Source organism: Fringilla coelebs, assembly GCF_963513975.1.
Source record: "Fringilla coelebs genome assembly, chromosome: 7".
NCBI classification, from domain to species: domain Eukaryota; kingdom Metazoa; phylum Chordata; class Aves; order Passeriformes; family Fringillidae; genus Fringilla; species Fringilla coelebs.
The window spans coordinates 5,484,106-5,556,194 of record NC_140035.1 but is presented as its reverse complement, the minus strand read 5'-3'; the positions used below and the strand labels follow the sequence as shown (position 1 = coordinate 5,556,194).

General features: G+C 39.9%; 1 protein-coding gene across 2 annotated transcripts; it reads left to right on the top strand.

Annotated features, from left to right (window-relative positions):
* Positions 1-26,955: 26,955 nt before the first annotated feature.
* SPOPL (speckle type BTB/POZ protein like) lies at positions 26,956-59,957 on the top strand. 2 transcript variants are annotated; one of them, XR_014616320.1, is made up of 11 exons: positions 26,956-27,188; positions 41,891-42,025; positions 42,206-42,327; positions 42,593-42,744; positions 46,218-46,345; positions 50,387-50,564; positions 50,659-50,714; positions 52,280-52,402; positions 53,435-53,577; positions 53,664-53,822; positions 55,740-55,876. XR_014616320.1 is itself a non-coding variant. In XM_084209631.1 (11 exons), the coding sequence occupies exons 2-11, from the start codon at positions 41,948-41,950 to the stop codon at positions 55,882-55,884; spliced, it is 1,179 nt and encodes a 392-aa protein (XP_084065757.1). In that variant the 5' UTR covers positions 26,956-27,188; positions 41,891-41,947; the 3' UTR covers positions 55,885-59,957. The 2 variants fall into 2 exon arrangements, 1 of the variants encoding a protein (XP_084065757.1); XM_084209631.1 differs by having other exon boundaries at positions 53,664-53,717; positions 55,740-59,957.
* The last annotated feature ends 12,132 nt before the right edge of the window (positions 59,958-72,089 follow it).

Here is a 72,089-nt window from a genome sequence, read left to right as displayed (position 1 = left end):
TGCATAAAGATATATGTGTTTCTCTAGCTAATTATGGAATGCCTGCCTCTGTGACATTTAGACTTTAACAATTACTTTAGAAAAATGCTTGCTATCTTTATTGTCCTGTTGATTTTCAAGATGAAAGAAAACCACAAAATATGCATTTTTTAAAGCACTAGCCCTTGACTGTGCTTATATGTGGCAAAGTTGTAGCAGCTGCAGTGATCTGATCTCATGTTGAATTCAGTTTGTTATTACAGATTGAAGTTCATTTTTTCAGATGAAATAAGAAAGCTTGGTCAACAATAGCACATATTTAGTAAAACCACAACCTATATATAAGCCACTTTGCAAATCCCACCTCTCAGTTTCTTCTTAAATGGAGGCTCACAAATGGAGAACACTTAAGATCCACATTTTGTCCCAGCAAACAGTGCTTTTTCCTTCTATTTTCTATTACCACATCTCAAAATCTGTCCTCCCTGACACTTTCCAAAAATGATGATTCCTCCTTTCCTTCTGACAGCCTCGGACTTCCCCTTTCCCCATAAGCCACAGAACTCTCACAGTGAATCAGCAGTCGGGTCACGGGAAGCCTGATGTGCCTCGCTCTGGAGATGCAGGGAAATGAGGCACGTTTGCTCCAGCTGAGGATGCTGCCTTATCAGCCCTCACAGCCCCTGCCAGGGGCTGACCTTGCTGATTGATTTCTGTACAGCTGAGCTCTGTTCCCACATTGTATTTTCTCTCTGGCCTCTGCTGACAAGGGTGCTGCTGGTGCTGGATGTCCAGGAGTGTGGAACTCATGGAAAATCTGTGGGCCAGCAGGTGCTGCCTGAGAGCAGGGAGAGCCTCAACAAGCCCCCACCTGCAAACTCTGCTGAGACACCCACAGGCACAACCAGGTGAAATGCAACAAGCTGAGGTGTGGGGATGTTGAGGAAAAAGGGTGCCCTGACCTGCTGCCCATCCCATTTCAGAGCTGGGGAAGTTGTGCTGTCGGTGGTGCTGGCAAAGCCTGCCTGTCACATCAGCAGATCACATTCACCTCTAATTAAATTCAATTTCCTGCTTCTAGAGCTAAGAAGAAACCACAGCCTCCCAGGAATTGCCATTTCTGCTAAAAAGCAAGTCAAAAATCACAAGAAAGTGTAGCTTAGAGTATGAGACAAAGACAACTGTACAGACACTGCTTTTTTCTTTTAGAGAGAAGCCAATATAGAAGTTTAAAGCAAACACCAGATTTGTGAAACAAAGTTTGATGGGGAGGACCAACTGCACTGATGGCAAGGATTTCACAATCCCAGGGAGGCATTCCACCAGCACACTGTAAATGAACTCCCACTCACCCATTGTAGAGGAGACAACAAAACACTCATTTACAGCACTGCACAGCACCTGCAGGTAAAACCAGTCTCTGTGAGGGCTCTGAACCAGGAACAGAGGAGTTACAGAAGTTCTTGTGAAAGAACTAGAGCGTTTCTGTTGAAGCCACCCAGTGCAGGTGAGGCCCGAGGCAATGACAGTAACATAAGAAAAAGTGGCAACCCAAACCAGTCCATCAGAAATTGTCATCATCACTGGTTAGTGCCTGTTTCAGAGGAAATAGATTGAGAAGCTGATAACTAATAGTCACAAACTAATCGTGACAAATCATGACTACAGCAATTGCTGCTGTCTGAGTAAAGCTATAGATCTACTAATTTGCCACTTACACAACAATACATTCCTTTGTTAGAGCCTGGGCTGGATGAGTCCTGTCAGGCTGAGTGGAAGAGCTACTCTAATGGGGAGATCTATTTGCTTTAGAGTAATCACAATTAACCATCACTGTGTGCTGAGAACTGATTTCTCACAAATCTGCAACGGCAAACAATGAGCCTTCAGCTGCATCTAGAATCAGAAGGCTAAAACACAGGCAAGCCTGGGATCTCTACCTGGAACAAAAGCTCAAGCAGGGCAAAATAATTAGAGCAAAGGGAAATGTGTCATATTCATCAGCTTTACCCTAAAGATCCTCTTGTTTTCTCTTAAGGCCTATTCCAGTTCCTAACTTGAGAATTTCATTGACTTCACTTGGGCTGTGTGTCAATTTTTTTCACTTTTACTGCATGACCCAGATTTTAGACACTATGCTCATTAATCTATTCCAAATACAAGTTAAGCATATGACAAATTATTTCCTCATGTGTATTCTGTTCTAAAATCAGCCCCAAAACAGCTTAGCAATTTGCATTGTTAGTATGCTTGAAAAATTCCTCACTTTTTGTCTTCAGACACTTTTTGCTACTATTAGAATTGTCCCTTCAATAAATACTTATTTAACCAGAAGAGAGAAGATCACTAATACAGAAAGAAGTTTTAATCCTACACATATCCACACAACTAAGGAAAAGGAAGTATCAGCCCAAATATATCAATTTTACTTTGAAGGACTTACTAAAAACCATAGACTAAAGAAGCTTATTTTCTTGGAGATGATTTTTTGGTACAGCAATATCTGACATCAATGTAAGGCCAGCAAAACTTCCTTAGTATGCAGTGAGGTGCCTGGAGTACTGCAGTAATTACGCATTTGGCAGGACATAAACTCCTCTGCATTTGTGAGCAGCCTGCTAGTCAGAGTGCAGAATGTAAGGGGCACAGACCAAAAAGGAGGCTCAAACACCACATGGAAAAACAAAGTTAGGAAGGAACATACAGGACTATAGCATCAATGGTCGACTGATCTGATCCCTCTGCACGTGGCAGAATAAAATCTGCTGAAGCCAAATCCCTTCCCTAAACTCTCCTCACTCTTGAAGCCATGAATTAACCAGTGTTAATGTAGATGTTGTCAGGCACTCAACCACTATTTCAAAAAGCACCATTTCTCTCAGAAGCACGTTCCCCAGGTCTCCCAGCACACTCTGCACTGTCTGTCTGTCATTAGATTGCACACTCCTTGGGCCACCAAGTGTCATTTTTGCTGCCTCTTACAGCACTAAGCACATTATTGAAGCTTAGCATCCATAACTATGAAAAGCAAAGCAAAATCCCACAAGTTAACTTTGATGTGGTAGCAGATCCCAGTCCTGGTCTGACATGGGGAAATTGGACTCATAAAGGATTTGGGAAGGCTGTTAGAAAACATGGTGGGGATATTTAGAGCTCACCTACTGAGGGAGAAATGGGAAACTTGACATGGTTTACTGCAGTTTATTTAACTTCATGAAAGCTCTCCATGGACACTTGTAATCAGTGACTTGAACTTGCTTAGGGAGGGTCTCTCCACATAAAGAATCTTTACACAAACCTGGGCTATGAATCTCTGAATCTCTGATGGCTCTACATTCACTTGTAGGTAATGATAATGGCTGAGTCCACTTTTACATATAAAGGAATATATAAAAATACATATATAAATATATATATATACACAAAAAAAAGTCATGCCCACACAGGGATTTAGCATGAGGAGAAATAAACAGCATGTCATCGATTCACACTCTGCTGAGCAGCACTCTGAAGTGTCAGATGGCAATGATAACAGTCAGATCTTCAGGGTATGTGTGCCTTTGTCATCAAACTTTAATCCAGACATTCTCTGCCACCTCTGAGCCCTCAGTTATTTCAGATAGCTTTTTTTCCATGTAGCATGGGAAATGTGCAGGCTGGCACAGACTTTTTCATTTCTAGTTTCGATGGGGTGACAGCACTGTACCATCTAAGAGAATTAAAATGCCATCATGCTGGGTGCATGCATAATGCCACAGTGAGCAATTCTGTCTCATCTCCTACCATTGAATATTTATACAGAACAAGTGACTGGATTCCCCAGTGAAGTTTGGGGTTTTGTTGTGTTTGTGATTTTTTGCATGTCCATAACAAGTCAATCACAGACCTAAAATATTTATCTCATTTGGAGATGACAAAATCCCAAGGAACATCTCCCTCTCATGATCCAAAACTCACATGACAGCACATTTTAGCAATGCTGGATACTTCTCTTGTAAAGAGGTTTTAAGAGAAGCTAGGATTTTTGTTTCAAATTTAACTTTTCCTACAGTATCCATGACATACTCCTTCTTGCCTGTATCTATTTTCAGTGCAGAGGGGAATGTCTTTACTACAGTAAAAGCTAGGAATTAAAGGACAGCAAACCATACTCTGGGATGTACTGAGTGTTGTGTGTAACTAGTGATAAGAATGGATCATTGGATCAGGACTTCATCCTGACTTTTCTGAATAGGATGAGCTAAGTCCATCCAGATTTTGTCACCACTAATTTAAACCAGAAACCACAAAACCACACAGTATCAAATGCATTCTTGGTTACTTCATTCCCTTGGTGCAAGGAAACACCACTGATCTCTTCCTCAGGAGCTACATTCACAGCCCTCCTACTAAAAAGCAGAGAGACCAAGCACTTGTACCTAGCAACATTACATAGCCATTCTGTTAGAAGGAGGATGTTTGGATGTACTCTGCCAATTCAACCCAGTTCTCAAGCAATACTGCCCTTCCTTACTATTAAGCATCTCATCCTCCCAGTTCATAATAAATGGAATTGGAATCCTCTGTCTTTTACCACAGCCTTTCCCCCTGATTTAATCAGTCTATTCATATTTCTTGCTGACCTGATTTTTCTCAACTTTCACTTCTAAATCCTCTTTTGACTTGAATTAATCTTGCAGAGTACAACTGGGAACTCATTGAGTTTTGAATGCAAGCTCTGGTAGCTCACTGAAGGCCTTCTCACACATCTATTTTCAAAAAAAAAAAAAAAGTTAAATGCCTAGTGAGAGAGGTAGCCAGGTGCCATTGAGAATAACCATCACTTTGATTCTCTACTTGCGTCTGTTGGACTGTGGTTTAAGCAAACCTGTTCCTGAGAAACAGTTTCAACTCAAGTCAAAACTCATTTGGGTGAAAGAGTACAACTTTGCATAGGAAAATTAATGACAGAATTGTTACTGAAATTAAGGCCCAGACAAGTTTCATGTGCACCATACTTAGGTCCTGCAATAAACTTTCTTATTTCAGGCGAAATACAGACAACACCCTGCAAATATCAAAATCTGTAACCAGCTACATTTAAATAACTGAAGCCATTTAACAGGATCTGATCACAGGTTGATACTTTTGATCCCATCTTAAAGCTGGAGAATATTTACACAACAGCTACCTGCCTGTACAAACAAAGACACTCCAGTATGATATAAACTCATGCTGTGCACCTAATACAACCTCCCTAAATTAAAACTTATTAGTGAAGAGATTGTAAACAGAGGACAATTCAAGCTGCTGCAGTTTCATGAGAAACACACTTTATTGCCTCAGTTTAATCACCCCTTCTTAGCTGCACTTAACTGAGGAGACAAAGAGGCTGAAATTTCATGACACAGACTGAACCTTTGTAATATAATAAATAAGCACACCAGAAACATAAGTTCAAAAACTAGTTTGTAATAGTCAGATGCAAACCCATGTATACTAGGAAAGGACCATTTTTCTGCAGTGGAAAGTGTGGAAACAAATATCCACTGGTGCCTAGAAAAATATGAAATGGCTCATCACCTTTTTTTTTCCTGAGTTTTAGTCTCACAGCGTGGAGTAAAACAGTTCTTCCAAGTACAGTGGTTGTACTTGACATTTCTACTACTATTTTATAGATGAGAAAATTCTCTCAAACTGGGGGCAAGAAACAGCATGATACTACAGTACTGAACAACATAACACAGCTGTGATAAAAACCCCTACCACAGTTTGCCTTTCATATGGTTCTTTGGTTTTGGGTAATTGTTCCTGAAGTGTGGTCTGTGGATCACTGTTAGCCAGCTAAGTCATGTCAGGAGATCTGTAGAGCTGCATACTCAGTACTTGCACTAAAGAATTTGACAGAAGTGAATGTTTCCCTGAGAAATTAGAGGCCTAATGGTGAGTCATGATTACACACTTAACCCCTCCTCTCAGTTATAGGGGAATATTGTCAGAAAGCAGCATTGTCCGTGTAAAGAACAAGGATTCAGGTTTCACCTGGAAATAGAAAGGTTATAAATGGCCACAAGCTAAACTTTCAACCAGGGGAAGGTACTCTTACCCAATTACAAGAAAACTTCTTGTCCCTTCCTGGACATTAAACCATTTGCCTACACTATTAATATTACCACAGCAGTATTTTTTATCTAGAGAGGCAAAAGCCAGCACATGCAAAAAAGAGCAGCCCTTTGGCAAGGGAAACAGTGTAAGTTTAAAGGCACAGAAGGCAACACTTAACAGCAGAAGTGTAATTAACAGGTTTTTAGCCCACATTTTTTGCAAATTTTTTTCTCATCTTTGTGTTGTATTCCTGGTCTGTTGTGGTTTTAGGGTTTCTTTTAATTGATTACTCAGAGTTTTGTGAGTTTCTGTCATGAAACTACGTAACTATTGTGCTAAGACAGAAACAAATGGAAACACTTTTTTCCTGAAGTGCTTAAGACATAAGGGGTAAGGCAAAGGAGACAACCATTTCAGCTGAATTCATTACTGCATTTAGCAAGTGTGCATGCAAAGATACTTATGAAGATGAATTTCATATTACAACAAAAGGTACAGAACCTTTTTGCTTATGTTGAGAATCTCCTCATTACAATACTATTACAATAGCTGTTGACAGCGTTCTTATGAAAGTAACAATTACAGAAACTGGCACATAACATCTCATTTTCCTTCTTTATTCTAGTGTTTTGACCTTTGAAAGTTAGTGTAGATTCTTGGAGTAATTATGTAGCTGTAAGTTTATGTCCAGTATCTACTGAAATTATTTGCAAATTTAAGGTAAATAATTTCCACCTTTAATTGCAATAGCAGAACCATTGCCTTATTACTATTCTTACTCACTTTGAAAGCACCAAATCTGCTGTGGGCAAATTGCCCCTCAATAAAAAAGCTGCACATGAAGTTGCTGAAATAATCATGCAGCACACTATGGGCATTTAAAAATGAAGTAAAAACATTATTTGCAGATTCAGAGGAGCAACAAAAAAAAAAAAAAAAAAAAGAACTCTATCCCAGCCAAAATGAGAACAAGCAATAATGAGCACTTATTGGTTTTAAAGGTATTTGGTGAATTAACCCACACTTTTTTTTTTTACAAAAGTAGCTCATTATTTTAAATGTCCTTGAGAGTTCCCTGCTATTAGCTTTCTAATGCAATGCTCTTTTCCATCAATATGGGCATGAAATCCATATCAGATTTTCCTTTGAGAAGCTTATGTCTGTCAATATAGTTTCTGCATACCACTGTTTTCCATACTGTAACAAATTAAAATTAAATATCTGGTGAACAGGACAAAACATTTGCGTATTTTTCTGACAAAGAGCTGTTTGCTGTGTATGATCACCTTGTCTTCACCAATGTCAGGTCATGGAGCCAGGAGCAGAGGATAACAGAAGTAAGAGGAGGAGAAGGAATTTAAAGTCCTTTTTTTAAAAGGATTTGAAAAGGCCTAAGAGCTCTTTGACACCCATAACATAGCTTCCACCTCACTGGCAGAATGCCCCTTACAGTCCAAAGAGCATTTCCCACATCCAAGGGGTGCTCCCCTGGAGCTTGAAGAAGTCAACTCCTTTCCATGGGCCTGAGCACACCACAGGTGGCACAGCACATGTCACAGCTGAGACGGCCACAACACACAGAACATCACTGTACAATTTCAGAAGGCTTTAAGCATTCCCCCAAACAGAGTAACACCTTACCTCACCAGAAGGCTTCAAACAACTGCAGAAGGCTTCAAGCATCTGCCCATACAAAGTAACATCATGAAGATATTACTCAGAAGGCTGCAAGCAGCTACTTTTCCTTGTTCTTCATCCCAACCTTTTACACCCCTCATGTTCATGCATTGCACCTGTGTGCCCTCTGTTCCTTTTGGTGGTTGCTCAGTGCCCCTGGGCACTCCATGGCTCACTGCTGTCAGTGCTGTTCTGCTTTTCACAGCTGTGCCCACTGGGGATGAGGCTGGGCCACAGCCCCACTCCCAGGCACCACAAACTGTGTGCCTACACACAGGCCCTCTGGAAATGCTCCCCTCCAGCAGCATCTCTGCGTGGCCACAGCCTCCTAAGTGCTCCAGAAATGCAAACACTGCTGACTGTCCAGCATGACAGGTCCAGCTCCTGGCTGCCTGGTCTGCTTTGCCCTTGAGACAAACACCACAGTCAGGACCATTAGTCACTCTGTTGATCAGAGGAAAAGCCTGGCTGAATCAACACAGTCTTAGGATCTAATCCTGCCAGAAGAGTGAAGAGAAATTTCTGGTCAAGCACATTTGCCACACTGCATGTCTGTGATTAATTTCAAATTAGGTTGATGTAGTCTAAATAGAAGTGACAGCTAGAAAAAGCTGGAAACTGAACCTAAAAGTGAGGGGATGAACCACTGCTTGAACAGTGATCTTCCCACTGTATTAAAGTAATTAATTTAATACTTTCATTGAATCACAGCAATTACAGTTAACTGAAGGGGAGGATTCCTTTTTCCTGAAGATCCAAGATATAAATTATATCCTTCACCCTCCTATCTATTTATTACCTGAATTTTCAAGAACTCTTGGCTCAATAAAAGAGATACCATTTCTCCAATTTCTGGTTTTGTTTGAAATTTTTAACCTATTTGGTCCAGACCTCATGTCATGCTCAGTGAAAACAACTTGAAAAGAATTAGAGATAATAAATTTATGCTAAGCCTTCAGGTGTTAATTCTTATTAACCAGTTTGGCCTGTATGAAAAAAGCATGTCCTAAGCCTGAGACCATGAAGATCTCAGATCTTAGCTTTTCAATCATGATCACAATTTAATGCAGACAATATACACAGTACCAGGCAAAAAATCAGATAGTATATACTCCAGGATGCAGTTTCAGTATTACACTTGAGGTACTGCAGCTGAACTATAACTTATTTGCAATTCCAAATTACTAAAATCACTTAGGGACAGTTTGGTACAACATTCAGAGCCTGATCACTGCAGAGATGGTACAAAAAAGGAACACTTGCTGCTGTAATGATTATCTCTGGAGGCCATGCCTTTTGGAACTGCACAGATCCCATTCAGAACATTTTGCTTCCACTTGTGTTTCAAAGTGAAAATGGAGCTGCTGGAACACTGAAAAGAAGTCAGAAAAGAACCTTGGCTGTTTCTCAGTTTTAGATCCCCATAAGCATTCAGATATAATTCACTTTCATATGTTAAATTGGAAAGGGGAAGATTTGAAGTTTCAAAGGCCTATTTATCTTCCTCTTAATCTGCCCTGCTTGTTCCCGTGCAGTGAAACCCTTCCTGTTATCTGCTCCTGTCTATTATCACATTCCCCAACTCCCCTCTGGTGTTTCTGACCTTCACCTGCACGTGCTGCTTCTCTTATCCCAAGCTCCTCTGGGGGATGCCAGCTCTGCTCTGAAACATGTGGCTACTTTTTTGTAAATTTTTTTTCTTTTCTTAAAATCCACATCCACTGTGACACACGGAAACAATGAGGTGACTAATGACAGGCCTGCCAAAGGGAATCTGGGAAATGCATGCTAGTGGAAAGAGCAACAGCACAATTTATTCTTCATTGATGAGTTTTTTTAGGGCATTTCTGCACTGTAAAATACTACAGGACGCAGGATGTCTGAGCTGCTACTGGATGGAGCTGCTCTGAAGGACAGAGCTAATCAGGCTGAGCCCAGTGCTATACCAGGAGGGTGAGAGAAGGAAGTTAGTGTGTCTTCATCAGAGTGTAGAACTTCATTAGCAATTGAGACAATGCAATTCCATTGAAGTTAGCAAAACTCACATGATGCCGTATTTGTAGAGTTATTTTCATAAGGTTTTAGGTGCAGGCAAACAAATGTTTCTGGTAAAAACCCAACAATTTTGAACTTCTGTTGGAAAATAGGGAAAGCAATTCCTTGACATTTCTTGAAACAACTACAACGCAGCAATTATTCTCTTTTTATGGTCTTTTGCCAATACAGACATTTGAATAACTATAAATTTAATTTTTAGAGGTATTCTATCAGCGGAACAGAAAACCTCCCAAGCAGTGCTGCTCTGTTTGCTCACAGCTATTCCAGTGAGCTCTGGAATGCCACTCCCCACCTCGGGAGGCAGAGCAACCTCTCCGTGCACCTCTAGCACCAGCTCACTCCATGGGAAGTGACCAGGCACGGAACAAAGCAGCTTTAGGGATAATGGTCCGGGTGTGACCGGCTGCCAGCCCTGTCCCAGGGGTCACTCCCACACACTCCTGTGTGTGGTCAGCTCTGCAGCATCACAGATATTTTGGAAAATGTACAACTCCTACACTAATGGGACTACTTGTAATGTTGTGTAGTGAAAGCATGAATTTTGATTAAGTGTGTGTCCTGAAGTTTTTTAGCTAGCCAGTGCCATAAGCTGCATTTTTATGTCATCCTCATTGTTGACATTTTGACTTCTATTTTTTCCAGGTGGGTTGCTTAATGACCAATTTCCAGCATGCTCCCAGTGACTCAGGCATCATTTCTGCACTAGTCTGATCACCCTGTCACAAGTTCTCACTCACACAGATCTCTACACCCACCTTCCATCTCAGACTGGGGGCCATATCTTATTGGCTGAACAGCAGGAAAGCATTAGCAGTAATTACAGAAATGTTTTTCCTCTGCTCTAATTACAGTGACATCAGCATTCTATTAACCTTTAAATTACTGGTATTTTTCCAGACAGAGCTGTAATGAAAAGCAGTTAAGAAAAAGAGTTTCAGAGCAGAGAAAAGAAAGCAGAGGTGCTTTATGCTGGTGCCAGTGTAAACCCTCCTGACTGTGCTCTGGTACAGATGGACACCACTGCCTCTCACAGACCAGAGCCTCAGCTTGTGTATTTTGGAACAGCTTCACTGATCCTGCAGCCTGGTATCTACAGAGCACAGTTTTTATTACCTAGTACTCAGATATCTTGGAAAAAGCCACCTGGAGCTCAAAAGTGCTATTGCAGGCACCTTGCAGCTGAAAACAGTGGGAAGCTACTATCTTGCATGTGCTCCTGGACAGATAGAAAAAATAATTTTCTGGATTTACCCCAATAATAATAGACATTAAGTGCTGAAGAACACGAAAAAGAAATAATTTTCTTTCTTTTGTGATAGTCCAGTTTCATCTGTTATAAAGTTGATTTTATTCCCTTAATGAGATTCCTTAATTTCTTTTGTAACTGGTCTCAGACTAGAAATATCTTTTCAAGAGAAGCTAAGGAAAGATGAGGCTGGCAGAAAACCAAGCAAGTCAAATGAAGTAACAGATATTTTTGTGTATTCTGAAAATTATGTTTAACATTTTAGGGATGCTTAGTTAGAGGAAATGATATTTTATTGTCCTTTAGGCTTTCCAAACACTTAATTCCTTTAAAGGAAGTGTATGGAAATACTTCCCATGAGAATATGAATATTCAGGAAAAATAGGGGACTATTTATGGTGATAAATATTTTTTACTCAGTTGTTTCTGGCAGAGGTGCCTGTTCCCCAAATACACCTCAGCATCCAGATACACAGTGGCAAGCACTTCTACAGTGATACAACACAAATCTGTGCTCACAGCATACACAGAGGCCTGGCACAGGAAGAACAGAGGAGAACCAGTAATGGAGTATAATAACCTTACTATCTCATGCACAGCTAGAAGTAGCCCAATGCAGACAATTCTTCTTGGTAACAAAATTGTTCTCTTCTTTCAGTGACAAGAATTACTTTTGTAGATGCAGTTCTTGCTTCAGAGTAGAACTCTGCTGTGTGTCCTTTGTAAATGTACCTAGAGTTATCACTTTTATGTCAAAGCTTCTCTGGTTATCACATTGATTTGTGGCTAACATATTTATGCACATATATTGTGAACTTTACACAATCCACTCCTGAAGAATGAAACCTGGATAAAAGAGTTCTAACTCAGATACTTTTTTATTTATTAGAAGGCAATCCTTATTTTCTTTTTCTCAGTATCTTTCCAAAGAACCATTCTAGTGCATGTAAATATTTAAAAATAATTGGATCAGGTGAAGTGAGTGCTATGACAAAAGACCTCAATTGAAACTCAAATCCTTGACATGAGTCAGGCAGAGAAGAGACTGGAACCAGCTTTCTTCTCTTGCTGTGTGACAGAGCCATCATGCCATGGATAATGCTGGATTGATTCTCTTCCTCTGTGTTTGAAATTTCAGGCAGAATTTCAGGGAATCCTTCACTGGCCAAGAATCACTGAAACTGCCCTTTGCAAAGGAGATGTTTCAGCCTTTCCACAAAACAGTTCTGTCAACTGAACAAAATATCATGACCAGTGGACTTGTACCATTTCCTGAAACAGCCAAGAGGCTTCAGGACCATGATATTCATTTTCAGAACTTTATACTCTTACAAACCTTAATCTTACTTCATTTCCTCGAGGGTGAGAACAGCATGAATTTACCACAGGTCAGATGAAGATTAGAGCCAGCCAAAGGCAGAGAGGAGCATGTAACCTCAGTACAACCCTGATGACTTTGGGAACGTGGTGTTTTCTGAGCCTTGGCAGGGGTGACTGACTCCAATACAGGAACACTTAAATCAGCACACACATTTATTGCAAATGCATCTGCAAAGAATTTCCTCCTAATGAAGCAAGTAAAAAGAACTGAAATTGCTTAGTATATACCTTTAGAAAATTACTCATCTTAATGTTAAACCTTAATATATTGGTGCTGCTACAATTAATAGCCTGTTTGAATTTCCCTTACAGTTTCTATTACAGGAGGCTCATAATTCAGGCATAACAATCTTACTCTAGGCTGAAACTTGTTATTATTTAGTGTCTGAACCCATTTCATGCAGCTTTTCTGCACAATCCAGCTTACCTCCCACTCCCTAAGAGTAACAGATGTGGGGTTCCTCAACAGAACCTGCTAGTAAGGGGCCAGCCAGCTCAGGTGTAAAATTTGTAAGAATGTATTTTTAAAAGAAACAGCTGGGTCTGTCCAAGAGCAAGTGGGGTAAGAGCTCAGGAAGTGGTTCTTCTATCTAAATCTTTAAACACAATCAGCGAATGACCCTGCTCAGGGACAGGTCAAAGAAACGAGCCAGACAGAGAATGGAAACAAGAATCATGTCTGGAGAGATTTTCACCACATCAAAAGAAGTGATGACTTTGGGATTCCTTCCAGATTGGTCATTACTGTTCATTCTGGCTCAGGCTTTGACTGCAAACACCAAAACCAGATCTGTGCAGGATCAAACCACTCTGCCATGTAAATCTGTTCCAACAGCCACAGATGCAAAGTGCACTCCTGTTGAATTATCCAGAACAATGATGATGCAGAGAAAGGTTTTCTACCATGACATGAAAACAGAGCATCTTAACTGACAAATTAAATTTATGTGAGATGATGGTTTGCAGGTGGAACACAAGATTTTTCTGATTGGGCAGCTGGAGTTCAAAATCCTAATTTACTACACCCTCAAATCCACTACACACTTCCTTTTCCTTGAGGCATTACAGGCTTTCTACACTCTCACTTTTACAACAATGTCTTTGAATGTTTTTGAAAATTTCCTGAAATTTACAAGTCCATTCCTTGAACTCTCTTCTACTTTTTAAAAAATCTAAAGAGTCAGAATTAAGATCTGCTTTTTTAAAAAAAATTCTCCAAAACACAGCCAGAGTGTTTTGGAGAAACACTCCAAATACTCCACTGGAATGTTTACCTTTTACTATTTTGCACTAAAATTGCATGACATTGATAACATCAATGAGTGATTACATCACTATCATACTATCTGCAAACCCACAAGGATCATGACTTTAAAAAGCAAATTATGGAAAAATAAGGAGTAGTAGGGAATAGTCACCATCCAGTAGAATGGATCTGGCAGTAAAGATTTCCAGTTTCTATTCCCAGCCTTGCCACTCACAGTATCACCATGAAAGTCACTTTCTTTCTCTGTTCCTCATCTTCCCCATTTGTAAAACACGAATACGTGACTGACTTCACAGAAGGCCTTCATGATTCACTTAATCAAAATGCTTAACTGAAAATTTATATGAACCTTCATTGAGGAAAAGAAAATAAAACCTGCAGTTGATGTAATTCCCAACAAGAAGAATCACAAGAAAATTAACTGTAAATTATGATTTTTGAGAACATTACCAAACTGTAAAGGTTATGATGCACGATATCATGCTAAAACAGAGTTCATATGAAAATACAACTCTACAGATGATCATTGATGAGCACTGAACAGGCAGCCACCAAGGAAGTTGTGTTTATAGGAATCACTTGATCACAAAACACAGTGTTCTTTTTCAATTTTATGTGCATCTTGTCAGAGCATGATGAGATTCCACCGATTCTTGTGCACTGATGCAGATTTTTCATAAAAAAGAAAATCTCCCAGGGTAAATCCACATATTTTAAGTCAGAGATTGGCTTAGTTTTTCATTAGCCTTAAAATTAAACCTGTTTCTTAGGGTTTTAAAAAATCTCTTTTCTTGCATGAGAGACAATAACTTCTCATTTGCACTGTTTTGTTTTTTCAGTGAGATCACTGAGCACAGATTCCAGCTTCCTACAGTATGGATGATCATCATCCTGGAGTTCCCATTAAAACACTTCCTCATTTTGCTCTAGATTTATATTTAAATTTTGAAGAAAAACTATTACTAAAAATATACCAAAAAAAAAATCAACACTGCAACACTTGGTTTGGATTGTTACGGTTGTTTTGGTAGTTTGTATCTGGATAAGAGTTGGAAGGTGTATTTCTGATAATCAAAGGGAGAGAAAAAACCCAACTGAACTAGAAAGGTTTATAAATTCTCAGATGAAATGATATATTTTTAATTCTCAGGCAACTGTCTACAGCTCAGAAGCTTTCCTCTACTGTGACAGATTGGAAAACTCCAGTACAATTTGTCTTTTCAAGCTGTCCCTGAAAGAAGATTCTGGGGGAAGCTTTTCAAGTGCAGAAACATGTGCTGTGTTCTTTGCTTTTAGCTTATATCCAAGCCACTGAACTGAGAACATTTTATGTTCTGTCAGTTTTAATGTTTGCTAGTCTACTTCTATAATTGTGTCACTTGTGAGATTCTGTTGGAACAAAGACTGGGGTTTGTAACAATATGAGGTGTGAACATAACACAGGAATTCACAGAGAGTTTTGTATTCATAAAATTCCCAAACAGAGGATGTGCAAACTCTCTGGTGCTCCTGGACAGATTTGTCAACTCAGGTTTTGTCCTGTCTCTCATGTGGAAAGTGGAACCAGTTCTTCATTCGAGAGCAGTGAGTTCTGCCTGCTACTCAATATCAAGGCACACTTTTTCATTTTTGTGGCAGAAGTTCCTTGATTCCCTTGGCCAAGTACTTTCTTATTTGCCTAAATACTGAAGAGAACCCAAGTTATGTGTGATTTTGAGTTACATTTTGTCTGGTAAGTGTCAAAAATGGGAGGTAATGAGAGAGGTCTACACATTTTAGAAGAAATATCCTGTGTCTAAGTTATACAATTATTTCATTTTGGTTTTTCATTAGGAAACATTTTAGAAGTCACTTTAATGTAAAAGAAAAAAGTAGAAAAAATTTAACTCAATTTGATTTCAGAAAAAAAAGTGAAACATTTCTATGGTAGATAAATTAATGGCTCATGTGAGATTCACTCAGCTGTTTTGGGAGACAGTTTTCTTGGAAGATAGGGTATTTCTGTGCCAGTTGTTTAAAAATTCAGGCAACATTGCATCATCTTGTGATGAATGTTTTGACAGCCATTCCAGTGGTCTTGCAATGCTGAAGTTCTCTCTCCTGATCACGTGCCAGTTGCTTATCAGTGTTGCTGGAGTAAGATTGCAGCTCTGCTGGTCAGCCAGAACCCAGCTGGTTACTGGGCTTACAGCACACTGGCAAAATAACATCCAAGATTTTATTTTCTGCATAAGAAGTGTCCTTTTGAGAGTCTTGTCACACAACTTGTGTTTCTTGGTAGCCTCTGTGGGTGCCTGCATGTGCTTCAGTTTCCATTTTCTTTAGGGAACGAACACTGGGATATTTCCTCTGCCCGCAAAACACCCAGTAATATTTTGGGCTAAGTGTTTTAGTTCCTGGGTTTTGTGCATTTTCTCTGCCTTAAGAGGTAATGTCTGTTCTCTCAGACAGTGCCTGCCTGCTCTACTTCCCCGTTCCCTTACCTTCAACTTTTGTAATTGTTGTGCATTAATGGCTATTAAGGTTTTGATCCTTTTCACTTTAAAGCCTCTTTCTGTCCCAAGTCACAGTTCTCACCAGACACTAAATACTTATTCCAGTATTTCAGGCATTATGCCTAGTAGCAGTGTCAATCATTTCATGTCCTTGCTTCACAATGGGAAAGTAGAGAAATAAAAGAATAAGAAAAATAAACCAAATTTTATCTTCATTTTTTCCTCATCACCATCTTCGGTAGGTGTTGCAGTGATGCCTTATTAATTGCATTTCCTGCCTTGTTGTGGATGCCATAAATCTGCTCAGTGACATCAAATTTCATCTTGGGAATGCTGAACAGTAACAGCTCGAGCTTTACAATCAAATTGTTCTTTATCTGCTGCTTACAGAAATCCCAGAACTGTGGCAAACGCCCGAGCCATGCATTTAGATTTGTACTGTCTGGCCTACACTCTTCTGTCTTTCAACTTGTACTCCTCATCTAAGTGCCATCCAATTTATTACTTGCATGAAAGACTCCTTAAAGCACAGGAATTGAAAAGGCTTCAAATGCTGCAGATTTTCAGCCAGAATTGCTGCTCAACTTCAGTCTTATCATCATGGGTAGCACTAACACCATGGTAATTTCTTTCTTTCAGGTGAGGCACCACGGTCAGCAGTAGCTACAAACAGGGCCTGCACACTTGTAAAGTTGTTTGAGACTCAAAAGAGCTAATTAAGGCTTTTTAAAGCAGCGTGCTATACTCTATAAATGCAACTTTGCTATGAATAAAATGTTGTAAGGTCAGGAGCACAAGTTTTTTCTTTTCCAGCATTGTCTCTAACTGCTCCCGGGACCCATTCTGGCAGCTCTGTACTATGAAGCCCTGGGCTCAAGTCCTCAGAGGTTTCTCTTATCTGTAAAAATGAGTTTGCACAAATTCCCTCTCTTCTTGCATTGTTCTGAAAGCCCTTCTGTGTATCTGCACTCTATTATCCAGTATGCAGAGAGAAGAACAAGTAATATTGACCATTCAATAACTAATTCTCTGATAAAGAGACCAGCTGAATGGAAAACAGCTTTCCATTTATTTCAAAGAATAATATTGATAGACTTATCTTTTTAAATAAAACAGAAACACAACACCACCATCCATGTTTCTCATAAGTAAATATGTTTGTCACTGATGAGAAACTCTCGTAAACCAGTTTTTTAAGCTCCTCTTGTGATTGTTCATTTAGGTAGAAAAGAGCCAAATTCCCAAGCTTTGGTAAAAGCATTTGAGACAAGGTGCACACAGTTAAGAGATAAGAGCTATCCACCTCCTTGCACATGAGCAGTCAAGGAACTAGAAGCAAGTGGAGGTGATATTAACTGAGATCAACAGTTAGAAATTTCCCTCTCTGTTCTGAGTTCTGAGTTAGCCTGCAACTTCAAGGAATTAGCATTTGTGAAAGGTCTTCCTTGCATAAAATTTTTGAAATAAAAACTAAAAAATCAGTCTCAGTAATAGTTGATGAAGCTTTGTCAACAACGACTGATCAAAGCCCTAAAACTAAATCATTCTCCATCCAGATATTATGGATTCCAGACTCCTTCCTAAAGTATTGGATGAAAAATTAGAACTGATTTCTAGAACAACAGAATAGCAAAGCTGCAAATCAAAAGTATTTCAAAGGCACTTCAATTAACTGCACTACAGTCATATGTTGTACCAATTGATCTCTGTTTCTTTCTTGGCAAGTATTGTTTCTTGTCTCCAGAATAAATTGTCCATATTCAGGAGTGACCTTAAAATTGCCATCAGGGAGAGATGACTCAGAGAAAAGCCTCAAGGTATTACATTATATCACAGCTTCCTGTGAATCTCTTCATTTTGAGGAGATGATGCTGTCATCTTCTCTGTTGCTAAAACTTGCAGGGCCAAACAGGTGGTTCAGATGACAAATCTGATCCTTGTGTTCTTAGAACACACTTTTTGGAGTTGCAGCCATGACTATCAATGACTTTGAGATAACACACTTCAAGTTTTGTTGGCACTTAAAGAGAGTTCAAGGTAGTTATCCAGGATGATCATATTTAACTCCTTCCTTTTTAGTTATTTAGCTTATATGCTTGTGCAAATACCTTGAAATACTAAAATTCAAAGGACATTTCAGTTTTTGATTACTGAACAACTGAAATGCAATATATCTGTTTGGATTTGTACCTATCTGGTCTTTTTCACTAAGACTCACTAGGGAGCTATTATTTATGTTTTCTGAATTTAAACATACTATCTTGCAGTTGTTCCACAGTGAATTCCTGCTTTTTGGATATGACATTACTGAGTCACCTTCTGTACCACTGTGAATAATTCTGTTGAATTTAATACAGATACTCAGGCATAAAACAGCCACATTAAAATATCTGATTCTAAATATCAACTATTTAATTTTAAGTATTCAAAGTATAAAACAAGAAAGAGTTGAAAGCAATTAGGCACCTGCATTTTGGGTTACAATAAAGTTGTTATTTAAATAAATGCTTGTGATAACTAAGGCAAATTCTTTTTTAATGAAGATATACAGAATGAACCCACATATAAATATGATAATATCACATCTTTCCAAATCAATGGTGTCATCAGACACTTTTATCAAAAAAAATGAAGCTACTTTCACCTTTTGATATAAGTGGAATGTTGACCTAAGCATAATGTGCACAGGAGTTTTCTACAAAATATTTGTCACTAATTAGCTTTTGTGTTATGTAAATATGGTGAAGCAGTTGAAAGCTGAAATCTCAAATGAAGTTTGCATCCGATTACAGTATTGCAAAATGATTCTAACCCTGTTTTACCACTACATAACCTGACTCAGAAGCCCTCTCTCTGCCTTAATACGCCCCTTCCTGACCTGGAGTCCCTTCAGCAGTTTTAAGCTGCTGAAGGGACTCCAGCAGATCTCCATCACTGAGTGGTGCACTTGTCACACCACATTATTCATCTGAGATTCTGCTCTAGGAATAGGATACTTCCATGCTGGTCTCTTGAATCCCAGAGCAAGGGGAAGCTATTCATCTTATGAATCATAATATGTCTAGAGACACTAAATGCTTGCCAGCAAGGAGAAATGAAGTGGATGAAAAGATCAACAGTGCAAAATCTTTGCTAAGGAGAACTACAGCACTTACAGCACACATTGATAGGTAAAAAGGTGTTAAGCCTAAGTAGATGCCAAAAAAAATAAAAAATAAGTGAGAAACACCTGTATTGTCTTAAAATGAAAAGGTTGGCTTCATCAAAATTTCAAATATCTGGCACAATTCTGTTAGAAATTACCATGGGGCTGTTCTGTGTTCCCAGCTTGGTATTTAGCATTTGCATTGGGATCCTTCCAATAATCCTGAATGTTGTTTGGTGCTTTTTTCTGTTATTCAGAATATGCCATTTGTCCTTACATCTATTCACAAGGAATGGGGAATCTCGTATGCAAATCTCCAATATTTCTTAGAGATGAAATTCAGTGAGCCTGTATCTCTTCAGGAAAATGGAGGAATCATTCTGATTAGGAGATTTTACTACAAAAACTCAAACTTATTGCACAGGTTATGTTATTTTGACTACTGAAGATATTGTTCTCTCTCTCTCTCTATATATATATCTATATCTAACAAGATATTTTTACACAAATATATTTAATATTGCTTATTATCTAGTGTACATGGTTCAACACACTTTAAAATTAACTTAGAGGACAGTCACAGCCTTATACTTTAAGTACTTAAATTTTAGTAAAACCATATGACCAGATTAATTATAGATAGTAGTGGTGAATAAAGCTGAGTAAATTATGTCTTTTGTGGGGATGGTGAAATTGAAAAATTAGAAAAAACAGCCAGTAGAATGCTTTCATTATCCATAAAAAATCATGAAAAACAATTTATGGTCAAACAAAAATGCTGTTTGATACACAGTAAAAGCATGTTTCATTAGGGATTAATTAACTTCCTGAATTAACAGAGGCCAAGTCACATGTAAAACATGAAGGCACGAGCTTTAAATTTAATATTTTTCCCCCAATCCATTTTTTCCCCAGTGTACGATTTCCTACCCAAAAAATTGCACAACAGGGAAAAAAAGAATAAGAAAATACAGGATGTTTTGGTGGAATATGCAAAACTGAACAAAATAGGCAATTTCATGTGTAACTCATAAATCCATGGGTAAATTATTGTGCAACAATCAGTAAATATCCAATTGTCTGTTATGCATATTTGGCAGGAATAAAAACAGACATTTACTGGAATGACAGTGCTGCTTTATTTTAGTCCTTATTAAAAGTTATGTATTTTATACATATGTATTTTATATTTAGTGCTCCATGCTAAAAAAGTTTGGTTTGTAAAGTATCCCAGAAGACTCAGTCCTATAAAATGATGTGTTAGAAGGAATATGGGGGTTTTTACCATGCATAGAGACAATTATACCAAGTCCTGTCATGAAACTCATGAATTTGGGGAATATTAATATTAAAATGTACTTTTGTGAGCAGCATAATTAAAGATTTTGTTTATCACCTGGGAAGCAGGAGGCTGTTTCAAGAGGCAACACCACAGAATCTCACAACCCAAAAGGGTAATAAAGTTCAAAACAACTTATCTTTCTGACACAACTGAACTGAGGTGTGGGTTTTCCTCTAAATGTGCCTTAGCAGCTTGATCTTCATTCAGTGAAGAATCTGGATTCTTCTGAGAGTCTGTTCACAGGCTCTCTGAGCCAACTGAATCGTGTTCAGATGCTGGGCATATCTCTATTTATAAATAATGATGTTTGGGGCTTTCATAAAATTCAGAACTTCGTGCTTGTTCTTCTCTTTATGAAAGTTACTTTTAAAGACATCTTGAAAGCAACTTGGTATTGAAATGAGGAAGAGACTGCATTTGGCTTCATTATCAAATTTATGAGTATAAGCCACAAAGCAGCATTTGTTCTTTTTTGCTTTCTGGTACAAAAAGAAGTTTCCACACTCTCTGAAGTCTGTAGAAGGGAAGTCCCTTTGTGTTTCAGTGGAGTTTAGAGAGCAGAAGGAAGTAGAGAAGGACAAATCTGGCATAACATTTAAAACCACAGGGTTTGATTTTACCTTTTTTTTTTTTTTTTTTTGAAAGGAGAGGAATGCTTATTTGCAAAGAAATTTAAAGAGGTTTTCTCATCCTTTAGCAAGTTCTGAAAAGAATCTATTAATTCGACAAAGAAATATTTTTTTAAAAATCTTTCCTTGAAGAAACTATTATAAAAAATATTACCACACCCAGTTGTGGCTGTCAGGATTGTGATTTATTGAGCAGATCAAATAATACCCCTGGTTTGCCATCTCACTTGTGACCCTCAGTGACTGAATGCAGAGTAAAGGAGAAACAACCCGGAACACAGCACATCATGGTTGTGGAGTTCTGGCAAATATGAATGAAGAAAAACTAAGTACAAAATCAGATTTGTTGGGGTGCATATGGGGAATTTTTGACAAGAAACTGGTGATACTACATAAGAAAATACTGGGGAGGAATAAAACAAAGATGGTCAGTGATTTGCAGCTCATCATTCAGAAGAAGAATTATTGTCATGCAGTGCTGCAACCAGTTTCCAGGAAGTTTTCTGCCATAATGAATTAAAAAAAATACCCACAGGAAGATATGATACCTGCTTTGAAGTCCTTGCTCTCTATTTTAAGACATAACAGTGAATAGCTCAAACACAGAATCTGATGGAAAGGAACATGACAATACAAAGCAAATTCTTTTTAATAATTCTTTTTAAACGCTAATAACATATAAGCACCTCTTGAAATAAAATGTGTTGAAAAACTGATTGAAACTATTTGGGAAACCTGTGCCTGTCTTGTGAAAGTTAGAAAACTGAAACGTTTTCACATTTTGCATGAAAATCTGTCCAGTGTTTATTTATTTGTTTTAATGGAAGAAGAAAGGGAAGCTCACACCAGCAGCTGCTGAGCTCAAGCAAAGTTTGGAAGTCTCAAGTTCAAGCCTCTGCTAAAACTAGTGTTTGTTTATGCAAAGTATAAACAGAGAAGACTTGGTGGTTACAGTAGCTTGGTGGTTTTTATCTGTGGTGAAAGATAGAAGATCAAAACTCACACAGAATCAGGAAAAACATAGACTTGGCTGTGACTCACCCCAGTCAGGCTCTATGCTGCAGCCACTGGCAGGAACACTTCACTCCTCCAGTGTCACCCTCGTCTCACAGGAGAAACTGCATCTTTGCTGAAACCTTCCTGCAAAACTAGCAGATATTTCACAGTGAAGAGTGCTGGCTTCAAAACACTGACCTTTTCAATTGAAGACCCATTCTGTTGAAACACTAGTAAATAATTTCAGGGCTGTATCACCACCTTTTAGGAAGTCAGCTGTTTGTCATGGCTTAACAGTTTTATTCTTTTCCTTTTCTTTTTCAGAAAGGAAGTCCAGGAAAATATAAAAATAATTTAAGGTGGAAAAGCCGCTCTAAATTGAGTAATATCTTAATGCCCTGGAACCTTAAATTCCAAAAAGCAATTCAAATTCTGAAGCCCCTCTATTACAAAAAGACAAAAAACTTTCCAGCTAGAATTTTTCACTCTTTTAGAACTGCCCATATAATAGTGATTTATATCAGCTAGATCTTGCCTTTGCATTTACTTAATGCAAAGTCACCCATACATCTTGGCAGCACATTTGCAGTGTTGTCTGCTGGCTCCGTTAAAAGTAAATAGGGTTGAATGAAATAAGATGCTATGGATTTATCATGATTCCTCCAGAAAGTGCTCACATTTGGACAACAGACAGGAAAATAAAACAGAAATCATGTAAAGCTTGCCCTCTCTTGAGTTGCTTGAAATGGATTTCTCTAGAATATGTTAATGAAATAATTACACTGATTAAGAAAACAGATTAAATTAATATTCCTGTCTTTCATTTATTTCAAAAATGTTATTTTAGTGACACAATCCTGTTGTGGATCTTGAAAACTTATTGCAGCAATGTGCTTACACACATGTATATAAATGGCTCCTTTCAGCAGAAATATCTCAGAGATTTATGATGAATCTGTAATTAGGATATATAATTTCACCATTGAAATGTGACTACTTATTGAGTGGAGAATGGCTTCCACTCACAACTGCATTTTGCAAATCATTTCAATTCATGTTTACACATGCAAGTCCTTCCCTTAAATCTGTGGGAGTAGTACTAAAACCAATCTATTTACAGGCCCTGAGAGTTAACATCACCATGTGCAGCAGCTGAATTCAGCTCACCTCATATCACAAAACAAGGGCGAAGAAATCTCATCAACAACCTAGAATAAATCATATTTTACATAGAAGCACAAGAAATACCATGTTTAAAACTACAGCAGACAGAATTTGTGTTTTGAGGGGTTGATCTAAGGTGAAACTCCCAACAGCCTGAAATTTGATCAGACTGTATTGCCTGCCCAGACTAGAGCACTGAAAATCTCCACATACTAATCCTTTTATAGCTATATCTTAATATGCTTTCTTAATCTTTCTAGGAGCAATAAGTAGAATTATTTTAGAGGCCTTTCACATTAAACAACCCTACCCCACACAGAAATGTGTGCATTGAGAGCTTTTTCATCATGAGAAGTGATGGGCAGTCTAAATTGAGGAGTCAGTACTGCTGGCTGTGTGTACAATTAAAAACAACCAGAACAGCCATTGTGCTTTCTCCAGGTATCTTTAGACATACAGTTTCCCAGGGTGTAATTTGGAAAATAAATACATTTAGTATTGAGTTTTATTTAGGAACATAAACTAGCATAGCCTCTTTCTGTGAACATTTTTTGAAAAGTATAAATACCATTAAGGTCCTGCCAGAAAATGGTGTATATTATAAGAGTATATTCCTGTGAGTCCTCCTGCCTGGTCTGAGGAAGCATGACCCAGGGCATTCACTCTGGACCCAGGACAGTTTTGTCCTTCCTCTGGTCTCTGCCAAAATCTTTTTTCTGCAAGTGTGCTTAATCACTTCACCCTGCCTTGTTTTTCTCTACCATTTCTGTCATAACTAGATTACAAACTCTGTGTTTGGTAAAACATTTGGCATGAAGGGTCTTATCTCAATTGACCCACTAAGTATTGCCAAAATGCAAACCACACTGATGCCTCCTGATGTGACAGAATTTCACCTTAGTGTTACACAACACGCCAACCCTACATGGGGCACTTTAATTCAGCACTGAGAGGGTCCAAAAACAGGAATCTGATGGGGAGTAGCAGGAAACAGGACTAAGCAGTGGATGAAAAGTACAGGAAAATAAGTTAAACTTCTGCTAAAACCAAGTGGAGACTCCAGATCTGGAAGGTGGTAGCTGCTCTGCTTGGCCCCCACTCACACACCCTGCTGTGGCATGTGCCCACACCCCCCACAATATCTGAGGGTGAGCAAAGGAACTTTTCAGCCCAAGGGATGCATGAGCTGTAATCTCACCTTTTGACTGCTGGCAAACATGCATGTTTTCCACAACTTCTGTTAATGATTCATCTTTGCAGACTTTCTCTAGAGTGGGATTGAAGGGAGGTGATCTTACTAGATACAGAGATTCACTTACTGATTTTCTTATGTGCCAAGCTACTCTGTTTAAATCCTAAGATTCCCGTTGCAGACTTTTCAGTTACAACTAGGAATGCACCCCTGATTTTCACATAGAGTGACTGAATTCTGCCCTGCTACTTCCCAGTAGCAACCGTGTCTCCAATCACTCAACGGTTCAGCTCACAAGACCAAACATTCTGTGTTCTGTTTGTTTTTCTCACAAATGACAAATGTTTACTGTATTTTGTTCTAAGTAGTGGGCAACATAAAAGCAGCCCGCAAGAATCCTGCTCACTAAATGGAGTAAGCACTGGCTGTGGATGTAAAGCTGTTTCCTAAAAGGACTGGTGTGAAAAAGACTCCAAATAAACAAAAACCGCTGAGACATCTGAAAATAGAGTGCAGTGCTGAACAGGTTCATGAAATAGTTCTGAGAGAACTAGTACTACCAAAGGCAGTATGGCCCTGTCAGTGCAGTTTTTCTCTGTAGGATGAATTATCCAGGGCTCTGAGCCTCACTAATGCAGTTGTATCGATTTTGAGACCTTGCTAGCCTGGGTATCCTTACACAGCACAATGCTGCATGTGTATTCTTAGTGCTCATTCTCAAGAGAAGCAATTAAGGTGTCACTGGGTCTTAATTGTCTCCATACAGGATGTTTTCTTTAAAGCCCTGTTTGTTTGAAAAACAAAAGCAAAACATATTGCTTAAGTTTTATTTTCAGACCTCCACGGGGAATTTTGCAGTACTGTGCATGTAATTTACAAATTATCACACCATTTATTTTTAGAAGCAACTACTTCAGTGATGTAGAGAAATTCACCTGGTTCTAAAGGAAACAGATCTGACCAACAGGTCTCAGAACTGCTGGGCGGTGAGCAGTTATGGAGGGAGCAGAAGATTCCTGGTCAGGGGCTGTGGACTGAAGATATTAAAGCCCATACGTGTGCCAGCTTGGAGCAGATCTGTGGACAGGGTGAGAAGCCGAGAGCCCAACACCAGCCCTGTATGTGGGGGATCAGTCACTGAGGACTGGCTCTTCTCCAGCCCCATAACCTGGGAGCAGACGGAGCTTGCGAGTGTCAATTTCAAGTCAATTTCAGGTCAACATCATCTGAAAAACAAAACAAAATAAAAAGTAAGTAAATAAGGGGTCCTCAGAGGAGCCTTGCTGATCATTTGGAGCAGAGGTCCAGAGGAGGGCAATGAGGATAATTGGGGGACTGGAACATTTCTCTTATGAGGAAAGGCTGAGGGAGCTGGGCCTGGTGAGCCTTGAGAAGAAAGAACTGAGAGAGGACCTCATTAATGTGAATAAATATCTAAAGGGGGTGCCAAGAAGATGATACCAGGGTCTTCTTGGTGGTGCCAAGCAAGAGAACCACGGAATGGTTTGGGTTAGAAGGTGACCTTGATGATCATCTTGTTCCACCCCCTGTCACGGCAGGGACACCTTCTCCTACCCCAGGTGACTCCAAGCCCTGTCCAACCTGGCCTTGGACACCTGCAGGGATGGGGCAGACACAGCCCCTCTGGGAAACCTGTGCCAGGACCTCACCACCTTCATTTTTTCCCCCCCCCCTAATATCTGCTCTTCCATCTGAACCCATTCCCCCTTGTCCTGTCACTCTGTGCTATGTAAATATCCTTGCCTCATCTTCCCAGTAAGTTCCTGTTCTTTCCATCTGAACCCATTCCCCCTTGTCCTGTCACTTCGTGCGATGTAAATATCCTTGCCTCATCTTCCCAGTAAGTTCCCCTCAAGTACCGCAAGGCCATAGCTGGGCCACCCCAAGCTTCTCTTTTCCAGGCTGAACAATCCCTTTGTCCCAGCCCCTCAGAAGAGGTGCCCCATCCTTCTGCACGGGCAAGAGAACACGAGGCCACGGGAAGGCACAGGAAATTCCACCGGAGCACGGGGAAGAGCTCATTTCTGGAACACGCTGCCCAGAGAGGTGAGGAGCGGAGGTATTCCAGAACCATCGGGATGCAGTCCTACACCATATGCTCTGGGATAGCTCTGCGAAGCCCCGAGGAGCCGCTAGGGCCCCTGGCAGCCCTTGGCTTGGCTTGGCTTGGCTTGGCTCGGCTCGCCTCGGCTCGGCTCGGCTCGGCCCGGCCCACTCGGCTCCCGCCCCGCCCCGCGCGCGTTCCCGGATGGAAGCGGCGCGTCCCGCGGCCGCGTGACCGCTCCCTCCCGGAAGTGCGGCGGGAGCGGGAGCGGGGCCGTGCGGTAGCCGGGAGGTGCCGAGCGCGGGGCGGGCACGGCCGGGAGCAGCGGGACTCGGCGCGGGCAGCGATGCGGCTCCGCCGCCGCTCGGGCTCGCCGCCTTCGCCTCCCGCCGGGCGCCGGTGACCGTCACAGCGTCCCCGCCCCGGCGGAATGAGCCCCGCCGCGCCGCCCCGCCAGCGCCGCGATCCGGTACGTGCCGGGCCGGGGGTGCGGGATGAGGGGGGAAAAGCCTTTGTTGTGGCCTCGGGCCCGGGGCAGCGCCGGGAGGCGCTGCGGGAGGGCGGGCCGGGCCGGGCCGCCGGGGCGGGCGGTGTCGGCTCTTGGCGGTCCGGGGCTCCGGCGATCCCCGCATCCAGCGGTGCCCGCCTCGGGCTCCTGCAGGCCCCGGGTGAGCGCTGCCCGCCGCTCGGCCGCCGAGAGCCCCCGGAGCAGCGCCGTGTTTTCCGCCCGTGCCCTCAATACCCCCCAAGCGCGGTTCGATTTGGGAAGTTGACGCCGTGTGAGAAAGCAAAAGGAGGCGGCGGGGGAGGGGGGTTGTTGGCTGGGAGGTCGCTCTGGTTGTTCGCCGTCTTTGGGCTGCGGCAAAGTTTGTAGCAGGGTTCGGTGGATGGTGTGTGAGGGAAGCTCCCCTCGGTTCACCGGCTGCGCGCACCATCTTAGCCGTGGTCAGGAAGTGGAGTTGACTCAGGCTGGTTTCACCTGATGATGTCGTCTGCTGAAATTCCCGGGAGTCCGGGGAAAATTTGCATCGCACTGAGGCTGTTCGAGGGCAGAAGTAGGTGAGAAAGACCGTAAAGGATGGAAAACGGCAAAACAAAGGAAACGGCCTGAGTGATATCGATGAGGTCTCGGTGTTTTTTTAACTGCAGGATACCGAAATTAGCAATTCGTTTTAAAACGTAGCTCTGCTTTGCGACTGTATTCTTAATTTCTTTTCTAAATGGGTGTTGAGAGTCATAAAAATAGTATTTGTGCAAAAAGGATTGTCTCGAACCTCCTGCCAGGGAGAACAATCTGTGACAGAGTCGAGTAGGGTCCTTCCTTATTCTTATCAGTTCTGCAGAAAGCATTATTTTAATAGATATCCCATATGGTTTACAGGAATTTTTACCACAGTGGTTCTGAGCTAAACCATTTATATGACTGCCAAGGCATTTTGTTTTAACCATAAGAAAAAAAAGGTTACCAAAACTGTCTCCTTCTCTGTTTTTTACTAGGAGTTGTATTATTTCTGGAAATAAATATCCCTTTTTAGAGGGGTACGTAGCAGTTACTGTCACTTGTGAAAGTATTTTACCTGGCTTCTCTCTGGGCCTTCTGGGATGTGTGGCCAGGGCAACCATAAATGTTTGTGAAGGATTTCCAGTGTGTGTCTATTGCATGGTTATTTCCCCCTCACTCTGCAAGGGGATATTTACTCAGGAAAGGGAAAATAGTTTTTAAGCAATATGCCTTTTGTGTATAAAGCTGCAAACTTGTCAGGCGTTAGTACATCAGCAGAAACTGCGTTTAACTCTCTTCTGGAAATCTGAGATTTTAAATATCCAGAAATATCCTTGGTGTTATATTCCCTTGAAACAGCTTTCTGCCAAACTTTTAACTTTGGTACTTTGCAGCCTGCTTTTAAACTGTCAGTGAAAATAAAGAATTACATTCTGTACTTGCATAGGCGGCACAAGCTACTTGTTGCTATTAAAAACTTGTATATGCTATAGACAAATATAAAATGAATTTGAAAATCTACCAAGTTTTCTTTCTGGCCCTGATCACTGGTTTCAACTGTCATTGCATGCTGTTTACAGTTTTGCATGTTCAGCTGAAATCACATAAAACTATTTTTTTTTCCTCTTTTTTTTTCCTTCCTACAGGTTGTGTTTCTCTGTTGATTTTTGTGCCTTTGAAAACACCTAAACATAAATATACAGTAGAGAGAATAAAACCAGGTGTCATTATCAACATAAGTTGGAGTGGAGAAGAAATAGCTGAGGACAGCAACAGGAAAAAGTTGACTTGCCCTTAAATTTCATTATCTTCTCTCTTCATTCATTCTTCCCAGGTTTTCTGCCTGCATTGGCAGACAGTCTGCATTGTTTTTCATCTACTATCTCTTCACATCTGTTCACTTTTTTTCTCTTTGCATCCCATGCAGTTGTAGAGGTTGTAGAGGTGGTGGTAATTAGAAATTTGTCCTGTTGAATGTTTCCAGGTGCTTTGGTATGCTCAGGCGTAGGCTTCTTTGTGTCTTGCCTTACAAAACTACCTCAGCCTGCTTTTTTCTTTTTTTTTTTTATATTTTCATGTTGATGACAAGTGGATATTTTTGGTGTTTTTTTTCTCACAGTTTTTGTGACAGGTTCATATGCTCCTTATGGGCATTTCTGTCTCCTTGTCAAAAGCAGTCTGCTTCCTGTGTATTTAGCAAAACCTGGTTGAGACTGTGGAAGTCTTAAGTGAGATTGGTATACATCCCAGAAGCAGCAACCTGGTACCTGTAGTCATAAAATCCTGGGATCTTCGAAATGCTGTGCTCCCAAACAAAACAGGAAGACTGCATTTTGTCCTGGACGTCCTGGGCCCTGTGTTTTTGGGATGAAATAGAAGGCACTTGCCTCAATGCTTGACTAATGGTCTTGCCTGTGGTCTCCAAAAGCCTCTTCTACCTTGGCTCTTGGCACTGGCACTGGGTGCCCAGAGAAGCTGTGGCTGCCCCAGGCCTCACAATCTCCAAGGCCAGGTTGGATCATGCTTGGAACAGCCTGGGACAATGGCAGGTGTCGCTGCCATGGCAGGGGGGTTGGAATGAAATGATCTTCAAGTTTCCTTCAAACCCAAACCATTCCATGATTCCCTTTCCCCTCTGCAAAATACGTACATATTCACAAGAGACCTTCCTCCCTTTGATTTCTTGAAAAAATTTCCAGTTCATTTTCCTGTGACATACTTTTGTTTCTTGTCCCACTCATATCAAAAGGCTTCCTATTGGAATTGTCCCTTCACATGGAAGTAGGAAATCTCTCATTCAGCTTGTGCTCGGTACTTAGTGGAGATTTGTTGCAGCTCTGTGAGAGGTGGAGGTGTTTTAGTGGTGGTAATTCAGATGTTGTAGGTCTTAACTGAGAGAAGATGGTCGCTTGCCTTAGTTCAGTGGGTTTCTTAAGAAGTGTGTGTAACGGTGTTACAGAGTGAGTGTTTTGCATAAATGTGGAATTTTGGTACTGTTTAAGCTATTCAACTTGTGTGGTGGAATTTTGGCAGGAGTGTATGTTCAGTATTGGAGAGAGCTTAACCTAAAAACCCTCTGCTAGAAACCTCAACTCTGTTGAGGTTCCATTTTATCCAAATTTAATAGCTTTCCAATGTGTTTTTTGGTAGCCTGGCTTAAAATTATTCTTTATCAGCTACAAGGTTTATTATGTTTTGTACAAGGAATCACTTTGCAACCATGCATGTATCTGTCAACGTTGTTGTGATGAGTGTTTGCATATAGCATTTGGGAAATGTAGTGGAAAGTCAGGTACTCTTTCAGCTAATTCAGAAAGTCATTGGCATGGAATAATCCAGAGAGCTCACATTTCCAAATTCCCTGGATTATTTATCCTTGATACTGCCTTTTATCTCCCAGAAGCCATTTATCACTTCATTTTTTGATGAAAAATATTACACCTGCTACTTTTAGTTGTAACAGTCTGCATCAGCTCATCCACCGTGGTTCATGTGGCATTTGCTCCTTGCACTATATTGTGACTTGAATTCTTAAGTAGTTCAAGGGTGAAGTATCATTTGCTGTGTAATTTACCTGTGTGCTTTAAGGAAAGCAATTGTGTGCCAGGGAGAACGCAACAGAGTAGCTCTTGGCATAGGCAGTGCTGCTGTTGGTGGAGTAAATGTCTCCAGCAGTTGGGAAACTTCCAAAGTTCATGGGGTGGGAACCTCTGATTGTTGTGCAGTGGAAAGGATCACTGGGTGAAACTTGGGAGCCAAGCTTTCTCTTGGCCTCCTTCCTGGTAGTTCCTTTAATGTTGGTCCCCTCCCAAGAGCTCACTTACCAGTTGGTCAAGTCTTTTGCAAAATCGATTTGCGAGTAGGGCTGCGAATGGAGATGAAGGAAATGGGGGGGTGATGACTTGCACTTGATTTCTTTCAAATGCCTTGTTTTCTTGTGCTGAATGTCGGCAAATTAATTAGACTTGGGTGTCTCTAAAAGGGTTTGGGGTGGTTGCGTCAGCAGTTGCTTCCTGAACAACTGGAATTGAGCTCCTCTGGCCTGAGGAATAGCTGGTATAACTTTCTCCTCTGGTGTTCTACTTTCTAGTTCTCTGTTCCATGCTGACTTTGTCTTTGGAAAAGCTCACAAAAGCTTTCATTTTCCTGGCTTTCTTTATTCATATTCGGTTTCTAATTGATGAATCTGCTTTCTCCATTAGCATGGCCTGTAGCCTATTAAATACAGATGATTTCAGTTTTAGTTAAGAATCACTGGGTTAAGTCAAAGTAAAATCTGAACACAAGTTATTTGTTGTTTCAAGCACTTAATAAATTAATCTAGTGATTCAGATTAGCTAATAATTCCTCTAAATTCTTTCGAGGAGACACATATTTACTGTCTTCACAATAGGGCTCTGAATTACTTCATATGTAGACATTACCTCAGCAACAAAATCATCACTCTTTAGTGGCAGTTTTTCTTAAATTTTAAAACAGATAGCTTCCTTGTTAACTGAGATTAATTTCAGAATTACTTGTTTGTAATCAAAACTCTTGAAGATAAAACCAGAACTTGTTTGTAATGAGTTTATATAATGAGTGGTTAATACAGTTTCTTCTGCTTCAGGGATGGAGCAATATGCAATGAAAATATTAAATCTTAGCTCCTTTTTGTAAGTATCAGATGTACCAGTGGGCACACTGATATTTACATGTCAAGTTGAGTAACTGTTCTTGTAATAGGACAAAATAGTCATTTTAACTAACGTGTCTGTGCTGTGTGCAAAGTTACTTGCAGCATTTATTTGTGTACATCTGGATTTATAGCTGCTCTTTTAGCTGTTTTTTTCATGCATTTGGAAAGTTCCACATAGAGTCTATATGAACTTATTTAAAGTCATATTATTTCAGTTCTGAAAATGTAATTCTGAAGACGAAGCTGTCTGAAATTTCTGGCTGATTTGTGTGATTGGAGGTTAATGTAATGCATTGCTGTGCTGACTGTCCAAGTGGGTGTGATCTCACTCTTGGATCTGGCACTGCACTTGGCATATGGTGGTTTCAGAGGAATAAAATGTATGGAATCTATTTTCAGTGGGTTTTTCTGATCTCTGCAGAATATGTCAAGGTAGATTTTTTTGTTTATTTATGTGCATATAGCAAGCAAATTTAAATTAAAAATAGCAGCAGAATAATATTTGTGTTGCGATGGGCAATATAGTATAGAAGAAGTTTGCATAAATACGTTTTAGGTGAGTTTTGCAAAATCCACTGGGCAGGTGGTTGATCCAGGGTAAAAAATACAGTAAATAAATCTGAAAGATTTGAATTAATACTGTTGCATCTCATGAGAGGCTTGTGATTAGGGGAGGTCCTGTCTTGCTTATGGCAAAAAAACCCCACCATTTTTAGTAACATTCTGCTGAAGTGGGGGTTTTCCCCTTTAAAAAAAAGGGGGAAGGGAAGAGAGAAGGAAAGCATGATATAACTAGAAGTGAAAGAAAAGCTTCCATAGGCTCAAAATTTGTGTGTGGCAAACTTTGTACCCAGAGTTAGTTTCTATAATTAGTTATATTAATAAGATCAACAAGCAAAATCCACTTTTATTCTGTAGCCAGTGGTTTTGAATATTGTTTTACAGGCCAGGCATCATTTTTAATGATTAAATAGCAGTTGTGTTTGGAAAGGTGCCATCCCCTCCAACAAGTGTGAGACTCTGCTCACTGAGTGCTGAGGGGAAAGATATATGGCAGTAACATCATCAAGTGTTAGTCTGGGTTACTAATAAATTACAGTGTCTGAGCCTTCAGAGGTTTCCAGAGTCACTTGTAAAGAGGGGCTCGGCACTTGGTGTTGGCTGACTTCTTGATTTCCTGGTAGTAAATCTCTTTCTTTCCTGCTGTTTGTTTCTCTGCTCTGGGAGAGCATTTTTCCGTGGCAGTGCTGTGTGTGTGGGGTGGGATGATTCACTGCGGGGTTGTGTCTCCAGTGTGCGCATGGAGGCAAAAAGCAGCAGGACTCAGATCTGCTTCTGGTCTGCCTTGTTTGACAGCACCCAAGATGAAACCAAATCTATTTACTGCACAGCCAGGCCACCCCGACAGGCCTGTGCCAGCCTCTTTGCCTTGCTGCTTACTTGGGAAATATTCTTCTGTCTTGAGCAACTAAGAGTGTGTAAGTGGGGAAACTTACGGGAAACTGCCAAGCTTTCGATTGTTTTTGTAGTGAAAAAAAGGATCTCAGATTATATCAGAATGGTTTTTAAATCCTGAGGTATAAGCAAAACAGTACCTGGATGTTTTTTGAACAATAGAATGATAGAAGTTGTCCACTTGTCTTTGAAATTCAGAAGCCAGTTTCTGTTGGACTAATTTGTGAGCTGGACTCAGTCATCCTTCCAAGTCAAGATAATCTATGATTCTATGCACTTTTAGGATTTTCTTTATCTCTGTGGGTCTAAACCAGTTTATCTGCAGTTCAGTCCTGAGATGTTAAGTTTTGCTTGCATTGATGGCTTTTAGAGATTACTGCTTCATATTCACCAAAGCCAAGTGTGTGTGCAGCTCTACCTCTTGGCCTGCCTGTCTTTCCTAGTCAGCTGTTGTGGATTAGCTCAATTTCAAGACTGTTGAAACTGCAAATGCAGTTTGGTCCTTTGGCAGACTTGAGTTTTAGGCCTTTTTTCTCAATTTCCTAGCTTTAAAATATCACTTGTTTTTTGCATTAAGTCTGACACTCAGGCATAGAGGAGGCCTGAAATGAGCTGTGACTCTCAGAATCTCCAAGATGCAGCTGTGTGCACAAATGTGACCACTGCTTTGCCATGAGAGGTAACAGGGCAACAAATGACTGATCAGCCCCCTCCTGAGAGCATCTGTGAGTATGAGCTTTTGCCTGCTGAAAGCAATTGTACCAATTCTGTGTGAGCTTTGCAGGTGATGCCAGTCTGCAGAAGTTAATGAGGAGAACGTTCTGCTGCTCTGTACAGCTCCTTTGCAGCAAATGACAATGCAGCACCTGTTTCCAGAGGGTGCAGGCCAGTGCTTTCCACAAATCTTACGGATTTTAAAAGAAAAGAAAATCAAAACAGCCCAAACCACCCCAGACTAGCTGTGAATCTGCTAGAGAAAGATATTTCTTTGTTACAATTGGAATCAGCTTTCTGTTGGCTTATGCTAACTCCTGTTCCAAGTGCAAAGAAGAAAGTTAAGATTAGCATTTTTGATTTGGTGAACTCTTGTGTGTAACTGAAGCATTTAGGGAAAAAGTGTCTTCATTTAATATACTTTTCACATGTCAATGATTTGTTGGAGTAAGACTAATGGAGTGAAACTAAGGAGGGGAAAAGATCACTTTGGCTGTATACCAGGAAACAAACCCCGACAGCAATAGATTATTTGAATAGAATATTTTCCCAAGAGGAATCGTGGTGAAAATACGCCTATTTTGAGTCCTGTAAAACTAGACTGGGCAATGAAAATGAAAAATGCTGTAAGAAATAATCTTGCATTTCTTCTCCAGGGAAATGCATAGATGACTGCTGTAGGGGATGGTCTGGGATATCTAATACAGAGCACAGTGGGTTTCCTGTATTACAGAACAATAATGCAAGGCTAATGCTGGGGGATTTTTATCAGTGAGCTTGGCTGATGTAAACTAGACAGTTTTAGCTCCAGCTCTGTTGAGCTCTTAGGCTTTCTCACAGCTGAGGTAAAATTCAACTTTATTTTTCAAAGCCTTAGGATATGAAAGAAAATTGAGAGAAAAGCCTAAAATAGCATGTAAGCAATTTTACAGTTTTTACAACTAATAGTATTAGCTTGCTAATTTTGAACTGCTGACTTCATAGTCATCAGTCAGCGGTACACCATCATCCTTCTGAAAAGCTGGGCATTTCCCACGTGCTGGGTTATGCCTTGCTGGGGCTTTTTTGCTGGAAGCACCGTGAGGATGTGCTTTTAAATTCTGGAGTCTTAGTTGCAGCTATTTTGAGATGTCTGTGGCCCCAGCTGCCTGCCCTCTCTCTGCTGGAGTTTACTGTCCCCGGGCAGGGGTGACAGGGTGTATATGGAGTTTCTCAGCTGTCACAGCCCAGTCCATGGCAGTATTTTTTTTCCTTAATGGAAAAGTGTGGAGAGAGTCATGAATTGGCTCGTGGTGTGGCTGCTTATTGTGCCTCCTGGCAGGGCACAGGCTTCCAGGAGAGCTGTGGGATGGCAAGGGTGACATGGTAAGCATGAAGCACACAGGAGCAGCCAAAGCTTCTGATTTAAGCCCCAAAGCTGGGTTTGTGTAAACTTAGTTGCTATTGTGTGGTTCCAGAACAAACATATACTTAAAGAAGCATTTTTTAATATCATGTTCTAAAAAAGCCTCACACCTTTTTAAGTGTTATAGGCTGCCTTTTTGGTAAGTGTCACAGGGGTTTCCTGTGTGTAGCCCAACTGCTGTTCCCTTCTTTTGGCCCAAAAAGGAGAAATTTTTCATGTTAGAAGTACTACAGATAACATGAAGTGTAGTACCTCCTTAACCTATATGTTATCTAACTTAGGGGATGGATATATTTTATTGCAACTGTGTAAGTGTGAGTAATTCTGTTCACTCAAATGATGCAGTGATGGAAAAAAATCAATAAATGCTGAACGCTGTATTTAAATTTTTGTAGGTATATCTTAAGTGTGTTTTCAGAGGAGATAATAACTGAAAATTGGAAAACTGCCTGAGTTTAATAGACCTTTCAGGCATCTGTTATTGTGTTGTGGATCATCCAGCAGGAAACTCAGTTTAATAGTTAGCTGTTAAGGAAATACAACAGCAATTCTTTCAAAAAGATCAATTGTGAAGGGGTGCAAATCCTCCTAATTAAGAAAACAATCCTATTTTTTGCAATGTTCATTTTTTTTCTACTTACTAGTAAAAATTGCAGCAATTTATGTAAGCTTAATTAGCTTATAAGACAAACTCTTTAACAAAAAGAAAAAAATTTCAAGCCATAGGCGTTTCATGCCACCGAATAAGTGTGACCCAGGTGGTGGGTGGCTGTTACACAAATCCTTCTGTTATCAATGAGAAAGGAACAGGGTGTTAAATAGTTAGGCCTTCATAAATAGTTAGGCCTTCATAAGCTCATCCTACCTAGAACTGTGTGATCCAGCTGGGTCCAGGTGGGGCAGTGCAGAAATAACTTTGTCCTTGGCCTTAGAATGTCTTTCATTTCAGACATAACTATTTTGATTGGGTTTGTTTCCTTCATTTTTATATTCATAAATATATTCTTCCTCAGCCACGAACTGGGAAGATGGTGTTTTTCCCAAGAATTTGCCTTCTTTGTAATTTGAAAAACAAAACTGATTCCTTGAAGTAACATTGATAGTTTTACATGAAATACTTACATATAAGTTATATAATACTATGTAATATTTTAATCACTGATCATTTAATGAGAGGAAATTAAGTGTCTCTGTAACTACACCATGTTTATTTTGAATGGGTTTTTGGGAGTTGATGTTACTGAACGAAGATTTTTTTTTTTTAAAGCCACACTGTCAAAATTTCACAAACTACATTTGGTTTCTGAATTATGTATTTACTAGGAATACAAAGTTGGAGGAACAGAATGTTATTTTCCAGTTAAACTTCAGAAGGGGATCTTTATTTCAGCCAGTGATGAAATATCAGTATTTCCAGAGAAGGGACAAGAAGTTAATTCACAACAGTTTTGCATTTTGTGCCGTTTTGAGCCCTGCTCAGGAAAAGACCATCACCATTGGAGTGGAATATGCAGTACATGCATTTGGAATTTGTTGGTGTGACCCTGGAGGGAGCCACTTTGATCCTGGAGGCCTGGGCTATGGAAAGAAGGGATGCTGGAAGGAAGAGGCTCAGCAGGACCTGATCACCGAGTTCACAATGTGCTTCTCATTCTCGAGGGAGCAGGACAGGGTCACTGATTTGCTTGGGTTGGATTCTGGCAGGCTGGATTTGACTTTTGGGGTGTGTTGGGTACCCTGCAGAACACAGTTTGTTCAGCCAACCTACCTGCAGTGTGCTGGCTGCAATCCCTCACTGAAATGCCACAGTAAACCATTGCTGTTAGTGGTTTAATGTGCAACACCTCGTGCACACCTGCTGCACTGTGCCTGCCCTGGGAGGGTCCCAGATCCTGGGATCTGCTTCCTGCACCAAGCTGCTCCTAAGGACAGACAGGCCCAGCATCCTCCTAACAGGGCAGCTCTTCAAACACCTTTATCAAGTGTTTTGTGGGTTTATTATTAGGGGTGTAGAAAATTCTTCTTTATGTGTTCCTATGTATGTGGTGCTTTCTTAACAAGCTAGTCACTTTTTTCGAAAAAGTTGAGATAATTCCTGCACAAGATGTAAGAGACTGGGAATGTGCTCTTGCCTTGCTCCGAGAGGTTGAGAAGTAACTTGGTTAGAATAGTGTTGATAAATACTCAGTTTCAGACAGGGGAAACAACAAATACTTTTGGAAGTCATGTTATTGATGTAGGAAGTCACTTTGAATCTTAACATCTCTTCTTAAAAGTTAAGAAAATGGAGATCTGATACAGCTTTTGATAAAGAATCTGTGTAAATACATTTTTTGGAAGGTGGCCTGTGCTTTCTTTGCACTGTGTGTGCAGGTAATTAATTAACAATAACCAATTTCACATGGCTTTAAGTTTAGTATAAGTATTTGTTTGACTAGGAGGGCACTCCATTTAACTCCTGAATAAAATGTGCTTTGAGAAGTCTCCTTTTTTGGATGTTATTTCTGCCTACTTGCTCACTGTAGGAGGATCAGCTCCTGGAAGATCCAAATTTAACAGAATCTGGCCTATTTGCAGAGTGATTATCAGGTGAAGCCAATACCTTCCTTAAACCAGACCAGTAGAAGAAGTGATAAGCCCATTATGTTTGGGGTCTGGAAGTACAAGCAAAGGACCTTTGACCTTTTCTTCTTTTCTTTGAACACAAAATGTTCAATGAAGACAATGAACACAAACTCTGAATTAAATCAGCACTGGCTGCTGTACAATATTCAGTATGGGTATATCAGTTCATTAGAAAAAACTCCAAACAAAGGAACTTGACACCCTTTAAAAATACATCTCATTTTCCTTTTGAAAACCAGAAACTTCTTTTACCCCATCCATTAAAGCTTGTTTTCCTTTTCCCAGTGCATGTTTGGCCTGATGGTCAGACATTTCTGCCTGGCAGAGTGGCCACACAGACTGGTTTGTTGGGCCATGTCCAGACAGGCACAGCATTGCCTGAAAATTCTTGGACCTATTGTCTGATAATGTTCCCTCATTTCTGCTGCTTTGTTCATGATAGCCTGCAGAGTAATAAATGCAGGTTCTAGCATGAAAATTGTCCCTCTAAGTTGTTTCATCCTGCAGATAGCAGACCTGTCTTCCTGCACTTCACTGATTTAATTCCACCCAGTTGTTCCCTGACTGGTTTTGTGAACTGCAGCTCTCTCTGTTCCCAACCATTTGGTCTAATAGGCTGTGATGAGGGGTTGGTACTTGGAAAACCATTTTGTCAGAGCTGATGACAGTGGCTGATCAATGATTCATAAACAATTTCTTCAGAGTAGTATTTAGTCTCCTCCCCATGTAGAGTGCTGTAGAACAAAGGGTTATATCTCTATTCTCACCTTCAGGCTGCCTGTGCAGTGTCCACTTTGCCCTGGTGGCCGCTCAGTGTGGTCTGGCTGTCAGTCTGAGGACTGCAAAAGTTCTTCTCCAAACACCTCTATATTTCAGGATAGCATCTTGAAAGCTTGTGTTCTCTCTCACCTTGCAGCTCTGGTAAATATCCGCATCACCCCACCCAAATCCCAATTAATTGATTAAATAAAGTGAAGGGCAGATCTGCAGTACTGCTAAACCATTTCCATCCTTCTCCCTTTTGGTACATGTTAACAGAGCATCACAAGCTCTGTTTATTCATTCTCCCATTATTCAGTTTGTCTTGGTTAGTCCTTTGTTTTGTTTAAGTTGTGTGCTCAGATGTACTAAAAAATACAGACAGCTCCTCAACACAGACTCCCAGTATCAAGAATTTAAAGTTACTGCTTTCTGCCAATTTTCTCAGTCTAAAAATGTGTTTGGCTTAGTAAATCCATGCAAAAAAAAGTGAGATGTTAATCTGTTCCTCAGAGGTGTATCAGGAGGTCATAAAAATCACTTGTCTGATGCTAGTGCTGTAAAGGGGAAACCTTACAAAAAGCTGAGGCTGTTCAGAAGGACCTGATAAGTGTACTTAGGTAAAATCAGTCCTTCCTTAAATAAAGGCCATGCAGCAGGTGGAAACAACCTCTGAAGCATAGCTGCCATGGGTAGAGCAGGTATAGAGACAAGGCAACAGATGGACCTGAAAATAATTGCAAATAACTACCTTTGCTTAGAGTTAAATTCTCAGTGAATCAAGCTGATTTAGCTGTGAGATGGGAGTGGGCAGATAACTACTGGTAGCTGGCCCAAGGTCACTGAACACTTTCTTAAAAGAGATTGTGTACTGCAGTTATTTTCAGGCTTTTCCAATTTAGAAACCCCTTCAGAGCAAATTTGGCTCAGATCTGCTGCTCCTTCATGGTTACTGGGAGCTGACTGGTCTAATGGGCTGAAGAATTGAGGTACAGATGAGAGACAGTCCTGTGCATCTCATGCAAATGACAGAATAAGGAACGGGCTGTATTCTTCTTGCTTTTAGCTTTGGAGAATCGAGGAGCAGCAAGCAGGGTCAGTAAGGCTGAGGTAAGCTGTTCTAACCCTTTCAGGATATGGTTCTGTGTCAAAATCCATTGCATTGGGGGAACAGCTTCAGTTGTCACCACTGAGTAGGGTGTGCTTCCAGAAGTAATGGTAATATAAGTGCTAATATTTGCTTTATGAAAGCAGAAGTTCATATGTATCCTTCCCAGGAATTTTACTCTGGGTGGTTCTGTACAGAGAATCAAAACCAATTGTAAACATGTAAGCAAAAACTATGTAAACACAACATGCACAATAGATGTGTTTCCTGCTTAAAAAAATAGGAAGTAAACAAGCTTGATTATCTTAAATTTAGGGATGGTGTTGGTTTTTCATTTACTGAAAGTACTAATGAAGTACTGACTGTTGTCACAAATACAAGCTTTATTTGGGGAAAACTCACTTGTTAAAGACAGCTGAATTGTGTTTATGATTCGTTTTCAATGTCTCAGGGATCCATATCTTAGAGGAGACCTAGTCAGTATGCTGTTTTCACCCTGTCATAGCAGATCTGTTGGTAGAGATTCATTAAAGCATATTGTTATAAAGCATCTGCTTCCTCATCTGGTAAAAACCGAGATTTAGCTTTCTTTTCAAGCTCTTACACTTCTGTGATTCAGAGCAATTACCTGTCAGCAGGCTTTGATGTGGAAGGGCTGCTTCATACCATGAGTGAGAAGCAGTACCAGAAAGGCAGAGGGGAAAAAACATCCAGTGAGGATCACAGCATGTCACAGAGCAGAATTCTTCCTGTAGGAATAATGAACTTGTTACATCATGACTGAATTGTACATGCTCTTGCAGTGTCTTTTTACCAGTGTTTGCATAAAACCTTGTTTCTAAGTGTTGCTCCATCCCTGGAGAGTTCCATCATGATTAGCGATGTGCAATCACATCTTTTGAGGAAGACAATTAAATATCACAGCTAAAAAGAGCTGTACAGTGAAGCAGTCAAATGTTGCAGAAAGATGGTTGCTTTTAACTGATAGCAGGATATGTTTAAAGAAACTTTCTGTACTAAGAGAAAATGTTTTGTGGCAGAAATAATTGATTTTTTTCTGGTTTGATCAGGGTTCATTTCACTTTTTTAGCAATTTAATGAAGCTGCTTAAGTGAGAGGCTGTGCTTGTGACAGGAATCTGCCCACAGCTGACAGCAAGCCCTCCCTTAAAGAAGAGCCAGCCAGGAACCCAGAGCAGCCCTCTCATGGCCCACCTGCTTTCATTGGCCAGGCCCCATTACTGCTCTGTAGCCAGGTGTGAGCCATCTGGGCAAGTGCCTCAGTTCCTGGTGGGCAGGAGGAGCTGCAGTGCTCTGTTAGGTGGTAGCAGTAGTTCATAACAAAATCACTTTATTTCTTGTTAGGAGTTGAGTGAAACTGTTTTCTGGCTTTGTGTTATTATAGTTCTTCAGCTCTGTCTGTTGGTGTTAAAGATCTGTGAAAGAAAATACTGCTTGAAATGCAGGTCTAATTTTTTACCCTCCATTCAGAAATCTCAGGGTTGTGTGAACCTATTCTACTCCCAGGTGACTGAGTGTTCTTGTGAATTATGTCTGGGTGAAAACCTAAGGCATTGTGCTAATGACTGAGTGCTCTGGGTGCTCTGCAAGTCAAAGGAGAAGAGCCTGAAGAAAGTTATAACACTTCTGGAGTGGCCAAAGTGGTAATTTGCAAAGGGGGTGTTGAAATATTGTCATTAGTGGTGGTGTGTGATGCAGAGGTGCTTATTTTTATAAATTATTGTGTGAGGGCTCAGCCTGCAGGTTTTGATCACCAGTGATTGTTAATGTGTGACACCCAGCAGAGCCATTGTCCTCTTTTCAGGTTCGATTTTCATTTGCATCATTTAGTAAACACAGTGATATGAATTTTTGTATTTCCCACACCTAAAAAGGATGAACAAAATGTATGAATTCCTTTTTTAGGAGAATTACTGAAGCTTTGATTGCTGTCTTGATACTATAAACCTGCAATAAGTGGCAATGTCAAGGGTTCCCACCCCACCTCCTCCTGGGGAGATGTCCAGTGGACCTGTGGCTGAAAGCTGGTGTTACACCCAGGTAATCTACATAAATTCCAGTGGCTTCATTTTCTATTGTTGTCATAATAATTGTTAAAAAAAAGCTAAACTAAAGTTATTGGCATATTGAATAAATATAGCTAACAATCTATGTAGTTCTCATAGCTAATGCTTGATATGTAAATTAAATTTTCTTAACATTTTCTGGTCTTTTGTTCAGGTTAAAGTAGTAAAATTTTCATACATGTGGACCATTAATAACTTCAGTTTTTGCCGTGAAGAAATGGGTGAAGTTTTAAAGAGTTCTACATTTTCATCAGGGCCAAATGACAAAATGAAGTGGTAAGGTCTTTATTTGAGCAAGTTCTTTGGTTTTGTTTTGGGGTTATTTTGCTCACAAAAATTGGAAAGTTAAATTAAAAATAAATATTAAAACTTGGACACTTCTTGGAGGGTTACTGTAGGCATGGATTGGTTGTAATTTCAAAACGTCAGTAATCACAAAGGAAACATTTATTTCAGTAGCATTTATGATTGTGTTTTATAAAAGTATTTCTGAATTTACTCTGGGTACCATTAAAAATTACAATTTCTCCATTTTTTTCAGGTGCCTGAGAGTGAATCCAAAGGGATTAGATGATGAAAGTAAAGACTACTTGTCATTGTATTTGCTTTTAGTCAGTTGTCCAAAAAGTGAAGTAAGAGCAAAATTCAAATTTTCCTTGTTGAATGCTAAAAGAGAAGAAACAAAAGCAATGGGTAAGGGAATATTAATATGGTTTTGTAAGAACATCAGCAATGTTTTTTTTTTTCAGTTGAGAGCAGAATTTAATATTGAGATAAACTTTTAAAGTACCTTTTTTAATTTCCTTTTAGAAACATAATTATAAAATCCTGTTCATGTTTCACACGTTTCTGATCACTGAGCTATGTTAATTCTATCCTGAGCAGTATAAATTACAGCACATTGCCAACTGCTGTCACTCCAGGTCCTTGTCACTTAGTTTTTCCAGCAGATTCTTCTTGTTTCCTGTTAGGAGAGGTGTATTTGCTTGTTTGTAGCTACACTGGAAGTATTTGATTTCTATTGTTAAATAGGATGAGCAGAGATGGCTGGATTTTTTTAGGCATCCTTTACAATATTTTGGTCTATTTCAGCAGATTTACTCTGTAATCAGTTTAAAAACATGTGCTATGTACCCAAGGAAGTAGAAGACTGAAATAACTGGTGATTTGATTTAATTGTTTTTGTTGGTTTGAAAAATGTATGGAAGGCTCTTAGTTTCAAACTTGTGAGCATAACCTTTATTGGAAATGCTGTTTGGGAAAGCTGGGATTCTTGTGGAAATGAATAATTGAATTCTGATCTGCACTGAATTTGTTCTGCTGCAAGCCTCGTACATGAAGAATATCTGTTTTTCTTCCCTTCTTCTACTCCTGGACTTAAAAGATGTTTCAGGTCCGGTTTCATTGCAAATTCTGCATTTCTTGCAAAAAATCTGCAGTATTTTCACCCAAAGTTCATGCTATTTCTCCTTAAGTAGCTAGGCCCACTTGTAATCTTCCAATTAAATCCAGAACTGAGTTCAAATGTAAAAATTAAATTATTAGACTCTTTGGAAAGAAGGTAAATATATATTTTTCACATGTATGTTTCACTCTACTAATCCTTTTATACTGATGGTGATGGTTTCTTCAGTCCCTGCAAACTTCCTCTTCTGGAGTTTATGTGAGCACAGCTACCCTTGTGTACATTTGGAGAATCATTTGGAGGATGTATACATCTGGACTTTGCCCAGTCCTGGAGTGGATTGGTATTTTTAATAAAATGTGAAACTGCATCAAAGCCTATTTGGAGATGATCATGGAAGCACAGAATTGTTGAGTTTGCACAGGAGCTCTGGAGGCTCAGGGTCAGCCTGAGCAGTTTGCTTGGGACTTGAGATGCTTTGAGATCTTCAAGGATGGAGACTCCAGAGCTTATCTGGGCAATCTATTTTAGTCTCTAGCCAGGTGTTGCTGGCCCTTTGTTTGCCTTAGGGGTTCTTTGTGGGTTCTTGTTGATTTGTTGTCCCCCAGGACCCCAATCTCCAGTGACCTGTTTGTTCCTGTCTGTGGCAAACACCCAAATCCTGACCCATCATGTCTCTGCTGGTTCATCATCCACTGCAGTGCTAAAAATCCTGAAAGTGGGTGTGTCTGCAGCTTCTGCAATTGTAGCTATGCTAGGTTTGTCATCACAGGAGTTATAAATATCTTTTCACTTTGGGAAATTACCAACAGAAGTTTTATTTCTTGGGCTCTCCAGCCATTTGCCATCTGCTTCTGTGGGTGCTGTGTGTTTACTGAGACAGGAAAATGATGCCCCACTTCCAATGTCCCTTGTAAATTGAGAATTTGTGCACAGGCTGCTGCTTCAAGGGATGAAGCTGTGTATGAAACAGATACTAAGCTAACATTTGAACTTTATTAGAAGAAAAATACATTTGCACTTTTGTGCTGCTCTATTTTGGTTCTTAATTTTGGGGGTTAACAGTGGTTGTTGCTCTAAGAGTAAAATCTAAGTCTGCAGAGTAAAGGATTGGGCTGAATCTAGAGAAGAAATTTGTGAATGCTTTTGGGAATGTGATTTTCTGATTTTTTTTTCTTTTAATTCAAGGTAATGAGGTTAAAAATTAGTAAAAGTGTGAAAACACGAATCCAGATGCTGAAAAAACTAGATAATCTTGTTTTAAAACGTGTTTTTCCTCCTTGGTATACAGATTTTCAAATGTGAGCAGTGTTGTGTGTTTGTGCTGTTGCCCTCAAAGCCCACACTGCACTTGAGGGAGTGCATTTCCCTCTGCTGCTGTGCTCTGCATGGGCAAGGTCTTCTTGATGCAGGTGACAGGGACAGAGACCTCACACCTCCTGCAGTGGCAGCTCCTGGGTGGCTCTTCAGTATATTCTGAAAATACAGTGAAAATCTACAGGATGTTTTGCTTGGTATAATCCTAGTGTGGAGCTGTTCTGAATGTAATTTTTCCAGCTCTTGGAGGTGAGGGCAGTGTGTGACGTGTGTGTTTTCTGTGGTACATGCTCCACTGTGTTCCAGTGGTGCTGCCAAGATCAATAGTGTAGGGAAGCCTGGCTTTATTTTGGAGGCTGTAGAAGGAAGGATATTTGAACAGACTCTGTCATGCAAAACACTTGGCTTTTATTACAAACTTCTGACTTAAACTTCTGAAGTGCTCTCTTTAGCTGAAGCATCTCTGTGTACAGCAAATGAGATGGTGATGTGTTTCTTGCACAGCTTTTTTGGAATTAAAGTTCTTTCTTAAAGAACTCATAATGAGATCCCTCCCCACTTCCCCCTCTGCTCTTATTTCAGTATTCATTTTAAACAATCTTTCTAAATTTCATTCAGAATGTGCTTTATTCTGCTTAGATTCTCAAAGCCACTCCCAAATAACCTGTTTCCCATATTTTATTTTAAGTATAGGGTACTCTTTCCTGTGGTTTGATTTGAGCAACAAGTGGCCACTTTTCAGTCAACCAGCCATGTAAAATGTGTGATCTTACTGAATTTACATGTGTTTGCACTGACATGACTGTGGGAATTCTTTTTTGCCTGTGAGCTTTCGAAAAAAAAAGTTGTGTGGTCACAGCAAATCTGATGCATTAAAAAAAAATTCTTATAACTAGGGCCAAAAGATAAATATAATTAGTATATTTTATGACCAAAAAATAGTTTACTAGTTACAAGCTTTCATTTCTGTTTTGCTATTTCAATGCTTTTACTGTATTTCAAAATAATTTCAACCTGTGAAACAAGATTTTCCATTTCAGGAAGTAGTCAAACCAGATTGTTATGACAACTGCAGAGTGTTGTCAGGATGGGTTTGTGGTGACAAATTCATTGTAATGGTGCTTCCCTCTGAACAATTCCTGTTTTGACAAATTGGCATCCTCAAACACTCACTGAAAAACTCCTTGTGCCGGATGGTGCCTGAGAGATCTCACGAGAGGATATGGTTCAAATTACAAATTGTGCTCCACCAAGTTCTACCAAGTGTTTTATGACATAACACTACTGCAATATTAAAAAGGCTTTAATCCGTTCTGTTGCCACATGATCCAAATGTGTGAAACTGATGAGTTTTCTTATTAACACTTAGTCTTGATGTGGAATTGGCTGCTATTTGTTAATACTTTCCTTTAACTTGCTGTATTTGTACACAATTTTTTATCAGAAAGCCAAAGAGCATATCGATTTGTGCAAGGCAAGGACTGGGGGTTTAAGAAATTTATCCGGAGAGATTTTTTACTAGATGAAGCTAATGGTCTTCTACCAGATGACAAGCTTACATTATTTTGTGAGGTGAGTATTAATTTTTGAGTAATAAAGTTTGAAATAAAATGTTTCCTGCTCTAATAAATAGTGATTTATGTTGATTTAAACAATAACATACTCTAAAATTGTCTTTTGAAAACTAAAAACTTGGTAAAATATGCATTGCTTTGTCTGCATTTTATTTTATTTTATTTTTTGGTGTTTGTACAATGAAGTGTAGAATGTTGAATTGATGACTTATAAACTACTGGACTTCTCTATGAATTTGCCACAGTTACATGAGAATTGACTGTAGAATTATTTATGCCAGAAGTGGCTAGTGTGTGCTGTCTAGAGAAATGCTGTTTTACTGAGGTCACTTGTCTTTAAAGGAGTTGTATTTGGAATTAGAGGATTGGTTTTCACTGGATGGAAATGTTCACATACTGGTTCTCATTATAAAAGAAAACCCAACTGATTGTCAGAATCTATATTCCTTTAATATCCTAATTGTTGGCTTTAACCAATGAACATGTATTTCCAGTAAATTAAACACTTTATTTTTTGACTAATAGTTACATTTTGTTTTCTGAGAGAATGCAAGTATCTTGTAGAAGTTGTGCTTGATACTGAAAATTAACATTGAGAGCTGTGGTATAAACTTAACTTCATGGTGTATTGTGGGTCCCTTCTTCTATAATATCATTTATGTCATAACCTAAATTTTCCTATTAAATTTCAGTAAAAAGCTTACTTGGTGTTAAAAATGGAAAGCAGAGAAAGTAGCAGTGTAAGTGGAGTGTATGTTGAATATACATTGGCTGGTTATCTGGGCTGCCATAAAGTGATTAGTGACTTAGGAGGATGATAGATGCTCTAACTGCTAATAAGTTTGCTTTGATCTGTGTATTTACAGGAAATGTGTAAAATTGTCTTGGCAAGATTACAATTTAATTATATGTCATTATGCTGGGTAGGAAGAATAATTGAAATGTGGCCCGTGAGACTAGATATTGCAAATATAGTGCATCTTATTTTCACTTAGACAAGTTAAATTAGCTGCATGATAAATTTGTTATGAATACAATTATTTGGGTGATAAAAGCAGATATAACAAGTGTTTTATGGTTCTGTAAAGATACTTTTGAGTATTTTCTCTTCTTAAGTTGTCCTCTTAATGAACACTTTGATGTAAATGAAAAGCTCTTAAAAGTAGCATTTGGTTTTGGAATAGATCACTCTCTCAGTTTAGAGATTAGATTTGTTTAAAAAATATAACTAGAAGAAATACTGGATTTCCACAGAGAAATGCTGTTATTTAAATTCTGATGCTAATCACTGAATTTGGCTGTGTTTCCCTATGAAAAATAACTTGATGTTTTAATGTGAGTGGCTTTTGTGAAGTATTGGACCTACCCTGATTATAAATCTGGAAGGAAGTAAAACATCAAGTTTTTAACATGTTCACTGTGAGCAACTAAATGTGAACATTTAGGTGTTCACAGTGAACATGTTAAAATAACTTCTGGCTTGTTTCAGGGTGAAGGAAAATCTTGAAAATCCAAATATTTTAGGAATTTCTTTCTTTGGATGTGTGGTACCAACTCTTCAGCTTAGAAATGACAGGTGTTGTTTGAAGGACCTGTTTCTGTAGACAAGCCTGAAGTTTTTGTCCTTTTAAACTTTACTGTTAAGCTCTGATTTCCATGTTTGCCTTCCTACTTGTTTCCTGTTTGGAAAACTGACTTACCACTTCTTAACTATTGCACTTGGCTTGATAAAACTTGTCAGATGTAGCAGATATTTAGTGAAGTCTCTGATTACTGACTGTTGGTGGGCCCTTCTTCCTGTTGGCTTGCAGGAAAATTATTTGGTTGTCTTTGGCAGCAAAGATACTCATTCTGTGTTGCCAAAGATTCTCAGGATCAGCTGGGTATGCCCTTGGATGGGATCTGAGGGGCTGTTAAGTTTAATATTTTGTGAAGTCTGCTGCTGCCAGCAGCAACTGTGATTAAATCCAACTTCAGATTTTTGGGCACACTGATCTCTGACTGAATTCTCCCTTTCCATATAATTCAAAGTACTGAACCCTGGCAGATGTTCCATTTGCTAATGGAATAGAATGTTCTCTGCTTTCACAGATCTCTTACCTATCATTTATATCACCCTTACCATTAGATTACCACAGACTGAAAATCCAGAAAATCACGAACATTATCCTTGTTAAGTGTCATCACACAGAACTTTTTCAAGTTGACAAGTTTTCAATAGTTATATGGGATTAACTTGATTGGATTTCAGCTTTATTTAAATAAATTATAAATAATAAGAGGATGCATTTGATATATGGCATGCCTGTTGGACTGAGATATGAAAGATCAGACTGCTGTAATCCTTTGTATTTAGAATCTTTAAAGGACAGTAGACTCCAGGTCACTTGGGTGGGGGAGATTTCAATTAAAACTTTGCTTGGGTTATATCTTAAAAAGATGACCTGTAGCAGATTGTTGTGTTGCATAGGTCTCAGTATGTGTTATAAGTCATTCTGAACCAGAAGTTTGGAAGGTCAGAGATCAGTTTAAATGCACATAAAGAGTGTGTAGATGACTTTCCCTAGGCATTGTCTGTAGCTAACAGGAGGATGCTGTGTGGACAACTGGGACCATGAACTTTGAGTCAAGGCTCTGGAAAAGCAGAATCCTCCTCTGGCAACAGAAGATGAGCTTGGCTAAGCTAAAACTTCCTTTGTGTGTATGTATATCTCCTGAAATCACTGTGTGTGTGAAAACTGGAAAATAGCTCTATAGATTTTTTTCAATGTTATAAATGTACAGTCTAACTGTGAAAGGGAAATTTTGCTGTGCTTTGGGTTTTTTTAAGGTGGAAGAATAAAAAAGAATTTCTTGTATTCACAAGGGGGTATGAGATGATACAGGGAATTAGGCAGTGATTCAAATCCCCAAGCTGCTGTCATAATTGGATCATCCTCCTCTTTTGGTTCGGAGTTTGGCTTGCAGTGCTCCAACTTTCTGTGAAGCTGTTTTTGCTTTATGCCAGATTTATTTCAGATACCTTTGGAAATCAACCAAAGCCCTGATCCTAACAGTATCAGCATTTTCTCTTAAAATCTAATCCTAATTTTCTGTATTTGGGAGATGGAGTGATCAAGATCTTTTAGTATGGCTCATTACAAAGGTTTTATTCTCAGGTCTGTGCTCTCAGACAAGAGAAGCAAAACCTGCTGATCTCTTCTGTTTTCCCAACACACTGATTAAAAGGACTTAGAATGTGAAGATAACTGAAAAATCAGCAAGGAGTGCTGCTGTCCTGTTCCATTCCTATATGAAAGACTTAAACATTGGCAATAATGGCAGAATATTCTCTTGAAATGCACGTATTTTCAGTTTTCTTAACTAGTTCTGTACAGACGTTACATCCTGCGAGAATGCATTTCACTTGTGAAGTTACTTACACCTTGTATTTTGAAAGTAATGGCTTTCAATCTTGTTTGGAAAACAATTACTTGTGGTTCCTGCCTCATCTGGACTGAGCAAAATGAAATAATGAAGGAGCTGTTACTTGCATTTAGTTATGTATGAACTTGACTGTCAGTACAATAAGGGATATTGAAAAAATCTACAGATTGTTCTTCTGAAACTTTTCTGTGATCATGTGATCCTGATGATCTGTATAGAATTGTATATTGTGTATATTTTACTGAGATGGGTGAAGTGTTAAACTGTTAATTTAACTCTGAAATAGCATTAGCTTGTTTTTGTTCCCACTGCTTTTCCAAGAACTGTATCTGTCCTTATTTATGTTGGCATTTCTGTCAGGTGGCATGTGGTATTGTGCTCTCTCTTTTTGTTGTGGTTGGATAAGTTCACAATATTAGAGTAAGCCCTATTTGTTTTATGTTACTTAAAAGTAAACTATAAAGCACTGGTTTATGGTTCTGGCCTAATGCCAGAAGCTTCACTGTTTTTTGCTTTGCTTTGGAATTGTTGGAATTCTAGCAATAGGTACTGTGATTTAATTATTGTTGGCATTCAGTTATGAAGGAGTTGTCTTGCTGTGATTTTCTGTTAGGTAAGCGTGGTCCAAGACTCAGTAAATATATCAGGACAGTCTAATACAAACACTTTGAAGGTACCTGAATGTCGACTAGCAGAAGATTTAGGGAATCTCTGGGAAACAACAAGATTTACAGATTGCAGTTTTTATGTAGGAGGACAAGAATTCAAAGCTCATAAATCTGTCCTTGCAGGTACTTTCTACTTTTGTATTGATATTATTTTGTAATTTAAATTGCTGTAAGTTTAAAATTTGATTATATTTAATGTTTACTTTTCTTGATACAGCACGATCTCCAGTTTTTAATGCAATGTTTGAACATGAAATGGAGGAAAGCAAAAAGGTAAGCTTCACTGAAAATGTTACATGTAAATATTTGTACCTTGTGAAAGAGGAACACATTGCAGAAAACTAGAGGCAGAGCAGATTGAGGATGATGAGGGTTCTTGTGGTGCATGAAGGACAGTTCCTGGACATCCCCTGGTGAGTTCTGAGGGAATTTGTGTAGAAAGAGTGGAGAGGTGCTGGAGGATTTGAATTTTTTCAGGTACTCGTATCTGCCCTGGATAGTGTTTTTAAACATTTACTACTGGTGTGATTGACCCAGTAATCTCTGCCCCCTTTTTGCCTCAGTTTGTGTCTTCCTATCAGCTGATTGACTTGACTAAGGTTTTGCTGTAGAGTATTGAAGTGTTTTTTTATGGTAACCAAGAAACAAGAGGTGGATTATGACTGGAATTAAGCCCTCAGGCAGTGGAACACCTTTTCATTCACAGCTTCTGCAGGCACTTGACCTGTGTAAGTGTTTTGGATAGATGGTTTCTTAATCAGCAAAGTGCTGCTTCTGCTTTTATGCACTTGATGTCTCCCATGACAAGAGCTGTTTGTGTCTTTCTTGGAAGAATTGTCAAAAGTGGGTTGGTTATGGGCAGAATCCATGAAAAGGTGAGGAACTGATCACCTCACAAAAGGCTTATGATAGGTGATCATCATTTGGTGTTGAAAACTGCAAGATGCCACTTGTGTGCACAAGAACATCAGGTGAACGTGGTGCTGTGGTACAGCTGAGGGTCACTTTCCTTCCCAGCACCTCTCCAGTTTGGAAACTGTCACAGGTGGAATTGGAGTACTGGGAGCATTTCATTGAGAGGTTCTTGGTCTGAAAGAAACCCAGACATGTCACAGCTTGGGTAATGTGCCATGCCAGGGCTTTGCCTTCATCAGCAGTGGATCCCCTGTGCAGCCCTCCTCCTAAATACTGACAGGAAACCAGACCATGCACATCTCCTGTGCCTGGGATTTTTAGACTCCTTTCAAAAGTCTGGTGTTTGCTTCTGCATCTTTGACATCATTTCCCACTTCATTAGTTGCTTGTAGGGGATACTGCTATAGGATTGGTCAAGCTTGCAGTGCCACTGTTGCATTATGGCAATCTTTAGCTGTGTGATGTCAGTTCAGTGTGTTTGCTTTTTGGATTCTCAGAACAAAACCTGGGCTGTGTTGACTCTGTCTAAGTTGAGCCAAGAATGGCTCAGTTTGTTCTGTCTGCTTCTCTGACTTCTGATATTCCAAACACATTGTCTTTGTGTTGGAAACTCAGAAGCATTTTTTAGTATTCTTGAAACTGTCTTGATTTTCATGTACAGTCAGAGTTATGCACTTCATGGAAAAAAAATTGCAATTATTTTTTATTGCTGGAGCTTTTCTAGCTGATTTCTACCTAAGTTTTAAGAGCTTTTTTGATTGTTTTCGACTTAACATTGTTGAATGTTTACCTTAAATTTGTAAGGATTTTGTATGATGGATGGTGAATGAAAACTTGTAGCATGCATGCAGTTGATATTTAATATTCACTTTGAAATTGTAGCTAAATCCTTAAGACTTTTATTGATTCTTCTTCTTTACCAGAATCGTGTAGAAATAAATGATGTAGACCCTGAAGTTTTTAAAGAAATGATGAGATTCATTTACACAGGAAAAGCACCAAACCTTGAAAAAATGGCTGACAATTTATTGGCAGCTGCAGACAAAGTAAGTAATTGACTCCAAACTTCCCAAATCTGGTGTTTGCTTGGGGAATGTTGATTAAAAAAAAAATTATTTTCAGATTGTTCAATATATATATTGCTTTTTTAAAACATGAGGAGCAGTTCTAATCAGAAATGAAGAAAGATAGGAAAGAATAGATTTTTTTAGCAGTATAAGGATGATAAATCTTATTTTAAAGAGAAGTGTTTCAGGTATTTATTTATTATCAATTTTTTTTAGAAATAGGATTGTCTTCCCTACAAACCCAATAGTTCTACTCTTTCATCTCTTCTTTGTTGGGATCATGTCTACTCTTAAAATTGTTGTTCTTTGAAATACTTTTTCTACTGTGATTTTTGAGATGAAGGTATTTACAGCAGCTCAGCAATTAGGGAATGTTTTGAATGCTGGCCTTGATTTAGGGCATAATTGATAAATGTAGAGACTGTTATGAGGTAGTTGTATGATTGTCTGCAATGCCAGAAAATAAAAATGAAATCTGTTCACACTGACATTCTTCAAAAAAGAAGCACAGTATATTAAAGCAAAATATAATATGGGAATGCAGTTTTTTCCCATCAAATTTCTTGTAGGCTGTATCAAAGGTATGAGGGAAATTAGGAAATTCAGAAATGGTTTGGGGATAAAGTTAAATTTGTTCTAAACAATGTAGTTGATGAAACTCCATTGTATAATTTGTTCACTTAGAGATGTGAACCTGTTCAGTGCTGATTTGGCTTCTTGCTCCTCCTCCCTTACCAAGCAGAATTAAAATGAAAACTTTTGAATGAGTTATTTTTGTTATTTGATAAAAAACTCTGTCAGCAAGGTCTTTAATTAGTTTGTGCCAAGCCTTTGTTATATTTGAGAACTGTTCGGTGCAGCGCACTGTGCTGTGCAGTACCCATGGGGAAACAGTTTGATGTTAAACTTGGGAGGCACCAAGCCTGGCTGGAAGTGTCTTAAGAGCTGTTGAGATGAGGACAGAGGGAATGAGTTTGAGGAATGATTAGTGCAGTTTTTCTCTCTCTGCAGTATGCACTGGAACGGCTGAAGGTGATGTGTGAGGAAGCACTCTGTAGTAACCTCTCGGTAGAAAATGTTGCTGACATTCTTATCCTCGCAGATTTGCACAGCGCTGAACAGCTAAAAGCACAAGCAATAGACTTTATTAACAGGCAAGTAATACTTGTATGACTTACTAAATATGTTTGTGTTTATATTTGGTGTACTTTCTCAATATTAGCACACTTCTCTCTTGCAGGTGCAGTGTTCTTAGACAACTTGGGTGTAAAGATGGGAAAAACTGGAATAGCAAGTAAGTTTCCCTGCCCCACGATGTTCTGTACACACACTGCTAAGTAGACTGCAGATCTTAAGAACTGTTGCTTCATTTCCACACTACTGAGGCCTGTCACTGACTGTAAGTAAAGTAGGATTCAGCAGATGCTACCCCAGTTATGATTGTGACTCCCCCTTTAAATGACAGGGAATGTTAACTGCTCTCCAGTGTGAGATCCTAACAATAGCTGGTTTTCATTCCCTCTCCCAGGGGCATAGTGCTGTGAGATGATGGAAGCAGCCTTTATAGAGAAAACCATTCTCATGAGTACCCAAGTTTGTGCCTGCAGGAGTGATAACCCCAGTGTGGTTTTGAGACTTGCTTGGGTCAGTCTGAGCCTGCAGGATTTCCACAGAAAGGAGGGCAGTTGCTCTCTTTGCCTTTGGGGACGTGTTTGTGCACCTTCCCACATGCCAGCACAAGTGCTCTGGAGGCCACACAACTTGTCAGTCAGGTCCCTCTGACTCTGAGGGCTCCTGCCTACACTGGAAATAGGTTGAGACTGTGTGGCTCAGGCTCTGGATTGCAGCAGCTCAAGTGAATCACAGAGTGGAAGACAGCCAGCTGCAGAATAGCTGGTAGTAGGCTCAAACAGTGTAAGGGCAGTGGAGCACTTAATTCTTACCATCAGAATCTCCAGAGAACTGAAAGGCTGTGTTGTACCTCTTAGTTTAAATTGTTGCTTCTCCTTGAAACAAAAAAGGTTTCATAGGCATAATGATTGAGCATGATGAGGAAAGGCAGTGGGTGGTGAAAGGTAAATAGTAACATACCAGTAACAGAGATAAGTCAGAATCATAACTATGTAACTACTTGATGTGTATCTTCTCAAGTGATTTGGAAGTTCCTGAATTGGCTTCTGTCTTGAATATTTGCTACTTAACATGCTGGTCATCTTTGCTTCAGCTAAAACGTCTACAGGAATTCAGGGAAATGACAGGAGAGGGCCTGGCTTAATTTACTGACTCTGGGCACCAGGAGTCTGAACTTTAGTATTGTTTCTCAAGGCCCTTACCTTCACTGACTTGCAGCAGCAGATTAAAGGCTTGCATTAGAAATCTGCCAAAGATTAGAGATCATGTGGTGTAGAGGTCAGCTGATAACTTCATGCTTGATAATGTTCCTGAAACAGTGTGAGGGTGCTCCCAAAAGGCTTGTGAAAATGCAGAGCAATGGGAACTTGGGATTGATGCATTTTAGTTACAAATTTATCCTGTGTCAGTGTGACATGCAGCCCAGCCAATATAATCTTCATGTGCAAAGTGAATTTTTTGCCTTTTTTTTCTATTATTTCACCAAAAAATAAATACATACATTGAGTGAATATATAGTTTTTAATCTCCTGGTGTCATTGTGATACTTGCTGAAATCTGTTGTTGCTTTTGTGTTAGTTAGAAATCAACAGTGACCATTGAGAGCTATTTTGAATCTGGCCCATCATGTACAATGAAAAAAGAGTGAATATTCTCAGTATGCTCCACTGATACTGAGACTGCAGGCTCCCAGTGAAGGAGTTTGGAGCCAGCCAGCTAATCTGCCTTCATGGCTCTTTCTAGGAGATGAACTACATCATTTTTGAGGCAGTTTCAGCTGATTCATCTTGTCATCCTTCTCTCTCCCCAAATTGAGCATGCCCTTTTATGTAATGAGATTATAGTGTCTTCCCTTGCTTTTCGTCTCTGCACTAGACCTCATTTTCTTCCTAGTTTTCCTCTTTATTGTTCCTCATGAGCAATTTCAAGGTGGTTATTCTGACACAGTTCTCTAGCTGAAGTCTGGCTGGTACTGAGTAGAGCAGAACAAGTACCTTTTGTCCCACATCTGGTTATATTTCTGTACCCAAATTGCTGCTTCTCTCTGTCGGCACCCTCATGTCATCCACAGCCCGTCCCACAGTATTTGACTGCCCTTCTGCAGCACTTCTGCCTTGCCTGCTCTTCTCCACTGTGCATTTGCTTTGTAAAATGGTGTGACTGTTCTTAATGCTTCTGTTTTCAGCCAAGCAACAGACATAATGGAAACTGCAGGCTGGAAGTCCATGATCCACTCCCACCCTCACTTAGTAGCCGAGGCCTTTCGCGCTCTGGCGTCTGCACAGTGTCCACAGTTTGGCATTCCACGCAAACGGCTAAAACAGTCCTGAAATCTTCCATGAACTCTAGAGAAATTGGACTGACTCCACTCCTCCTTGTCCAGAGGTGTTTTCACAAACCATAACAAGAGTTTTTGTTATCCTTGTCCACAGAACAGAAGCTGAAAAAGCCTATTGTTTGCTTTTCAGATGGATAATTTATGGTTTAATCCTCAGCTTTAAATTAGACTGATTACTCTAATTCACTGAAAGGCCTTAAATTATCTTCAATGACTCTCTAGTCCATATAGTCTAATGTATCTTGATTTTTTTATTATTATTTTTTAACGTGCCTTGTCTTTTTGACTAGGCTCTGCAGGATTGCACTAGCTCCATAATGCAGTAAAGTTGATAACTGAAGATTAATTTTTGAAAGGGATCTTCCATTATTTTCAGAATAAAAAAGAAAAAAGATTATAGTTTGGTCCTGTGCTAACTGGAAGGTTTTGGCTGGCCTCTCATTAAAAGCACTTGAACCAGAGGCACATCATGTACCCTAGGCAAGTGCTAAATATAGGGAGAGCCTGTTTACCTTCAGCAAATGCCCACAGGCTATTTATGGCAATATACTGCTTTGAACATAATTTATTTTTCATTGTGGGGGCAAATATGCAATGGTTTGGCCCAAAAATGTATTTTCATTACAGTTTGTAATGCTTATTGTGTGTGTGTCAAAGCTGTCCAAGCGGTGAAGAGAAACACAGAATAAACCTTTTGCTTGTGTTTCTTTACGGTCCATCATTAGTTTACATTTAATGCAGAACTGAACGAGAGGTAAAAGAGCTCAATGTGAAAAGGAACAGTGTTGTATATGGAATAAATATATCCCAGTGTATGGTTGCATAGAAAAGTCAAGGATGCATAGAATGACCAAATGTAAATTGAGGAAATGGGCCAAATGGATTTTGAATATGCACTTTTAACGTGTAACTTTTGTATGTTGTGTGGTACATATATATTTTGCTTTTGATGAATTAATGAGGTACAGGTAATTGTGGCTTAACTTTTTAGATACATTTTAAGATGCCCACAGCCACATGGGATTTAGTTTTGTTAGAAAAGAAAGGCATGTCTTTTTAAGACTCAATTGAAGGTGGCTATTGCGAGCTTTCATATTTAAGTAACAAAATATTTTCGCTTATTTGAAAAAGGCATGTGAATGGTAAAAACTTTGGGGGGATTTTTCCCATCTTGACGTACATGCATGGCTCCCACAAACACCTGGGGAGGCTGTGCACACATCCAGGAGTATTTCCCTGAAATGTCAGATGGTATCTGCAAGCAGAGACTTGCTCAGTCTTGCATTTCAGTTATTGTACTAGCATTGTGGATGGTATTGAAATTCTGCATAATGTGGACGGTATTGAAATTCTGCATAATGTGAAAAGGATGAAACATTTGTAAACTGCTTGTCATGGGCCAGTTCTTTACTATATGAACCTTAGCTTTAATATCAACATCCTCAGTGTTTGATAGCTTTGTTTACAATTGGGAGGAAAAGTCTGCAGTAGTGCACACTCTAAATGTTCCCTGAGTTATTGCATTGAGTTTACTGTAATAGTGATAATATGCTGTATTTCTTTTTTTGGGGGGAAGATTTGGGTTTTACAGTGGGGAATGGGGGGAGATCTCACCTAATTTATAAACAGCTTTGCGTAAGGGTTTGAGTTTGCCTATTAAAAAAAGTCATGTGGGAAAGAGAGAGGAAGAATTTCAGATTGTTTCTCCATTCTCATTTCATTAAGATTCATCTGACTTGCTCTGAATGAAACTTTTAGAGGAAAGAATATTTAATTTTATACTTTGCCATCTAGGAAACCACTTAGAAAGGTAAATTGGAAAAAAATGCCCAGTCCCATTTTAAAGACTAAAACCTCTGAACATGAATTTTTTCTTACCCTCTAGCTAAATCTTTATCATGGCTAAAGTGTAAAATCAGAAATTTTAATAATACACAAAGCATCAAATTATATATAGACAGAGATTTATCAATTTTTAAATATTTATCTAAGATAAGGTCTCACAAACATTCTCCACAACAGGAAGTGAAGGTGTTTATTCCAAAATCATGTTTTTGCTGCACTGTGTAACGTGCTGGGACTACAGCTCCTCATCCTCATCACTGTAAAGCTCACAGCGCTCACGTGCAAAGTGACTTGAATATTTAATTCTGTAATGATTGCCCAGGTCAGCCTGTTCTAAAGTAACAACTTACAGGAATCAGATGGAAAGCTTAAGGATTTCTAGGATTTTTTTTTTCAAGCCTGATAGCACACTTTGTACCAAAAAAATGTCAGACACTGTGCTATTGTCTGCATCATAGAGTGTCCCCTCCTCGAGCCAGGCAGTGTGAACTGTGTGTTACACCAACAGGAAAGAGCCCTCTGCTGATCCATCTGTTCAGATTGGACTTTATTTATTTATGTTTTCAAGTTCTGACAGATCTTGAGAAAAAGGTAAAGCAGTTGCTGTATTCTTAAGTGAGTGCACTAATTATTCACCTCTTTAATTATCTACATGCAGTGTTCTCACTGGAACGGGTCATTGATCATTGCAACCTTCCCCTTTGCATTCAGGAGCTCGGTTTCATTCCCCACATCTCAAGAAGTTGCCCTTAAAGCCTCAGTTGGAAGTGCAGCAGATCAGGAATAATCAGTGGTCAGGTTTTTCCAGGCTGAGATCCTGGGGGTTTTTCCTGGTTTTCCCTCCAGGTTAGGAATATGCCGTATGAAGGTGCCATGTTTTGGCTTGCCAACACTACTCTCTCATAGATGTGAACCACCACTTCTGTGCTTTTCTGGGGAGAACCCTGCATGTGTCCTGTGTGTGTGTGCGTGTGTGTGTGTGTGACTGTGTGGTGTTTTTTGTCAAGGGTGACTTTCTAAAAATAAGGACTCAATTTGCTGTTAAAATGCTATTATGTATTATAGATATATTTTTTTTTTCTCCATTCAGACCTCTCCTAAGGAGATGCTTTGGGTGGAAGTTGCTTCAATAAATAATCCTTATTTCCTAGTCCATTTACTGCATGCAGAAGTATGAACACATTGTGCCTTTATAGGAAACTGTTGCAATGAAGGGATGATTTAACAGGGTGCAAGGTCTTTGTAAAATGTATTTGTAAAGGTGAAGAAGAATACTCTTTGGTAACACAATTGAGATGGAAAAGTTCAAGTTGCATTTGACCTCTGTTGCATGTTGATTCTTGCTTCCTAAATTCAATTTCACCAAGGTACAAAGTACACAAACAAATGGAATAAGTATTACAGATACAAGTTGAGTAATGGTATATTTTTGTGAAATTGTGATAATATTTGCTGTTACAAGATAAGTGTGTGTCAAAACGTGGTAATCATGGACACAAGGTTACTCTAGTTCTGATGTTTTTCTACACATTGAGTATTTAGTATAAAATTCACCTTTGCACAGGAGATCAGTAGAGGACCTACATGGAGATTGTGTTCCTTTTAAATCCTCACAAGCAAGGCTTCTCCTTTGGGAGAATAAAAGCCATGTGCAGTATTTGAAACTGTGTTTCATAGAAGGCAGTGAATTGCAAACGTGAGGTACTGCTACCTGAAATGTTGTCGAAATTTGTTGAATTTTACAGTTGATGAAAATTTCTAAGCTTAATTGCTTTTTTTTTTTTTTTTGTAATTGACAAATGGAATGTTACCTGTCGTCTGTCTGTTGTCATAGTGTATTTAGTGCAGAGCTTAGCTCCTTAGCTAGCCAAGATACTTAGTCTCATATCTTGGCTTCTGCTTACAGTAAATGGACTATGTTTGTAAAGGGAATTCACTATTTCAAGTGTTTTGCAAGGAACTTCACTGTATTTGTAACCTGGTTTTTGAAGGCTTAAGATCAATGAGTCCTATTTTAGAAGTTAAACCAGTGAAATGACTTGGACCTGTTTTGGGGTGGAAATGATAAAGAGAATTCAGATATGTAAACAGTCGTATCAAACCATCCAGCCTTTTTTTATCAGCTGATGTTAATGGTGAAATACTTTTTGTACCTTGTTGCTGAAAATATTTTTGCGTTTCAGCACATCAAGTTACAATAAAGTTGTTACTTATACAGAGTTTGTCTGTCTTTATTTGTTGTCTGTACTTGCATTTGTTCCCAATGGCTGCCTTTGCTTTGAGAAAGATATTTTATCAGCGCTGTCAGTCTAATGTCAAATATGCTGCTGTTCTTTTGGAAATGTCTTTTGGGGAGGATCATCTTGCAGCCTTGCTCTGATCTCCATTAACTTGGTTATTTTTCTGTTTTGACACTTTTAAGCTCTGGACAGCTTAACTTGCCCACCTGAGAAGTGTCTCCCTTATCACAGACTCAGGGCTGGTGGGAAGAAGGGTTGATGCTGTGGTAGTGAAGATGGGATTGGTGGGTTTGAAATCTGCTTTCTTCTTCCTCTCACCATCAAAAGCCATCATCCTTTGTCCTGCCAAGGAGTACAGGCTGCTGATGAGCCCATCCAGCAGGAATGCTCTTGGCATTTGTTACAGGAGAAGTGGTGTGTCAGAGGAGGAGTGGTATGTAAGGGGTTTCATATGGTTATAAATATTTGCAGTGATATGTGGCACTGTTGATATGTGGCTTTGGACACTCTGAACTTCTGAAAATGGTGATGTCAAGGTGAGTTATTTTATAAAAAGTGTGTGTCTGGGTAGGTACATGCAAAATTCTCCAGGTGTGCTTAAAACAAAAAAAAAAAAAATCATCCCTTAACTGACTCCACGGTGATCCAGTCTAATGTTCCTCATGGGGTTTGTATCAGTAATGGCATAACTCACATCCTCACCGAGAGTTCAGTAACCCCTGAGGGGAACAGGACTGGTTACCCCTGAGTGGTATCAGAATTATTTATGCAATCCAAATTTCTGGCCTGAGCTTCAAATTCCAGATAAACCAAGAATATTCAACTTCATTACTTTTTTATTTAGAAGGCTATATTTTTGTCCTTTCTGAAGATGGTTTTCCTCCCAGTTGTTAATCTTGTCAGCATAAAGAATTTTGTTATTCAGCAAAATTGATTCAATGAGCATTGATTTTAAAAACCACCTGTTTTCTTTCTGTAGTAAATTCTGGGGTTTTTTTGTGTGGAAACTGAGCACATGAAGAAAGCTTTTCCTCCTTTAAGTTGGATATTGTGGGAAGTATTTTACAGCGTTGGTCCAGTCCTGTGTATGTCCTTCTTTAAAAGCTCAAGTATTGAATCTCTAGTGGTGATAGAGGCTGCTGGGTAAAAACCATCTCTTGCTGTACAGAATTGCCTGGCCTGCCTTGTGCTGAAGGGATGGTTTGATGTTGAAGTGTTTGAGTGCAGCCTGAGCAGTCAGGTGAGAAATTAAAGTTGATTAAAGTGAGTCTTTGTGCCACTACTCCAAACTTCATAGTATTAATGGTTTTCTGTGTTTTAGATGGCTTCAGTTACAATTACTATTCAAGGTAGAATATTACCCATTCCACTAGAAATTTTACTTGCCATGTTTATTAAGTAAATTAGATTAAAGATGCAGCTGGTTCCATTACACACAAATAATTTTGCACTTAACATTGTGATAGTGTGCTAACAGAGGAAATGCTATTAATTGCCTCCTAAAATTAATCTTGAATAGTTTATTTTTCTGCAAATGTCTTGGCAGTTTTCCACTAGAAGAACTTATTTCTTGTTGTCAATTTTGAAGATTCCTTCTTTGTACTCAAAGAAAGTTGGAAAAAATACAAGGAGTCAAGTGAAGCATTTCAGATGTGAGATGCAAAGGATTTGCTTTTTCTATTACAAGCACTGCACCAAGGGAAAAAAAACCCATCCCAGGCTCAGTTGAGAGAATTCTTGAGTGCTTTGGAATGGCATTCCAGGGGGTGTCAATAAGTTTTATTTTAACAGTATGTGAAGCTGGTGCTCTAAGTGTAAAATTTGGCTTCTTGTGAGTCAAGTATAAAGAACAGAAACAAGCTTGTGATTTTGAGACTCAAGAAGAAAAAACAACTTTGCAGAATTTGCCTGGCCTTGGCTTGTAGAGGAAGTACCAGCAGTGTTTTGAGCTCTTGGTTCAAGTGCTCTGAAGGAGCAATAACTGGTGATCATCCTGTCAGGCAGGGAGCAGGGCCTTCTTTGAAAATGTTTCCTGACACCAACATTTTTGCCTTGCATTCTCAGCAGAGTTTGGAGCATAACAATATTTTGGTGCAGGTACTGTGTTTCAATCAAGGCTAGGTGTATAATGAGTGGAAATCTCTGCTTTGCCCAACTTATGCATGTTTCATGCGTTGGTAGTGATAGTCATGCAGAAAATAAATTACACCATGTCAGACTTGGTGCTGCTGATCAGAATGGAGACAACTGCTGCTGCATTTTAAGCAGTCACAGTTTCTGACTTCCCACGTTTCTCCCTGCACAGTTGACTGAGCCATTTCTGTTAAAAAAGGTAAATTTTGAAGCATATGCAAAAAAAAATTCTAATAGGATGAAATCTTAAAGCATAGAAGCTCTAGCTCCAGTCTGACCCATTTTAACCTTAATTGCCACATAAACTATTTATATTTTCCATTTTTAAGTTGGTGAGTTTTCAGTAAGCTTTGAAATAAATTTTATGTATTATGTGCACAATTTTCTAACCCAGCTGTGTTTACTGAGTCTTGAAAGTTTAAAACAAACCACCTACTTGCTACTGAAGTGTACAACTAAAATGTTTGCCTCCAGCAAAGACTTAATCTTGCCTCTGGTACTTGTGCCATGCCCAGATTAAGAACTCTGGTGGTCTTTGTAAAGCCCACACCTTATGTTTTTAAATGGAGAATAAAAATATCAATTAATTGGTGCATCTTGTCCCTGTCACCTCTTGCAGGTGGGCTGCCCTTGTCAGACACAGACAGGAGGGAGTTCTTGCCCTACCAAGCCCTCATTCCTCCCTCACAGCAGCACTGGGGGTTTTTGTGCTGGATCAAGAGTTTGTGCCAACTCAACTCACATGGGGAGGATTATTGCAGGGCCACAAATAGAGGGACATAAAATATTTGCATATTTATTGGCTGTTCTGGTCAAGATGAATTTGAGGCATGGGTATGGGGCAGGGTGGATATTTTTTGCATGCAGCTTTTTCTTCAAATGCTTTGCTGTTCATCTCTTATGAGTTTTTTAATGTGTGCTGGCACCTCTCAAATAATGTAAATAAATACAAAATACCTAGTGAACCTGCAAATGCTTTATAGTGAAATTTGTGCAAGTTCAATTTTGCTGATTTAAAGAAATGGAGATGGAAATTTCCTTGTGAAGGTGCCTTCTAGCAGAAAATGTCAGATGTGGTTAATCTCAGAACAAACTATAAAAGGGGTTAAATTGTGTACTAGATTAGGAAAATACTCAGTATTTTACCAGTAGTGCAAGAATAGCAGGCATCTACTTCTGACAAGCTGACAGACCAAAGAATTGAAACTTAATGAATCTTAATGCTTTCTGTCATGTACTTCAATTTTCTCAAATTATTTCTCCAATTAGTTCTAGTCTTTGTGAAGGAATGATTAATGATAATTAATACATTCTTATAATTTGCATATTCAATCTCCAGTGTTTCTAAAAAAATACAGATTTGTGTATGTGAGCAAGGCTGGTTTGTCTGTTATTTCTTTGGGGTTCTGGGGTTTTTCAGATTTTCAGCTTTGGATTTCCAGTTGAACAGGGAGAATAAGATTGATGCATTAGGGAGTTTAATATGGTCTCTCCAAATAAATAATTTGGGCATAACCCAAGGCTTCAGTCTTTCCTATAAAGATGTTTTCTCTGTAGTGGATAGGTGGGGAATGTAGGGGTACAAAGTTATTGTCAGGAGCTCAGCTCATCCTGCATCAGCTTTGGGAAATATTTACAGCTGCAATTTGGCAAAACTGGGTAAATCCTGGAGGGCATCTGCTCTTCAGAGGTTGGTTTTGGTTTGTTTATTTTATTTTTAGGGTCTCTATATGCCTCCTTTATGTTGTCAATAATTTTGTTTTACCCTTGACATGCACACATGGAGGCATTTATCCAAATGAATAATCATATTAATTTTGTGTTTAAAATCAGTACCATGAGATTTTGAAAGTCACTGGTTTTTTGTCTGCACAGGAGCTCTGACTTTCCATGCTGCTCTGCAGGTATCCAACATTTGACTCATTAAAACAAACCCCAAACCTGCCCCAGCTCTGGCAGCCTGCAAGAGTGGCAGGGTCTGGATGTCTGAAATCAGCATCTCTCATCTCAGCTCTAGAAATCCTTTTTCTTTAGATGCACTTCATCAGAGAAATGGAGTGTTGGCAGTTTCAGCTACTTTTTAAGTCAATAAATACTTCATTCTAGTTGTTTTGCCACCCAGTTAAATATGTAGTGTTTACTGGGGCAGTGTGCCCCAGTTAGATTCACCTCTGAATATTCTGTACAAATCATTATTGAAGTGCTTAAGCAGAGTATAAAAACTGTTTTTATGGAAGAATTACCCTGAAAAAAATAGTGTGGGTGTTCAGAATGTGTTGATTTGGTAACCAAGGTACACACTCAGCAGGAGGCTGCAGCTTTCCAATAAGGTATTGGAATATTTTGGGCAGTTAGAAAAATAAGCAGAGGTAGAAAGTGCAGGAGTTTTATTACCTTAAAGGAGAAAAGTTTAAAGGACCAGGTGTGGTTTTTTTTAAAAATAATCAGCTTTTGAGGGTGCTCCATGTGGTATAAAACTAAGCATTTTGAACTTGGGCCAATTTTGTGTAATAAATACTCAAAGTTACACTATGAACAGTTGTTGTATTTACTTTGTCAGTGCTGTCAAAAGAATCCATAATCTTGTTGCTTGTTTGCAGAGAGCAAACTAAACATTTATTCCTGATTCCCTTGGATAAACATACGTAGGGGAAGGTGCTATTGCACTGAGATTGTCTTTAGCAATAAACCTGGTTTGTGTTTTTGCATCAATTACAAAGATGGAAAGAAGTTTTTCCTGGGGTGAGTATTTTTCATCATTCTTTAGAAGCAAGAGTGGGACCTAGGGCTGGCTCAGCAGTGCCACTGGGACAGCATCAGGAATAAAAATAAGCTTTATTTACCTCTGTGTGTGTGTGGAGATTCTTACCACAGAACCATCAACAGTGCTGTCATAGTTCTGTAATCTTTACTTGCTTCTTGCAGGGCTAAACTTGGTGAGAATTGGCTTCTATTCCTGCAGCTACCCGGGGTTAAACAGCTGGAGGGAAATGCTGCCCTGGAGGGGGCAAAGGCTGCCCTGGAGGGGGCAAAGGCTGGCCACTGCTCACCTGCCCACAGCCTGCCCCTGTGTGGGGCTGTCAGGAGCTCTTTATGCAGCAAGTTTGGCTCAGAGAGTGAAGGAGGGCACTTCAGTGGGAGCAGTTGAGCAGCCAGAGGAACAACGGGGCACCTGCAGTTTGTGTACGTTGTGTTTGTTTTATTTTCCATCACCACCAGAGGATTCACCAAATAATGGGTGAGCAGAGGGTGATGAGTGCTTTTATTTCCAATGAATTTGGGCTGGATGAACTTGGTGTCCCTTTCACATGGTAGGCCAAGTATTCTTTCCCATTTGCACCTTGCAGAATTTATTTGTCTCCCTCTCCTGGGTGTCAGCTGACAGTAAGGGAGAGATTCTGGCTGTGCTGGGAGTGCTGGGCTCACTAACCCCTTCTGAGTGGGTGGGGCAGAGCTACTCTCCCTGCTCTTGGGAAGAACTGCAGAAATCATTTGGAAGGGAAGAGAATCTTCCTTTGGTCCTTGCTCCCAGAGCTCTGTGCTGACATCATGTGTGTCCCTCTGCAGCCTGGAAAAGGGATTTGAACAGACACATGGAAGAGCCTGGTGTGATGGTGGGACAGTTTGTTTTCTGGAAGTGTTTTTTTAGCAGAACATTGCCCTTACTGCAGAAATGCCCGAGCCAAATGCACGTGCACATTGTGAGCTTTAATGTGCTTTTGTGTCCTGCAGTAGATTAAAATGTCAGTCATATTCCCCTTATTTCCCAGTCCCCTTGGATCCCTGGGGAAGGTGCACATGTCTCATGTTACTTATGTCCCACCAATAAAACAACCCTCTAGGAGGAAATCTGTGCAGGCCATACAGCAAGATGTCAAATTAATTGCACCGAAATAATGAGTTAGCACCAAATGCTAATTAAATATTGATGGAAGTCATACTTTCAATTATCTTCATTATGGCACAATGTTTTATGTAGACATGAAGTGCTGGCAATGTGGGCATATTTTATCATTAATCTTGTCATACAAAAATATTAGTAATTTCTCAAAAATCCCCAGTAAATGTGCTGGAGGTCCATGTTTAGTGTCTTTTTGACTGAGTAAAGTTTTTTGTGGTTTTCTTTTCCTTTTTCTTCTGAAGGAGCAGGGCTGGAAGGGCCAGGAGGGAGATGAGGCAGAGGGGGGCTGGTGAGTGAGATGGGACCCAGGGTGTTCTGCCCTGGGACAATGGGGTGGGCAAGAGCCACTCCCCTCCTGTGTGCATTAGTGCTGAGGAAAAAAACTTTTAAGCCTAAGAAATTTAGAAGATTTTTTTAAAGACAAGGACTTTGTTATTCAAAAGCAAAAGTCCAGGGCTATCTAGACTAGAAGCAAATTGAAGGGTGAGTCCCAGGAAGAATCCTATCCTAAACCAGTTTTATGTGCAGTTGCCTTTGTGGAGGATGGACAGAATTTACCAGGTAATTCACAGATGAAACAGGTACTATAGTGTGCAGTCTTGTTGCTCTCAAATCCCTTTGAGCTCTTCTAGAAAAAGAAACAAAATTAATTTCAAGACCTCCAAAGTCCTGGAAAATGCTGTCCTAGGAATTCTTTTTATTTTAAATGGGATTTCTTTTTCATCAATCAATAGAAAGCATAAACTGAGGTGAAAATTAATCCTTCCTGCAGATTTTGAGGAAGGGAAAAGTTTGTACAGACTGCCTTGGTGGGCATTCTTTTCCAAGCTGGACTGGAAAAGAGGTCCTCCTGCCATCTCTGTGTGAAGAAATAGTAAATTTGTGCTAATTTGCAGAAAACAAAAATAAAATTATGCTTTTGTGCCTCTTGGCCTTAATTGGCAACTTTTGCAGCAGGTGAGCACGAAGGGTGCTCACAGCTGTGACTGCAGGATGTGCCAGCGTGTCTGTGTCTCCATGGGCAAAAAAATTCCTGTCCCAGGAGTGTGAACGTTCTTTGTCACTTCTGAGAGCGCTGAAAGGTTGAGAGTAGAGACAGGTGGGTGACCATAATTAGGGAGGAGGATGTGAAGCTTTTTATTGCAGTGGGTGCAGCCTTAGTGCCATTGTCTAAGTGTAAATTGTTCCTAAAAGATAACTCTGAGATTATTCACCCTGGCATCTCCCTGTGTCCAGGGAGAGGCATTTTCAAATTACCAGTGGTGAAGTGTGGCCGAGCAAAAGGAGCACTTGAGTTGAAGAACAGCTAATGCCCAGCAGAGCAGAACTGCAGCAGCAGCTGCTCAGGAGGTAATTCTGTGCTCATAATGATTCCAACTTCTCTCCAAAAACTATCACTCTGCAAGTATCCCTCATCTGAAGTACAGAGCTTCCCCAGACCATCAGAATCGAATCTCTCCACATGTGAAATTAATGACTGAATATTATGCTGAGAGCCATTTAATTAAAAACACTTTCATTAATAATGCAGTTGGAGAGTGTATGTGTGTTATGTAATTAAAGATAGTATATCAGTAAATGATACTATGCAAAACCAATTCAAAAAATTCAAATGAGTTGGTGTAGCATAAGGAACTTAATTCAAGTGGGAATAAAGTCAGTGTGAAATAAGCTCAGAGTTTTTTTTCCTGGAAGCTGCAATTAATCTGCTTCTGGCAACACAATTCAATACTCATATTTTAAATAAGGGGCTGTGCTTGTTTTAAAGATAACTGGGGTGGTGAATCAAAATAGATTTCTCTCTCCCCTCTTTTTGCCAGATAAAAGTATCTCTAAATGTCTGGGCACTGCTGAGCCTGGCTGACCTGGAGGATGTGGGCAGCCTTGCACACCATTCGTCTGTGCTGCCGTTTCTGCTTGGAGCAGTCAGGTTGTGCTTGGCTGTGACAAAGGACTGTGGGCCTGGTATTTGTAGTATTTTCACTTCAAACCAGGCGCTGGAAGTGGAAGAGAGGGGTTATTCCCTCGGGGCAGATCAATCTCCCTGTGTGGCATTGCCTTCAAGCAGCTGGGTGAGCAGGCTTGTGTTGTTTTCCCCGGGTGCTTTGGCTAATCCAAATCTTCCCCGATTGAAGTCAGAAACGCCTCACTTAAATATATCTGACATGAGAAGTGGATTGGAATTAAGTAGCTCTAAGTACTATTTAATAAATAGGCTTGCTTATCATCTTCAATATGGCAACTTGAAATAGTTTTTAATCCTTTAGTTTACCTGCTCAGAAATCTGTGTTAAATATTCTGTGCTCCCAGGTGAGCAGTGCTCAGCATCACCTGCTTCAGACACACTCTGCCACCACCTCTTCTTTCAAGGAGCGCTGCTGGCTCAGAAGGGACTGACAGCTCCTCTCAGAGCAGTTTCCTGCTAAGCCAGAACGTGTTCTCCTGTCCAAGTTAAATGAACTTGATGTGATTTGAAAACCTGGACTGATTTTTTTTTTTTTTTTGTCATTCTCTAGAACAGCTCAGTGTGAATTGCATTTCATCGGGGGCTTTTGAGGTGTGGGCAGGAGTGTAAGTGCTTTCCACCCATCTAAAGCCTCATAATTGGAATGTTTCTCTCGTGGCTGTTTAGGTGTTTATCAGTTCAGTCATGGAATGGTTTGGGTTGGAAGGAACCTTCAAGACCCTCTTGTTCTACCCCTGCCAAGGGCAGGGACACCTTCCCTAGACCAGGTTGCTCCAGGCAGGATCTCCAGCACAAGTCTTGTTTTTTGGGAAACTAGAAATTCAAAGGAAACACCTTGATAACTTTAGGTGGGGGAGGCTTTTTTGGTCATTTTAAACTTCAGGGCTAATTCAAATAACCTCCAAGTCTCATGTTTCACTATTCTCTTTTCTGCCAGTTTGGAACCAATTATAATGTATCACCTTTCAGGAAGATCACCAGCTTATTTGGAGCTGTTAAGATAAGGTAGCCGAGGCTTAATTGGCTTGTAATGATGAAAGAGCCACGAACTGTCTGGGAATGAGGAAGAGAACAACGAAATGGGATGAAATGGGATTTGCATCCGAGGGGGCTGAAATGTAGGGCTGCCAAGGGCAAGTGAGCAGGGTGAGGACAGAATGCTGCTCTGGGACCAGGCTGCCGACAAAGCTGCCTTGTTTTCCAAGGATGGGTTGCATGAGAGGCAGGGAGAGCACTGGGGTGGCTGGAAGGTGTTCCAGGGGCAGCTGCTGTGCTTGACTCCTGCCAATGCCTTGGGAAGGCTGAGCTAGAATAGAGACTAGACAGTTAAAGAATAAAGCAGGGATTTACTAGGAGGCCTCAGTTGATCCACCTTGGGCAGCACAAGAGCCCAGCCAGGGCTGCACCCAAGGTGAACCAAAATGGTCACAAAATGCACGACTGGTCATGAGGTCTCTCACTTTTAAAGTTTTTGGTCCATTTGCATCTTGGAATTATTGTCCAGCTACAGCTTTAGCTTATGAAGTCCCATCCTTCTTGTTTTTCTCTCTTCAGTCCATGTTGTTTGTGCTCTTGGGGCTGAGATTTGGATCCTTTGTCCTTGGTCCCCAGCTGGAGAAGGAATTGTTTTGTCTCCCTACTCTGGGAAGAGAGCTCACCATCTACTAATATAAAGCTCAGAACTGCACACTGAAGCAGCACAGAATCTGAAAAATAAAAAAGCTAAAACCTGAGGTATCAGTGCCATCAGGCCACATCCTGTGGTGCTCCTGCCCTGCTCCCATGGCCCAGCTCTGGGTGGGAGTTCCAAGCCTGCCCTCCTGACAAACCAAAAGAGACCACGGTGTCCCCACGTGCCAGCTCCCACATCACTCCTTTGCTGGCAGCTGGGAAAGGTGTTTGAGCTTCTGACTTGCACAGGGGGATGCTCATCACCTCTGAGCCCTCATACAGCTCAGCTCCTCGTGTCTGGGTGAGGAGTCCCAGCACATTCCGAGTGGGAAGTGAGCCAGAAGGATCTCTGGGCCCAGCTCTTCAGTGCATGGCCCATGTGGGGCTCCAAGCCATGACCTTGGTGTGATCAGCACCTGCTCTGACCAGCTGAGCTGATCTCAGTGCATCTGCCATAAAATGAGAAAATACATTAAGAAGTCCCTGAAGCAGTGGAGTTTTTTTCCCCTCTGTTCTGGCTCGAGGACAAAAGCAGAGAGCAGTGCAAGGGACTGACCTGGTTGGTTGTTCCTTTCCTGTTGAATAGGAAGGTGCTGATGTTTCTTTTGGAGTCTATTTTAGAGTCTCACCACTGTTTATGCAGGTAGGATTTTTTCTTCTCCAGCTAAACTGTTTTCCCATGACTGTGATCGCTTTTTAATTGGGCTGCAGCTGGTGCTGGATTTGTGCTGACTTGGTGACTGAATTACATCTTTGGAGATAGCTTTTTTATTTTGTGATTTTTTTTCTTTTTTCCTTTCAAAATTCACTCAGGATGGCTGGGGTTCTTGCTTGAGGCTACCAACAGTTCTGCCCTTGCTTCTGGTTGACAACCCCCTGGTATTTGGGGCTGCAGAGCTGTGCCATGGAGGTGGTGGCAGCAGCCTTGGCCATGTCCTGAGGACTCTGTTCAGTTCCCATCACTCCTGGCTGCAGATCTGAACAGGTTTCGCAGCCCCAAGCTCAACACCCCCCAGGGGAGGCATGGTTTGACACCAAGTAGGATATTTCATGATAATTCAGCTCCTCTTCTGTAAACCCACTTGATTTGTTAGCTTCAAAACAAAGGATGCTGCTCCTGATGGACACGTGCAGGAGGTGCCCACGAGGGAGAGGTGGGAATGGCAAAGTCTGGTTTTTCAAACTAGACACCCTCCAGCTAAAAATCCACTTGATTGATGTGTGTTTCATTGAGCTACTTAGTGTAGAGCAGCTTGTTATTGTCTTTTCAACTGTGCAAATTTGAATAGAGACGGTGCTAATGACGAATCATTATTATACTATAAATAAAACATTATCCAGATTATGCTGGTCAACAGAGCATAAAACAAATAGCAAATTCTAATGTCCTTGAATTACAATTTAAAAAGAAAAGCAGCACGGGATGCTGATCTGCGTGGAACACCCTCGCTTGGTTGCTGTGAGAGTTTTTCCAGCTGCATCAGGATCATCCAGGGGTTTGCTCATTTGCAATTTCACCCTAAAAAGCAAATGTGCAACCCCAGGTAGCTCACGGCACACAAAGCTCAGCTCTCTGCTGTTCCTTGGGAGGGGCTGGCACTGCCACGTGGTCCCCTGGCACCGGGAGCTGATGGTGAGGCTGAAGAACTCACCAGGATGTGAGCACTGGTGAGGGCTCCAGGGAAATCAGAAATCTGGAGGTCCAGAGGGCAGAATTCTTCAGGGGGAAAAGAAGGAAAAAACCTCAATTTCCTTCTTTAAGTTGGAATGATTAAAAAACTGTGGATGTGCAAGGTTCCTGCAACTCTGCAGAGTGCTGGCTAAAGAAAAAAGCTGAGGCTTTATATGTTTGTCATGAATGAGCTTTTTATTGGAAATTTTTAATGTTCTCCCCATTGGGTGGGGAGAACAATAGGAAAGGTATTAAGCAAGAAGTTTCTATATTTAATATGAACTCCCCAGGAAAGTGGTCACACCCCCAAACGTGCCAGAGTTCAGAAGTGCTTCAGGCACAAGGTGGGATTTTTGGGGTGTCCTGTGCAGGGCCAGTATCTGGACTCAATGATCCCCATGGGACCCTTCCACCTCAGGATATTCCATGATTCTATGACATTTTCACTGATATAAATGTGTGCAAAACTGTCCTGTGGACATTGGGATTAAATAAAGGCTGCATCTGAAAAACTTCTAGATTAAGTTGCTGCAGTCATAAATTGTCATTGCCCACTCAAGACACTTTTAAAAAATAATTTTAAAAAATTATTTTTAAAATTATTTTTAAAAATGGTATTCAGTCATTCAAGTTTCAAAATCCTTTGAATAAGAGCCATAATAGCAAAAATTTGAAACTTGTCTGAAACAGTCACCTGCTGCACAGGAATATGTTTTTAGAAACACAGCCTGTTCTGTGTGAAATGAAATCACATTTAGTTTTGTTTACA

Coding starts and splice junctions, on each gene's coding strand:
- SPOPL (XM_084209631.1), top strand. CDS start 41,948: ATGTCAAGGGTTCCCACCCCACCTCCTCCTGGGGAGATGTCCAGTGGA. Junction 42,745..46,217: donor AGAAGAAACAAAAGCAATGG/GTAAGGGAATAT, acceptor ATTTTTTATCAG/AAAGCCAAAGAGCATATCGA. Junction 50,565..50,658: donor TCATAAATCTGTCCTTGCAG/GTACTTTCTACT, acceptor TTCTTGATACAG/CACGATCTCCAGTTTTTAAT.